The 72,089-nt window shown below is 48.7% G+C and overlaps 1 protein-coding gene across 2 annotated transcripts; it reads right to left on the bottom strand.

Moving 5' to 3' along the window:
* Positions 1–17,334: 17,334 nt before the first annotated feature.
* Positions 17,335–20,083, bottom strand: LOC123167414 (uncharacterized). 2 transcript variants are annotated; one of them, XM_044585255.1, is made up of 5 exons: positions 19,813–20,083; positions 18,274–19,038; positions 18,029–18,193; positions 17,818–17,943; positions 17,335–17,730 (listed from the first exon to the last, which is right to left on the bottom strand). In XM_044585255.1, exons 1-5 carry the CDS (start codon positions 19,966–19,968, stop codon positions 17,629–17,631), a joined length of 1,314 nt encoding a protein of 437 aa, XP_044441190.1. In that variant the 5' UTR covers positions 19,969–20,083; the 3' UTR covers positions 17,335–17,628. The 2 variants fall into 2 exon arrangements, with proteins under 2 accessions (XP_044441190.1, XP_044441195.1); XM_044585260.1 differs by lacking the exon at positions 19,813–20,083 and adding an exon at positions 19,273–19,714.
* Positions 20,084–72,089: the final 52,006 nt, after the last annotated feature.

The raw sequence follows: 72,089 nt of genomic DNA, 5'->3' as shown, positions 1-72,089 counted from the left end.
CATATGCCTGGTACTGTGCAAAATATTGTATAAATCAATGTTTAATTACCTTGGTCTGACTTGAATGCCCTGTTGGATTAATTGATATCGTACACGTGAATATGTAGACATCTCTTGGCTAGTTAAAGACGTCTGGATGCCGATGAAACTTCACCGTTCCTGCCTCGGCATGACCTTCATTTGCGCACATGGTCGCTGCCTCCCGGCGCATGCGTGTAACTGCCGCTGTTTGCCATCGTTGATGTGAGGGGGACAACGTGGATTGGAATAGTGTGCGCCTCACGCTGGGAGATGGTTGATGAAGACACGAAGAAGACAAAGGGCAAGCTGTAGTCCATGGCAACGCCGGATCGCTAGCCGGCAACCCCATCGAGTATCTTCATATTTTTCGAGGTAGTGTGAGGGCATAGCTAGCAGCCGACAAGCTCCGATCGTTCCCGCCATCGTCTCTGTGGAGGTTCCATCGCCCGATCGTCGGATGCACCTTTGAGGTAGATGGAGATGACGCCGGGCTGCACGTCAGCAGCCCCGGCGACAATATCGTGGAGGTGTTAATGGTGTGGGGCTGTACGCCGGCATGGTGGAGATGGCGCCTGGTTGCGAGCCGGCAACTTCCGTGTTGTCGTGGCGGCGTAGATGACGCCGGGCCACTCGCCAGCCGTCCCTCCGATGTCGCCATCAACGTGAAGTTGGCGCCGAGCTACTCGCGGGCAGCCTCGCCGCCGTGGTCGTGGAAGCGTACAAGGAGACACCTCTCTGGCGGACGTTGGAGTAGACATATGGGTGCTTTTGATGGTTCCAGGATGAAGAGATGGCGCCGGGCTGCACGCTCTGGCAGCTCCGACGCTATCGTGGTGGTGTAAATGGCGCCGGGCCGCACGCCGGCAGCCCTTCTGATGTCGTCATTGAGGTGGTGTTGGCGCCGAGCTACTCACCGGCAGGCTCGCCGCCGTCGTGGTGGTACGTCCATGAAGCTGCAGTCGCCAGCGCGTCGTCCAAGGCTGCCTTGGGTGCAAGTGCTCAAGTGCTAGGGCTTCTTTTGTGGCTCCCCTGCCTCCATCTCCTCGACGCTGCCTCCGTGGGAACGTCACCAGCGGGGCGCGCTCTGCGTCATGAGTCGCTGCAATGAGAGATGTAAAAAGAGAAGTAATTGTGAGATGATTGCCATTGATGAAGATGGATGCGTGTGGCAGCCCATATGAAATAAGGCTTCGCCGGTGTCGGTGGACGTCCGTCGTCATGGACGCCGGCATGTTTTCCGCGGATGTCCTGACTACGAGTACACCCAGGCCTCGCCCGCAGGCTCCCTAGTCCATCTCCCCAGCGCAGCCGCCGTGGGCTCGTCCCCTCCTCCGCTTCCCTGATCAATACGTTCTGGTAGTATTTATAGGCAGAGGCATCGCAGGCTAGCTGGTTGTTGCGGATCTTCTTGGGACGGATAAGTACGTACTTGTGAGGATCATAGTTATCTGTTCTTTGGTGCTTATCCGGCTGGTCATTGAGTTATTCTGACGCGCATGCACGCGACTAAGCACGCGGTGCACCACGACCTGATCGATCGGGCATGCACACGAATATGTGGTCATTTGCTTCCTGTACAACCTGGCCAATTAATTAGCTATGTACGAATATACTAGCAGATACCACGTGGATACATACATGGATACACACATAATATTATTCTTTCTTCATAGGGTGCGTGAGCCATGCATGGCACATTCTATGTATAACTAGTTAATCAAGTTCGCAAGATCAACGTACTGGTAGGCATAAATTATGCTCTCCACCGGCTGGTTACCATATTTTTCCAAGAAAATCAACATCTCTGTCACTAACATATACACACTTGTACGTGCGTATTGATGCCATATTTTTTATAAAATTGTGACAAAATCGCGTCGAACAAACGCCCCCCATCAAGTCGAGTTCGAGAGCGAAGCGAACCGTACTCGGCTCGGTGAAAATACAATGCGGTAAATGGGCGCATAAAGGAATAAAACCATGCAGCCGTAAGAGAGGGTAAATCCCAGAGTGCCATAGGCTACTTTACATCGAAGACTTTACAATATCTACTTAAAACAGCCGGAGATCTTCAAATTCGTTGTACGCCAGCGGCATGCCAACCCGCACACTTATGCCATGGGTTCAAGTATATGTCGACGAGCGCAACGGCTTCTATGATGAAGCACAATGCGGACTCGCCAAAGCTAGGACATAACTGATTCTCTGTATGCTGGGTTTGGAAGACTAAGACAAAAACTCTGCACTGGCTCAACCCGATTCTCATAGCACGGAGCTGATGTTTGCGAGACAATCGGCTTAGCAATTCATTCGGTCTTCAGCGTCTCTTTCGATTTTTATTTTTATTTTTTACTTGCTACTGTAGCACCGTGGCGAGGAACGACACAAGTATGCAGCAAGATGAAATCAGGGTCACATACTCCTTTCCTTTTTCTTTCACTTGCTCTCAGGGATAGAACCGAGCAGGAAAGAAATAGCCGATAGATGCTTAAATCCCATCATCAAGGCCAAAGGACATGAGACGTGCAGGGGTAGTTAGGGGGCATACATGCACTTCTTAAAGGACATGAGATGTGCATGGGTAGTTAGGGGGCATACATGCACTTCTTCATCTTTCATGGCTTGCTTCATTAGCACAAAGAAGAGAGATGTCAATGCCCCACAACACCACTAATCGAGGATAAGACACCAACGGCGCGATCTTGGCGGCCGCAGTGGCGATGGGCCCCCGAGCGCGGCCGCTTGTACTGGTGTTCACAACCATCCTCGGCGTTTAGAACGCATAGGAGGTACACCAAACATTAGTTGACGAGGTTGATACCCCCAGCATGGAGAAGAGATCATGTTGAAATCGTGTGTGTAGAATAATGCAAGCTAATTTGCCCACACATGAATTTGGTGAGGAAGCTTGTTGCGACCATATAGCAGCTATGGTGCCAGCCAACAAGATAACTTTACATCATCTTCATTCGACATCGAAATACCATGCTTTGCTTTGAATACAATTTATCAGTCTAGTCGCGACCAAAGCTACCGTCGTGCCAGCCGACTAAACTGAAGAGTTTCACAGATTCACGCTGGCCGCACTGGCGCATTGCATTGCTCCCGTGAAGTTGAAGCATTGATGTAGATGAGCCACCAGAAAGCCATTGGTGGGTCACCTCGTAATTGTCAAGGCAACACCAAGATGTGGTGGTCGAGGTAGGAAAGAAAAAAAAGTCTACACCGGAATGCCATCGGCATGACCATAAGGGAGAGTGCCGGAATAGACATCGGCTCGCGTCACTGTTGTTGAAGATAAGGGTGCCAGAGTGTTGCGGCGGTGTTGTAGGTGCACGGGTATTGCTACTACCAGTGCTAACAACATATGTTGATGTAGACCAATAGTGTGCCGGAATATCATTAGCGACATAATGGACGCACTGGTGTTGCTGCCCCCAGTTTTGGTGAAGTTTGTTGGTGTAGATGATTCAAAGCCGAGATGTTGTCGGTGATGTCACGGACACATGGGTTCGTTGCTCCCAGTGCCGAAGACATGTGTTGGTGTAGATGATTGAATGCCGACAGGTTGTCGGCGATGTCCCGGACACATGGGTTTGTTTCCCCCAGTGCTGAAGACGTGCTGGTCTAGATGATTGAAAGCCAAGAGGTTGTCGGGGATGTCTCGGACACACGGGTTTGCTGCCCCCAGTGTCCGACGTATGTCGGAGTAGACAGTTGAATGCCGGGATGTTGTCGGCGACGTTGTGGACGCACTGCGCAATTGCCCCCAATGCTGGTGGAGCATGTTGTTGAGGATAGCTTGACGCCAGGATGTCGTCGGCAATGTTGTGGACACACCGGTTCGCTCCCCCAGTGTCCGACGTACGTCAAAGTAGATGATTGAACGCCAGGATGTCGTCGTTGATGTCATGGGTGCACCGGGTTTGCTGCCCCCAAAGCCTGACGTATGTCGGAATAGATGAAGGAATGCCAAGATGTCGTCGGCAACATCATGGGCACATAAGGTTTGCTGCCCCCAGTGCCCGACGTATGTCGAAGGAGATGATTGACCGCTAGAAAGTCATCGGAGGTATCATGAACACAATCTTATTGTTGTCCAAGAAGCCATCTTGGTGGCGCAGGCTAAACATGTGTGCCATTAACTGATGATGGCCGCACTAATGATGAGCAAAAGAGTGCATGCAAGCATATTTATATTACGAGATGCATAAGAAAATGAAGTACTTTTCAGATTGTATGAAGATGTTGGCCCTCCTAATAATCACCAGCTATAAAGGTCTCAACGAAAAAGGCTACCGAAGGGCTTGTCCTCAAGGACCGTCGAAAGGACCATGACGGTTGCTAGTCAACAATTGAATAAGCTTCTGTGTGTGTGTATGAAGATGCCGTGCTTCATATATGCTTCTGAAAGGCAGTAGAAAATCGTACCCTAGCCCATCATAGTATCGAGAAACCCCACAGCTCGATCATGCCCCCTACGCAATGCCTCAAGAACCTAGAGACTTAGGTGAGGTTGATTAGGGTGATGGTTTTGGGATAACAGCTTGGCTATTTTTCTTCATGCCTTAATGAGGGATGGTGAATGGCTATCTTCCGCCTTCTTTCCAGTGGTCCCCTACTACTTCGGATTACCGGACTTGCTTCTTGGCATTTGGAGAATTTTCCTCTTCCGAGGATTGCTTCTTGGAACTTCAGGAGGTTTCCTCTTTTGTGAGGATTTCTTGCACAGGCCGACTGCATTGCCCTAGACTTCATGAGTATTTTTTTATATTCGCTTGCACTTCTTGGGAGAACACTTTCCACACTTGCTCGAGGACCCACCTTGAGAACTTGGAAGACAACCATTCACCTCTGTGTACTAAGAAAACCCTCTGGCACTTTATCTGGGGCTTTTGGTGGCATGCCCCAAGGTTGCCATGTGGCTACACACCGAATCCGACTTTTGTTAGGTCAGGTAGCCTTTTCATGATCCTTTCCTATAGTCTTCCCTGGGATGTGAGCCTCTATGAACCTGGGACATGCCGGGAAACATGATGAGCGCGGGGTCTGATAACAGAAGTGCCCATGTGGTCTTGTTTACTGCCTCCAGAAGCATACACTTGGCACGTGTGGTGCATTATGGGTGTGGGAGCCGCTTCACTTGCAACATGGCACAATGTGCCGCCCATCAACAAGCCCTCGGGTAGCCAATTTCTGAAGCACTAGCATGGAATTGTGAGGAAAGCCAGTATTTATGCTCGATTGCCTCCAATCATGCAAACATGTGAAAGAAATGTGATGGGCGTGGAGTAAATTGAAAACAGAATGAATTGTGAGAAGGCTATATATGCCATAGCTCTTCAAGTTGAACCTGCGCCTGGTGAAGAGGTTCACTCAACTTTTCGCCATCACGTCAAGGCACCAATAGGTGGGAGGAGATGGGCCCATCAGGTTGGCTACTATTGAGCGTGTGTTAATAATGACTTCTTTACATATGAAAGACCATCTCATTTTATATAGGCTTCGCCGACTGGAGCTTATAGTCGAGATTAATAAAGCTCAGCTTCAAATATAGTGGCCACTTCCTTGATTCGAGAAGTACGCCCAACACATTGGGCGTGAAGTTGAGGTCACCAAAGCCTGCGATAATATATGGATTATGTATTCATCCACCGAGAATCCCTCCAAGATAAATGCAACGTCTTGGGTACTTGGAGAGAACTGCGGCGCCTTCTTGCCATGGCTGCGCAATATTGGAGGAAACCGGTGATCGGGGCATACTGAAATTGCACCCGCGGATATCCCATAAGATAGTAATCCGAGTTGGATCACTACAGGGTTAACTCAAGCCGCCAAGAAAGAAAGGGCCTCCATGAGAAGAAGCCGAGCCAAGAAATATCCACACCAACTTGGAGAAGAATCGGAGGACGAATAAGGCGACCATTATTGCGCAGCAAAGATGGGAGGAGAACCAGGTCCCACCGGGCGTGCCATTTTGTTTGACATGAAAAATAATAAAAACAACGATGGTTGTCGTGTTATTATCTCTGTACGCACCAGGGGAAATAAATATTGTGGGCGTGCTAGTGTACTAAGTACACAAATAAGATATAGGGAAACTTGTACTTTATTAATCTCTCAACGGAGAAACAAATTACATGATCCCTTTACATAAGCGCTCCATGGCCTGCTAGCGCGGGCGATATGACTTGGGCGATTGTGCAGTTCTGGTTCACGGGACTGATGACCCACAAGTATAGGGGATCAATTGTAGCTCTTTTCGATAAGTAAGAGTGTCGAATCCAACGAGGAGTAGAAGAAAATGACAAGTGGTTTTTAGCAAGGTAATGTCTCCAAGTGCTGAAATTGTAAGTAGCGGAGTAGTTTGATAGCAAGATAATTTGTAACGAGCAAGTAACAATAGTAGTAACAAAAGTGCAGCAAGGTAGCCCGATCCTTTCGAGGCAAAGGACAGGCCAAAACGGTCTCTTATGATAAGCAAAGCGTTCTTGAGGGTACACGGGAATTTCATCTAGTCACTTTCATCATGTTGGTTTAATTTGTGTTCGCTACTTTGATAATTTGATATGTGGGTAGACTGGTGCTTAGGTGCTGTTCTTACTTCAACAAACCTCCTACTTATGATTAACCCTCTCGCAAGTATCCGCAACTACGATAAAAGTATTAAGAATAAATTCTAACCATATCATTAAACTTTTGGATCCAATCGGTCCCTTACGGAATAGCGCACAAACTGGGGTTTAAGCTTCTGTCACTCTCGCAACCCATCATCTAATTGCTACTCCACAATGCATTCCCTTAGGCCCAAATATGGTGAAGTGTCATGTAGTCGACGTTCACATGACACCACTAAGGGAATCACAACATACATACTATCAAAATATCGAACACATATCAAGTTCACATGATTACTTGCAACATGGTTTCTCCGTGACCTCAAGAACAAAGGTAACTACTCACAAATGATAAACATGCTCATGATCAGAGGGGTATTAAATAGCATAATGGATCTGAACATATAATATTCCACCAAATAAACCATATAGTAATCAACTACAAGATGTAATCAACACTACTAGTCAACCGTAAGCACCAATCTATAGTTTCGGTAACAAGATTGAACACAAGAGATGAACTAGGGTTTGAGATCAGATGGTGCTATTGAAGATGTTGATGGAGATTGCCCTCCCCAAGATGGGAGAGTTGTTGGTGATGATGAGTACGATGATTTCCCCCTCCGGGAGGGAAGTTCCCCCGGCGGAATCGCTCCGCCGGAGGGCAAAAGTGCTCCTGCCCAAGTTCCGCCTCGAGACGGCGGCGCTCTGTCCCGAAAGTCCTCTCCTTATTTTGTCTAGGTCAAAATGACTTATATACCAGAAGATGGGCACCGGAGGTGGGCCTGGGTGAGCACAACCCACCAGGGCGCGCCTGGGCTCCCTGGCGCACCCAGGTGGGTTGTGCCCACCTGGTGGGCCCCCTCTGGTAGTTATTTGCTCCATTAATTCTTAAATATTCCATAAAAAATCCCCGTGAAGTTTCAGCTTGTTTGGAGTTGTGCAGAATAGGTAGCCTGATGTAGCTTTTCCAGGTCCAGATTTCCACCTGCCGGAATTCTCCCTCTTGGTGTGTACCTTAAAAATTATGAGAGAAAAGTCATTAGAATTACTCCAAAAAGCATTATTATGGATAAAAACATTACAAATAATAGTAAGAAAACATGATGCAAAATGGACGTATTAGGGGTCTCGGAAGGCTCCCAATTAATTATGTGTGCGACTCTAAGTCGCGGACCACCTCCGATTAAGCTGCTGCAATGGTCGTCGTCTTGAAGTCTCGTCTTCTTCAAGTGCTTGGTGTAGACGATGGTGATGATGTTGTGGGATAGAGGGGTGGAGCGGTACGCCCGTCGCTCCGGCGATGCTTGACAATATCCCTCCAGCTTGTCGATGTCCGATGATGAAGATGTTTGGCCTCGTTAGCTCAAACAGATGGGCGGCCTTCGCCTTGTCGGTTCCCGGCCTGGTGGTGTCCGCCTCGTCGGTGTCGGACATGGTGGCTTTCCTTCGCCTCGTTGGTGCCCGGCAAGATAGGTGTAGCTTCATCGGAAGAAAAACATGTCGGTGAAGTGGTTTCACCTCGTCAGATCTTGGACGATGTTGGGGAAAGGTGTTAATGTAGAAGTTGGAGTAAACTTGAGTGTCGGCGCGTGGCATGTGGCGTCACTTGAGGATGACGAGCTTGTCGATGTAGACCTCGGGGCGTCGTAGTTACAGGGACGATATCCATTCGGTGTAGACGGTTAGTGTCGAAGAATGGCCGCGTGCCGGTGTAGTTGGCGTCCTTGCCAGGCGATAAGTGGAAGAAGATGGTGACGCCATGTGGACGTCCGGTGGCGCCGATGTATGTGACATCCTCACCAGATGGAGATTGCGACACCTTGTTGATCTAGTCAAAATGGTCGGGTGTCGAGGCGGTCGGCGTCCTCGCCGGGAGAGAAGATGATGAAGTTGGCGACGCCATGTTGATGTAGCAGTTTTCCTGGTCGAGCCAGAGGTTGATGTCGATGGACCCGCCGTGGTCGTGGGCGGTGAACGTAGAAGTTGTAGAGGATGGCTCGAGCGCCGCGGTTGCTGAGGGGTGCGACATATTGATGTCGCCCGCCTGATGATGTCGACGGAGACTCATCTGGTTCTGGCGTTGCGGGCACGCGGATGATGGTTGACGTTGCTAAATCAATCTTGTACCTGAAAATACATATGGTCGGTACTGTGCAAAATATTGTATAAATCAATGTTTAATTACCTTGGTCTGACTTGAATGCCCTGTTGGATTAATTGATGTCGTACACATAAATATGTAGACATCTCTTGGCTGGTTGAAGACGTTTGGATGCCGATGAAACTTCACCGTTCCTGCCTCGGCATGACCTTCATTTGCGCACATGGTCGTTGCCTCCCGGCGCATGCGTGTAACTGCCGCCGTTTGCCATCGTTGATGTGAGGGGGACAACGTGGATTGGAACAGTGTGCGCCTCACGCTGGGAGATGGTTGATGAAGACATGAAGAAGACAAAGGGCAAGCCGTAGTCCACGGCAAGGCCGAATCGCTAGCCGGAAACCCCATCGAGTATCTTCATATATGGCGAGGTAGTGTGAGGGCAGAGCTAGCAGCCGACAAGCTCAGATCATTCCCACCATCGTCTCCGTGGAGGTTCCATCGCCCGATCGTCGGATGCACCGTTGAGGTAGATGGTGATGACGTCAGGCTGCACGTCGGCAGCCCCGGCGACAATGTCGTGGAGGTGCTAATGGCGCGGGGATGTACGCCGGCATGGTGGAGATGTCACCTGGCTGCGAGCCGGCAACTTCCGTGTTGTCGTGTAACTTCCGTCACCAGCCGTCCCTCCGATGTCTCCATCAAGGTGAAGTTGGCGCCGAGCTACTCGCGGGTAGCCTCGCCGTCGTGGTCGTGGAAGCGTACAAGGAGACACCTCTCTGGCAGACGTTGGAGTAGACATGGGTGCCTTTGATGGTTCCAGGATGAAGAGATGGCGCCGGACTGCACGCTCTGGCAGCTCCAATGTTGTCGTGGTGGTGTAAATAGCGCCGGGCCGCACGCCGATGCTACCTCTTGAGCACTGTGGTTGTTTTCCCTTGAAGAGGAAAGGGTGATGCAGCAAAGTAGCATAAGTATTTCCCTCAGTTTTTGAGAACCAAAGTATCAATACAGTAGGAGGCCACGCACGAGTCCCTCGCACCTACACAAACAAATAAATCTTCGCAGCCAACGCAATAAAGGGGTTGTCAATCCCTTCACGGTCACTTATGAGAGTGAGATCTGATAGATATGATAAGATAATATTTTTGGTATTTTTATGATAAAGATGCAAAGTAAAGAAAGCAAAATAAAGACGGCGCTAGAAATAGCTTGTTTGACGGGAGATTAATATGATGGAAAATAGACCCGGGGGCCATAGGTTTCACTAGTGGCTTCTCTCATGAGCATAAGTATTACGGTGGGTAAACAAATTACTGTTGAGCAATTGATAGAATTGAGCATAGTTATGAGAATATCTAGGTATGATCATGTATATAGGCATCACGTCCAAGACAAGTAGACCGACTCCTGCCTGCATCTACTACTATTACTCCACACATCGACCGCTATCCATCATGCATCTAGAGTATTATGTTCAAAAGAATAGAGTAACGCTTTAAGTAAGATGACATGATGCAGAGGGATAAACTCATGCAATATGATATAAACCCCATCTTGTTATCCTCGATGGCAACAATACAATACGTGCCTTGCTGCCCCTACTGTCACTGGGAAAGGACACCGCAAGATTGAACCCAAAGCTAAGCACTTCTCCCATTGCAAGAAAGATCAATCTAGTAGGCCAAACCAAACTGATAATTCGAAAAGACTTACAAAGATAACCAATCATACATAAAAGAATTCAGAGAAGATTCAAATATTGTTCATAGATAAACTTGATCATAAACCCACAATTCATCGATCTCAACAAACACACCGCAAAAAAAGATTACATCAAATAGATCTCCATAAGAGAGGGGGAGAACATTGTATTGAGATCCAAAAAAAGAGAAGAAGCCATCTAGCTAATAACTATGGACCCGAAGGTCTGAGGTAAAATACTCACACATCATCGGAGAGACTATGGTGTTGATGTAGAAGCCCTCCGTGATCGATGCCCCCTCCGGCGGAGCTCCGGAAAATGCCCCAAGATGGGATCTCATGGGTACAGAAGGTTGCGGCGGTGGAATTAGGTTTTTGGCTCCGTATCTGGTAGTTTGGGGGTACGTAGGTATATATAGGAGGAAGAAGTACGTCGGTGGAGCAACGTGGGGCCCATGAATGTGGAGGGCGCGCCCGGGGGTAGGCGCGCCCCCCAACCTCGTGCCTTCCTGGTTGATGTCTTGACGTAGGGTCCAAGTCCTCTGGATCACGTTCGTTCCGAAAATCACGTTCCCGAAGGTTTCATTCCGTTTGGACTCCGTTCGATATTCTTTTTCTGCGAAACTCTGAAATAGGCAAAAAACAACAATCCTGGGCTGGGCCTCCGGTTAATAGGTTAGTCCCAAAAATAATATAAAAGTGTATAATAAAGCCCATTAATGTCCAAAACAGAATATAATATAGCATGGAACAATAAAAAATTATAGATACGTTGGAGACGTATCAGCCAACAGCCCTTCTCATGTCGTCGTTGAGGTGGTGTTGGCACCGAGCTACTCGCTGGCAGGCAGGCCGCCGTCGTCGTGGTACGCCCATGGAGCTGCAGTCACCGCGTCGTCCACGGCTGCCTTGGGTGCAAGTGCTCAAGTGCTAGGGCTTCTTTTGTGGCTCCCCTGCCTCCATCTCCTCGATGCTGCCTCTGTGAGAACGTCTCCACCGGGGCGCGCTCTGCGTCATGAGTCGCTGCAATGAGAGATGTAAAGAGAGAAGTAATTGTGAGATGATTGCCATTGATGAAGATGGATGCGTGTGGCAGCCCATATGAAAGAAGGCTTCGCCGGTGCCGGTAGACGTCCGTCGTCGTGGACGCCAACATGTTATCCACGGCCGTCCTGACTACGAGTACACCCAGTGCCGTCCTGACTACGAGTACACCCAGTGCGAGGGCCTCGCCCACAGGCTCCCTAGTCCATCTCCCCAACGCAGCCACGGTGGGCGCGTCCCCTCCTCCGCTCCCCTAATCAATATGTTCTGGTAGTATTTATAGGCAGAGGCAGCGCAGGCTAGCTGATTGTTGCCGATCTTCTTGGGACAGAGAACTACATACCTGTGAGGATCATAGTTATCTGTTCTTTGGTGCTTATCTGGCTCGTCATTGAGTTTTTCTGACGCGCATGTACGCGACTAAGCACGCGGTGCACCACGACCTGATCAATCGGGCATGCACACGAATATGTGGTCATTTGCTTCCTGTACAACCTGGCCAATTAATTAGCTATGTACGAATATACTAGCACATACCACATAGATACATACATGGATACACACATAATATTATTCTTTCTTCATCGGGTGCGTGAGCCATGCATGGCTCATTCTATGTATAACTAGTTAATCAAGTTCACAAGATCAACGTACTGGTAGGCATAAATTGTGCTCTCCACCGGCTGGTTACCATATTTTTCCAAGAAAATCAACATCTCTGTCACTAACTTTTACACACTTGTAGGTGCGTATTGATGCCATATTTTTTATAAAATTGTGACAAAATCGCGTCGAACAGTGGAGGGGGAGTAAACCTTTACTTTTATCGATTGGGAACCGTCACTAATGTGTTTAGGATGGAAGATACCGATAACTAATGGTCGCGAAGGAAACAAGAAGGGTGCATTTATTAAAATTTCATTTACCTCTGTTTTAAAAACTTGAGCTGTGGCACCGAGGTGCTCTGCATTTATATTTTGCGGTCTCAAAAAGGGCTAGCGAGATACCACTATTGTCATATTATATCATGGTTGTTTTGATAATGTGTTGTTGTTTGAGATATCTTATTATTGCTCGCTAGCTGATAATGTTATTGATATGAGTTAATATGATTTTTAAGAGTTATTGTCGACATGGTTAGTTATAATCTTTGCTGAAAACCTAGGTGCTACTTAAGCTTATTTATGCAAACAAGATCAAAAGAGTTCGCACACGTTTTTCTTTTTCAGTTTCAGTTTATCAGCTGAATTGCTTGAGGACAAGCAAATGTTTAAGTTTGGGGGAGTTGCTACATCACCGTCGTATCTACTTTTCCTAAAGCTTTTCCTCTTGTTTCGGACTCTAATTTGCATGATTTTAATGAAACTAACCCGGACTGACGTTGTTTTCAGCAGAACTATCATGATGTTGTTTTTGTGCAGAAATAAAAATTCTCGGATTGGAACGAAACTTTGCGAGGAATTTTTATATGAGTAAAGATAATTTCTGGAGCCAAGAACTACCGGAGGGGGGCACCTGGGTGGGTACAACCCACCAGGACGCGCTACCCCCTCCAAGCGCGCCCAGGTGGGTTGTCCCCACCTGGTAGCCCCGCAGACCCTGAAACCGATGCTATAAAATCTTATTATTTTCAGAAAAAATCAGAGAGAAAGAATTATCGCGTTCCGTGAGACGGAGCCGCCGCCACCTCCTGTTCTTCATCGGGAGGCCAGATCTGGAGTCCGATTGGGGCTCCGGGGAGGGGGATCTTCGATCTTCGTCATCACCAACCCTTCACCATCGCCAATTCCATGATGCTCCCCAGTGGGAGTGAGTAATTCCTTCGCAGGCTCGCTGGTCGTTGAGGAGTTGGATGAGATTCGTCATGCAGTCGAGTTAGTGTTGTTAGGGCTTGATCCCTAGTATCCATTATGTTCTGAGATTGATGTTGCTATGGCTTTGCCATGCTTAATACTTGTCACTTTGGGCCCGGGTGCCATGATTTCAGATCTGAACCGTTTACGCTATCACCATTATATCTATGTTCTAGATCCGATCTTGGAAGTTATAGTCACCTACTACGTGTTATGATCCAGCAACCCCAAAGTGACAATAGTTGGGACACTTCCCGGTGATGACCGTAGTTTGAGGAGTTCATGTATTCACCGTGTGTTAATGCTTTGTTATGGTTATCTATTAAAAGGAGGCCTTAATACCCCTTAGTTTCCAATTGGACCCCGCTGCCACGGGAGGGTAGGACAAAAGATGTCATGCAAGTTCTTTCCATAAGCACATATGACTGTTTACGGAATACATGCCTACATTATATTTATGAACTGGAGCTAGTGCCGTATCGCCCTAGGTTATAACTGTCACATGATGAATATCATCCACCAAATCACCGATCCAATGCCTACGATTCTCCTACATATTGGTCTTGCTAAGTTACTACTGTTGCTGTTACTATTGTCACTGCTACAAAACTATTGCTATCAAAGCTATCATATTACCGTGCTACTGATCACTTTGCTGCAGATAACTAATCTCCAGCTGTGATTGAATTGACAACTCAGTTGCTAATACTTGCAAATATTCTTTGGCTCTCCTTGTGTCGAATCTATGAATTTCGGTTGAATACGCTACCATCGAAAACTGTTGCCATCCCATATACTTGTGGGTTATCAGTTACCGGAAACCCTGGGGGGAGATATGGGACATATGGGCCATAACAGGGGAGCACACCAGCCCACAAGGGGTGGCGCCCCCCCCCTTAGGTAGGAGACCGAATTGTAGAAGGAACAAGGGGGGTTGGGCCCCCCTTCCTTTCCCTCTCCCCCCTTCCCTTTTCCCTCCAGCAATTATGGAATGGGGAGGCCGAATTGGGGAGGACCCCAAGTAGGATTCCTCCTACTTGGAGCGCACCCTTGCTGCTCCCCTCCCCCTCCCACCTATATATATGTGGGGAGGGGGCGCCTAGAACACACAACATCAATTGTTAGCCGTGTGTGGCGCCCCCCTCCACAGTTTACACCCCCCGTCATATTCTCGCGGTGCTTAGGCGAAGCCCTGCGCGGATCACATCACCATCATCGTCACCACGCCGTCGTGTTGACAGAACTCATCTACTTCCTCGACACCTTGCTGGATCAAGAAGGCGAGGGACGTCATCGCGCTGAACGTGTGCAGAACTCGGAGGTGCCGTACGTTCGGTGCTTGATCGGTCGGAGCTAGAAGAAGTTCAACTACATCAACAATGTTGTCAAACGCTTCCACTTTCGGTTTACGAGGGTACATAGACACACTCTCCCTCTCGGTGCTATGCATATCCTAGATATATCTTGCGTGAGCGTAGGATTTTTTTTTGAAATTACATGCTACGTTTCCCAACATCCATAATCTTCCAAACACACTTTGTGTTTAATCCTTGTAACTAGCAATGATAGTAAGACTAACAATCTTACTAGTTTCGTTGGAGGCCAATGGAAATTTTGTATTTGTGTGTAGGTACTTACCATTGGCTGCAATTCAAAGCTCCTACTAGTTCGATAAACGTTAATGTCATCCACTTGGAGGAAAAATTGCCGCTGGCTACAAACCCTTGCACTTGAGGCCCAACACCTTCCTGGTTGAGAGAAAACAATGAGTGTTCTCAATTTGAGAGTGTTGGGGAAATTCATATTAATCATATAATTGCCTTCTCCTCCAACGTTTGTTGAAATCAGTGTAAAAACAAGGTTAAAAATGCATGTACCAGAAGGTTTCGGGTGCCCGGGATCCTGGACCCCTGCGTGCTCAAAGTAACCCGAGAAGAAGCATGCACCTTTGGCTGGCGCGGTTGCTCGGGGTCCTGGAACCCCAGGCCCCAGAGGGAGGGCTACCTCTCCGCATACTTTGGGTGTTGGTTCACCTCTGTGTAGTCTACTCAACCTAACCATTGCTCAAGATGCTCCACCATCCCCCAAACCCTAAATGCTTGATATCTTCCATCCCTCCATCCAAGCACTCCGATTCTTTGGGGATTGGAAGATGTTCACCCGATCTACATTTCCACCAAACCAATTTGTGTGTCCACAATTAGTTCTTCACCAACACTTGTTACTCTTGGAGCTTGGGCTCCTAGGCGGTAGTGGTTCCTCCGAAAGCTTCCTTGCGTGTCGTGTGCCCCAGAGACGTGTGTAAAGGTGTGGTGGTTGCCTTCAAGATCAACCTCGAGTGATTCGACGCTCATCCGTTGGGGCGACTCGAGGAGAATAAGGTGAGCCACTTGCTGGCGTTCCAAAGCCTTGGTTCCGGCACCGCACAACGGAGATTAGCACTTCCCCAAGGAAATGCGAACTTCAGGATAAAATCGGCGTCTCCGACTCACTTATGGTAAATCTTTCCGCGCTTTTCTTTGTAAGTTTATGGGCTTGCTAATTAGTTTGTTGCCTAGCTTAGATTGCTTTGAGTTTCTTTGTCATATAGCTTGTGTTCATCTAGTTGCATATCTAGAGAACCTGATTTATACATATTTCCCTAAAATTGATAATTAAGATTAAAATTTACAGTCTCCTATTCACTCCCTCTATCGACCACATCGATCCTTGCAATGTTGCATGTAGTGATTTCTTCGATTGTGTACATGCTTTATCAAATGTTCCTTTGTAATAACATTTTCATTGATTAGCATGTCTGTCCCTTGTTTGTGAGACTCTGTATGAAACTTTAATGATTTATTTAAAATGGTCTTCACTTGGAATTCATGTGAGAACACATATGAAAAATAGACTACCATGGTACTGGTTGATGACACTTTCCTCGACATAGAGATCTTGAACCTCAAACCCAATTATATGAGCATGTGTTACATAACATGCGATTGGACCAACCCAAGTTGACACCTTGTGATAACATTATTTTAAATTGTACACATAGCTCTCTTGCAATGTATATGATATGTCCTTATATTCGAGTAAAGTGACATACTTTGAGTTTACCCAACGCTAATCAGTAACTCACTAGTTATAAATATTTGCTTTCTTATTTGCCATGAAACATAACTCGAGGCATGGTAAATCAAAATGGACTTTGACTATATGTGACGAGACATGTGAGCCCCTTGAAGGATTGGATCTAGAAATGCATGGGCGTGCTACTTAAAGTAAATAGTTAATTAGTAAAGTGTTTCGATGCACGCGACCGAGAAAGAGTCGAGCTATCCATAGGAGGATCGCATTTGCCTACGCACGAGCTTGGCCAATTGTTGTGAGGCAAAATGAGTTGTATATATGCGCCATTGTGAACTAGACACTACATCCTAATGGGTCTCTAATTCAAAAGCCCATTATATGTCGATATAAGGGAAGAGCCGGACGTTTTAAGGTTAACCAGTTGGAAAATCTGAAAAACTACTGTCACTTCACGCCATGCCCAAGGTTGCCCATTCGAATCTAGCGATCTGATGGGTCATGTCAGCGATGGGAGAGACCTCAAGCCTCGGGAGACATAAAGACACCTCCCTCTTTGAATAGTGGGCACACTTGATGAGTTGCGGCTGCAGCTTTTTTTTTTTTAGCGAAAGAGGGGGTGATCCCTCCAATTTCATTAACGAAACCAAGCCAGATAACATTGCGGCTGCAGTTGCAACGCATAAACGAATTATTCGAGGGGTCCGCAAGGGGAGAAAGTAGTATGACTACATTTGCACCTACACGCTACACCGACTCTACTTTTAGAATTGTCTGCACATTTTAGTACTAAATCTTAGTATAATGTATTGCAGCAACAATTCATTATTCCGTATTAAAAAAAATTGCGCCCGTATAGTCTACCTGTATCCCTACAATTCTCAGAGTTCAGTTGAATTGGAAAAGAGCAAGACCAGATACATGATCCCTGAAGCTGTGTTTTCTATTAAAAAAAACCAAGTACACAACTCCTCTGCAAACTCTAGAACCTCACATTCACCTGCAAGAATTAGCTGCAACAAGCGAAAAGCAGATTTCGACTGACACAACAGACCGGCCGACCCTACATGGTAAGTAAATTCAACTCGCCGCTTCAGGAGCTACAAAATTATTCCACGGGACCAAAATCAAGTTAAACAGGCTGTTAAAAATCTGCACGTGTAAAATAGGTTGGTGAAAAATGGAATTAGCGGGCTCGTGTTCGTCGTGAGTCAGATTATATCCACGACTCCACCGTGTGGTTGTACATGTAGGAGCTCATCCCGCTGATGTGCGCCAGCGCGTCGGGGTCGAGCATGTCCTCCGCCTTCACGCCCGGCTGAAATGGAAAACTCGTTAGAGACATGCTCGTCGTCGTCGTATCAGAGCCGGTGCTGGCGATTGATGAAATTTGATCCAGACTTACCATCTGCTCGTACTCCTCGTGGTTCTGTGATCCGATCGCCGTGGACGCTTCGCAGTACTCGTCGTTCTTGGCGAACCTCCCGCGGACGCGCGGCCTGCTGTCCGCCAAGGTTTTCCTGCACGCGTACTGCAGTTTTCCGATCGGATGTCAGCGGCGTCGAGGACCATGCATGGATCCTTTAATGGTGATTGATTCTGGTTTGGTGGGTCACCTTGATCTTCTTGCTGAAGTTCCGCTCGTTCCTCTTCTTGATGTACCGGTGGATCTTCTCCTTCCTCTCCTCCACGGAGAGGCGGGCGGCCTTGAAGCTCGTGTCCTCCAGGCTCGAGGTCTCTCCCGCCGCCGGCAGCCGCCCGGGGCTCCCGCTGCCTCCGATCTATACCACCGCGAAACGACCGGTCATGCTCTGTCCTACTACCGATTGCGATTCTTGGCGAATTCGTTCTGGGTTTCTACCTGCATCTCCGCGGCGGTAGGGAATGCCATCTGCCCCGCGGAGTCGGCGTCCACCAGCGCGCCGCCCTCCATCATCCTCTGGTACTCGCCCATCTCCTCCATCCCCAGCATCATCGACATCACGGTGCCCGTGCAACCGCCGCCGCCGAAGAAACCTCCCTGCGCCGCGTAACACCCTTGCGTCGCCGCGTCGGCGGCGCCAGGGAGCATCGCGCCAGGCTGCTGCTGGCACAGGGTCTCCTCCAGCCCCATGAACCCTCCGGCCAGTGCCGCCGCGAAGCACTCGTTGGTGTATCCCGAGGTGAGCTGCATGAGGTCGGACGCCGTGCTGCTCATTTGCGTCTGCAGCGCCGGGTGGTGCTCTGCCGCGGTCACCACCGGGAGCACCATCTGGCCATACTGTTGCTGCTCCGTCTGGGTCTCGTCCGTGCCTGCCGCCGCCGCCGCGAACGCGTAATCTATGGGGAGGAGGAGCTCGGCGTCTGGGCCAGGCGGCTGGTCTTCCTCGAGGAGCGCCGAGAGTGTGGAGTCAAGGGACGGCAAGGGGGAGAAGCTGGCCGTGGTCGTGGCCGCGGCCGCACCCGACGACATGTTATCGCCATGGCTGCAGAGAGGAGGCGTGGCGGTGAACGACGACGAGGCGTCCTCCGACGAGGCAGCGAACACGTCGGACGCAGCGTTCACCGCCCCGAAGAGGTCGCCGCCGCCGCCGCCATCGTCGCAGAAGTCGAGGATGTGCGCGGCTATGGGGCTCGAGATGCCCTCCTGCAAGAAACCAACAAATTCGTCAGTGCCCCCCTGTATCATGCCTCAACTCCGATCAACAGGAGAGACCAGGTACGCATGCACACGCCTGTAGAATGCAAATGCTACTGTTAGCCACCATGATTCTTGATTCAGAAAGAAAGACAAAAGGCATCCTACAATCTACATGATCAAGCACATTTCATCTACGATCCTTATATAATCTGTTTTGGGCGAGGGAATCAAATGCCGTACTGTTGTATCTGCATTTGCACAGCTCAATTCTGCATCCATGAGGACGGAATTGGAACGGATAGAACAGTGGAAGTATAGGTCCGTATGCCGTATGCCGGGGAATGTTACTGTTAAGGATGAGAGAATTTAAGCCAGGCCAAGCAGAGGCGGTCCTGATCAGAATTCTCCGCGGCGCACGCAATGCGGACATAAAGGTTAACGAGATCACGAAGCAAAAACTATCAAGTCGAGGCATCGATTCTCTCTGTACTGCAACGGGGCCGGGGTCCAAAAGCCGAAAGATTTCCTCCTCTTCTGGATCCCGTCCCTGCTTTTGGCTTTGGTGTGATAGATAGACACCTAAACAATTATTGCACCGTGCACATAACTGTTTGTCTAGCAAAGATCATTGCCAATGGCCATTTGAACGGAATCCTCATCAACAGCATGCATGGGCAAGATGGCAAAAGGAGGCGGATCATCATCAAAACATGCAGAAAAAAAGCAAACGATTTCCGAGAACCGAGCGTAGATTATATCATGGTCAGGAGATTTACTTACGGTGAAGGACTGATCGTCGTCAAGCATGGCGTGCACCGTCGATTGGAAACCCCGGCCGGCGGCGAGCACTCCAATGTTTTGCTTCGATCTTTTCTGGATGAAACCGCAGAGGGGGGTGGAAGAGGAAGAGGAAGAGATGAGAAGCTCGTAGACCATGCAAATGGCAACGGCTTCTATTTATAAGGCCAGGAACAGGAAGATCAGGAACTAGGAGTCCGGGCTAATTATAGGCCATGAGATACGGGCACTTTTTGTAACAAGATGTGGATTTTCAACAGGAGATTAGGACAATTAGGCGGCCCTGGTTACTTAATTAGGACAAGGAGGGCACACATGTACCGCGGTCAAAGACCAACATGCCCTCAGTTAAAACTGAAACGGGCAAGCCTTGGGGAAGGAATGTCCAAGATAGCTATTTTTGTGCAGGTTATGAGCTGTATTTTGGCGCTAAACAAACCGCCTTGTCTATCCAAGATTAGTTTTTTCTCCTGACTCTTAGCTCGGTTTTGACCGGGAAACAATACATACACAAAATGATGCGAGGAAAACGGGAGATTCTACCTTGATTCCAACGCGCTCATGCTTGTGCCCGATCTTTTCTTGAGAAAGAGAGACTTCCTGATTAAGCGATGTATGTACCACCATGACTCGCACCGTTCATGCTAGCTAGCGATCCATATGTACTTCACAACAATTTTGGCGATCTTTGGCTCGTGAAGGCTTTTAGGGCATGCAATCGATCCGGTGCAGTAAGAATTAATGTTATTTTTTACTACTCGTTCTGCGTCAGTTGTCTTTTCACCGCACTGATTATTTTTCCATGATATTTATCAGATCTAAGATGCCCCTTGGATGTCTTTTTTTAAAAAAGAATGAAAATTATTATTTTTACCAAATTGGCCCTCTCCCGCTTCGGTGACTGACTAACTTCAGAAAATGTAAGGACATTCCTGCTTTACCGGGAGCACCTTGGTTGGCCCAAGCTATAATGGCATTAGCATAGACGCTGGTACTCCTAGGGAACTGGATGCCACACGTCACGGAAAGTAGAGAACTACGTGCAAAAGACACGTACGTACATATATACGCACAAAGAATCGCAGCTCTCTCTTTTCCCTTCCCTGCTGGTGTGGTATATGTATCAATCGTACTCCTATGTGGAAGTAAGGACATATTTTTTGTAAACAAAGGGTGCTTTTATTAGCTTAAAATATAGCATCAAGCGAATATAAACATATTAAGCGACACCCGGCCTCTACATAACTAAGATGCACAGTGCCCGCAAAAAAAAAGACACAGTCGTTAAGAACAAGTTTGGCAAAAATAAATAAACAAAACGACATATTGACAATAGTAAAATCCTATGAGACTGAAACTTTGCCTATGTCGAAGGAGGTGAACTGATTCAGAGATCATGTTGCCATCCATGTTGGATAAAAACCTCCTTGGTCACTCGCTCCAACCGCATACACACAGTCTTGAAGAATGGTTCATACTTCGTTCGATGTAACATAGACCACATACAAACTCAGTGCGTACAATGAAAAATAACCTGGAAAGGAGAAGGACTTTTAGCATTGAAAATAATGCCATTTCTATATAGTCAAAGCAACCATAATAAGGCTGATGTTCCCACCTTTATTAGCGTGTGAAACCTATTTCGTATACCGTCAAGCCAGTGATCATATATATTGGCAACACTCGTAGACGGATAAAATTGAATGTTATATTGATGTCTGACTACGTAGAACGCGTAAACTTGCAATGAAAGAAGAGGTGTTTGATTGTCTTGTCATGAGCACAAAAATTACACTTCTCGCTTCCATGCCAGTTGCAACGGACAAGATTGTCTTTAGTTAGGACAACTCTCCTATGAAGATACCAAATGAAAATCTTGTTTTTAAAAGGTATCTTCGACCTCCATATCTTATAATTATTATCCATAGAGTCAACTGTGAATGACATAGTGAAGGAAATATGCCGTAGAGGCAATAATAAAGTTGTTATTTATATTTTCTTATATCATGATAAATGTTTATTATTCATGCTAGAATTGTATTAACCGGAAACTTAGTATATGTGTGAATACATAGACAAACAGAGTGTCACTAGTATGCCTCTACTTGACTAGCTCGTTGAATCAAAGATGGTTAAGTTTCCTAGCCATAGACATGAGTTGTCATTTGATTAACGGGATCACATAATTAGAGAATGATGTGTTTGAATTGGCCCATTCTGTTAGCTTAGCACTTGATCGTTTAGTATGTTGGTATTGCTTTCTTCATGACTTATACATGTTCCTATGACTATGAGATTATGCAACTCCCGAATACCGGAGGAACACTTTGTGTGCTACCAAACGTCACAACGTAACTGGGTGATTATAAAGGTGCTCTACAGGTGTCTCGGATGGTGTTTGTTGAGTTGGCATAGATCGAGATTAGGATTTGTCACTCCGATTATCGGAGAGGTATCTCTGGGCCCTCTCGGTAATGCACATCACTATAAGCCTTGCAAGCAATGTAACTAATGAGTTAGTTGCGGGATGATGCATTACGGAACGAGTAAAGAGACTTGCCGGTAACGAGATTGAACTAGGTATTGAGATACCGACGATCGAATCTCGGGCAAGTAACATACCGATGACAAAGGGAACAACGTATGTTGTTATGCGGTTTGACCGATAGAGATCTTCGTAGAATATGTAGGAACCAATATGAACATCCAGGTTTCACTATTGGTTATTGACCGGAGACGTGTCTCAGTCATGTCTACATAGTTCTCGAACCCGTAGGGTCCGCACGCTTAACGTTCGGTGACGATCGGTATTATGAGTTTATGTGTTTTGATGTACCGAAGGTAGTTTGGAGTCCCGGATATGATCACGGACATGACGAGGAGTCTCGAAATAGTCAAGACATAAAGATTCATATATTGGACGGCTACATTCGGACACCGGAACTGTTCCGGGTGATTTCGGAGAAAACCGGAGTGGCGGAGGGTTACCGGACCCCCCCCCCCCCCCGAGGAAAGATTGGACCTACATGGGCCTTAGGGAAGAGGGGAGGCAGCCCACAAGGGGTAGCCGCGCCCCCTCCCTATAGGGAGTCCGAATTGGACTAGGGAGGAGGCGCCCCCCTTTCCTTCTCTTCCTCTCCCTTCCCTCTTTCCCCTTCTCCTCCTAGTTGGACTAGGAAAGGAGGAATCCTACTCCTACCAGGAGGAGGATTCCTCCCCTCCTTGGCGGGCCCTAGGGCCGGCCGGCCTCCCCCCTTGCTCCTTTATATATGGGGGCAGGGGGCACCCTAGAACACAACAACAAACATTGTCTTAGCCGTGTGCGGTTCCCCCTCCACCATAATCCGCCTCAGTCATATCGTTGCAGTGCTTAGGCGAAGCCCTGCGCCGGTAACTTCATCATCACCGTCATCACGCCGTCGTGCTGACGAAGCTCTCCCTCGACACTCAGCTGGATTGAGAGTTCTTGGGACTTCACCGAGCTGAACGTGTGCAGATCGTGGAGGTGCCGTACTTTCGGTGCTAGGATCGGTCGGATCGTGAAGACGTACGACTACATCAACCGTGTTGTCATAACGCTTCTGCTTTCGTTCTAGGAGGGTACGTAGACAACACTCCCCCCGCTCGTTGCTATGCATCACCTAGATGGATCTTGCATGTGTGTAGGAATTTTTTTGAAATTATTGCGTTCCCCAACAGTGGCATCCGAGCCAGGTCTATGCGTAGATGTTATATGCACGAGTAGAACACAAAGAGTTGCGGGCGATAATAGTCATACTGCTTACCAGCATGTCATACTTTGATTTGGCAGTATTGTTGGATGAAGCGGCCCGGACCGACATTACGCGTACGCTTACGCGAGACTGGTTCTACCGATGTGCTTCGCACACAGGTGGCTGGCGGGTGTCAGTTTCTCCAACTTTAGTTGAATCGAGTGTGACTACGCCCGGTCCTTGTTGAAGGTTAAAACAACACACTTGACTAAAAATCATTGTAGTTTTGATGCGTAGGTAAGAACGGTTCGTGCTCAGCCCGTAGCAGCCACGTAAAACTTGCAACAACATAGTAGAGGATGTCTAACTTGTTTTTGTAGGGCATGTTGTGATGTGATATGGTCAAGACATGATGCTAAATTTTATTGTATGAGATGATCATGTTTTGTAACACAGTTATCGGCAACTGGCAGGAGCCATATGGTTGTTGCTTTATTGTATGAAATGCAATCGCCATGTAATTGCTTTACTTTATCACTAAGTGGTAGCGATAGTCATACAAGCAATAGTTGGCGAGACGACAACAATGCTTCAATGGAGATCAAGGTGTCAAGTAGGTGACGATGGTGATCATGACGGTGCTTTGGAGATGGAGATCAAAGGCACAAGATGATGATGGCCATATCATATCACTTATATTGATTGCATGTGATATTTATCCTTTATGCATCTTATTTTGCTTAGTTCGGCGGTAGCATTACAAGATGATCTCTCACTAAATTTCAAGGTACAAGTGTTCTCCCTGAGTATGCACCGTTGCGAAAGTTCGTCGTGCCGAGACACCACGTGATGATCGGGTGTGATAAGCTCTACGTTCACATACAACGGGTGCAAGCCAGTTTTGCACACGCAGAATACTCGGGTTAAACTTGACGAGCCTAGCATATGCAGATATGGCCTCGGAACACTGAGACCGAAAGGTCGAGCGTGAATCATATAGTAGATATGATCAACATAGTGATGTTAACCATAGAAAACTACTCCATCTCACGTGATGATCGGACATGGTTTAGTTGATTTGGATCACGTGATCACTTAGATGATTAGAGGGATGTCTATCTAAGTGGGAGTTCTTAAGTAATTTGATTAATTGAACTTTAATTTATCATGAACTTAGTACCTGATAGTTTTTTGCATGTCTGTGTTGTTGTAGATAGATGGCCCGTGCTGTTGTTCCGTTGAATTTTAACGCGTTCCTAGAGAAAGCTAAGTTGAAAGATGATGGTAGCAACTACACGGACTGGGTCCGTAACTTGAGGATTATCCTCATTGCTGCACAGAAGAATTACATCCTGGAAGCACCGCTAGGTGCCAAACCCGCTGCAGGAGCAACGCCAGATGTTATGAATGTCTGGGAGAGCAAAGCTGATGACTACTCGATAGTTCAGTGTGCCATGCTTTACGGCTTAGAACCGGCACTTCAACAGCGTTTTGAACGTCATGGAGCATATGTGATGTTTCCAGGAGTTGAAGTTAATATTTCAAGCAAATGCCCGGATTGAGAGCTATGAAGTCTCCAATAAGTTCTACAGCTGCAAAATGGAGGAGAATAGTTCTGTCAGTGAGCATATACTCAAAATGTCTAGGTATAACAATCACTTGATTCAACTGGGAGTTAGTCTTCCTGATGATAGTGTCATTGACAGAATTCTTCAATCACTGCCACCAAGCTACAAGAGCTTCGTGATGAACTATAATATGCAAGGGATGGATAAGACAATTCCCGAGCTCTTCGCAATGCTAAAGGCTGCGGAGGTAGAAATCAAGAAAGAGCATCAAGTGTTGATGGTCAACAAGACCACCAGTTTCAAGAAAAAGGGTAAAGGGAAGAAGGGAAACTTCAAGAAGAACGGCAAGCAAGTTGCTGCTCAAGTGAAGAAGCCTAAGTCTGGACCTAAGCCTGAGACTGGGTGCTTCTACTGCAAAGGGACTGGTCACTGGCAGCGGAACTGCCCCAAGTATTTGGCGGATAAGAAGGATGGCAAGGTGAACAAAGGTATATGTGAGATACATGTTATTGATGTGTACCTTACTAATGCTCGCAGTAGTGCCGGGGTATTTGATACTAGTTCTGTTGCTAATATTTGCAACTAGAAACAGGGACTACAGATTAAGCGAAGATTGGCTAAGGACGAGGTGACGATGCGCGTGGGAAATGGTTCGAAAGTCGATGTGATCGCCGTCGGCAAGCTACCTCTACATCTACCTTCGGGATTAGTTTTAGACCTGAATAATTGTTATTTGGTGCCAGCGTTAAGCATGAACATTATATCTGGATCTTGTTTGATGCGAGATGGTTATTCATTTAAATCAGAGAATAATGGTTGTTCTATTTATATGAGTAATAGCTTTTATGGTCATGCACCCTTGAGGAGTGGTCTATTTTTGTTGAATCTCGATAGTAGTGACACACATATTCATAATATTGAAGCCAAAAGATGCAGAGTTGATAATGATAGTGCAACTTATTTGTGGCACTGCCGTTTGGGTCATATTGGTGTAAAGCGCATGAAGAAACTCCATTCTGATGGACTTTTGGAATCACTTGGTACTTGTGAACCATGCCTCATAGGCAAGATGACTAAAACTCCGTTCTCCGGAACAATGGAGCGAGCAACAGATTTTTTGGAAATCATACATACTGATGTATGTGGTCCGATGAATATTGAGGCTCGCGACGGGTATCGGTGTCAAAACCAGCGGATCTCGGGTAGGGGGTCACGAACTATGCGTCTAAGGTCGATGGGAACAGGAGACAGGGGACACAATGTTTACCCAGGTTCGGGCCCTCTCTATGGAGGTAATACCCTACTTCCTGCTTGATTGATCTTGATGGATATGAGTATTACAAGAGTTGATCTACCACGAGATCGTAATGGCTAAACCCTAGAAGTCTGGCCTGTATGACTATTGTAATGAGTATATGCCTTTCCGGACAAAGTCCTCCGGTTTATATAGACACTGGGAGGATCTAGGGTTACACAGGGTCGGTTACAAATAAAGGAATCTACATATCCGGTCGCCAAGCTTGCCTTCCACGCCAAGGAGAGTCGCATCCGGACACGGGTGCAGTCTTCGGTCTTCGTATCTTCACAGCCCATCAGTCCAGCCCATGGCTAACAGGCCGGACGCCCGAGGACCCCTTAGTCCAGGACTCCCTCAGTAGCCCCCGAACCAGGCTTCAATGACGAGGTGTTCGGCGCGCAGATTGTCTTCGACATTGCAAGGCGGGTTCCCCCTCCGACGGCTTCCAAGTAATGTATTCGGCTTTTAATCCAATGTCGCATCCCTCGACTTCTGTGTATCTATGACTTCATCTTCCACGTGTCGGGCGAATGCGGACGGTCAGGGTATTTTTTTGCAAATAACACCCTAGCCATGCAAGAAAGAGCGTCTATTTAAAGAGATTGGATCTCAGATCCTTTCGGCACCACGCGGAGAAAATCCTCAGAGACTGCCAGGAAAGACCATTCCAACATGGCTAACATTCCCAGCTCCTCTTCCCGTTCCAACCTAGAGAGAGGCGAGTGGGAGAGGTGCTCTGTGTCCCACAGCCAATTGGAGAAGTTGCAAACGCAGGGATTTGTCCCTCCTGCAGATCTGGTCCCTGTTCGAGCAGGATTGGCCTCCTTCAACGGCAAAACCCAGGCGGAGGATTTCCCCAATCCGTCTGTGGGAGAACAAGTGTGCTTCGTCCCCTAACTGCTGAGGGGCGTGGGATTTCCAATTCACCCATTCATCCGAGGGCTTCTGGAGTATTATGGCCTCCAGCTGCACAATTTAACCCCAGCCTCCGTCCTGCACATTGCGGGTTATGTCGCTTTATGTGAACTATTCCTGGGTTGTGAGGTCCATTTTGATCTGTGGAGAAAGTTGTTTTGCCTTGTCCCGCGCAACCACGAGGGATCGATATTTGAAGTGGGCGGGGCCGAAATATGGCGTATTGCTGAGACCGGATACCTATCCGGCACACCGAAGAAAACTACTGAAGAGTGGACCTCTGAGTGGTTCTACATTGATGACGTCGTATTTCCAGATCCAGTCCGGAGAGGTCTCCCCGAGTTTGCGAGTGTTCCTCTGAAGAAACGCCACACCTGGTGCCCTCGGAGCCTCGAGGAGGAAGATAGTGCGGAAGTTCGCCAACTCCTGAGCAAGATCAGGACGCTTGCCCAGTCCGGGTATACGATAGTCGAAGTGATGGCGACCTCCATAGTACGGGGAGTTCAGCCACTCCAATACAGAGGACTTCCCATGTAGAATTACAATGGGGAAGATGACACCTCCCTCTACGATAGGAAAGGTCCAGACACCCCTGCCGCCCTAGCCAAAATATTGGCCGAACTGTTCAAGGGTGAGGAAGAGGAGTTCCTGCGCATCACGCACAGAGAAGGATATTCCATTTATAACAGCACTGCCGAAAGACTTCAGAGGGGCTTTACAGCCCCGCCCTGTAGCCCGAGGGCCACAATCGGGACCTTGACCCCGGATTCGAAGAGGATCCGGATATATTTGTGGCGCTGGAGAATGGGACATTTTACCAAACGAGCTATGACGGCACAGAGGTGGCCATCGTCGCCGACTATCCCGGTCTTCTCCCTGCTTCTCATGTAAGTAATTAGGAGACACTTTGTCTGAGAGGGTTTCCGCATTCTTTCTTGCTCACTGCGGCATCCTGTGCTCAGAAGGGGAGGCGTTTGGCGCGTCGGGCCGCCCCAGGGGCGTCTCCAAAGAGAGAGGCTCCCGCACCGGGCAGGCCTTCGAAGAGGAAGGCAAATAGAGACATGGTCGGGCCTTCCTTGAAAAGGTATGGGTTTGCGACTATGCTCTTTTTAGCAGTCGCGTCCAACGGTGACTCATATGTTCATTTTGTATCAGAAAAAAGGTTCAACAGACTATGTCCGGGGACCCGGCCAGTCGTGCTTCTAATAACCACGATTCGGTCCTGGCCAAAGAGAAGCAGCCCGATATGGGAGTGGCGCCGAATTGTCCTTCTGCCGAGGGTTCGGAAAATATGTCCGTCACCAATTCGGAGGTGGAGAGCGCCATGGACCACCGGCGCCGGAAGGCCGTTTTGTGAAATCCCCGCTTCTCAAAAGAGGCCTTCGGTGCCTTCAGCTCGGCTGATGCATACATCCGAGCTGCTCGAGACGGGCTTAACAGAGCCACCGAGCAACATTTGAAAGATGTGGAGGTAAGTTTACCTTGCCCGAATTTGATAACCACGAGCCAGTAGCCCCCAAGACTTGAAGCAGTTGGGACAAATGTTTTAAGGATCGTTGTGTAGCCAGGTTCTTATGGAGAAGAACAACTTGCTAGCCCAAGAGCTGGAGCAGTGCCGGACACAGCTAACTGCTGCTACCACCGAACTAGAAAAGTTCAAGAAGGCGTCCGCTGGTAATATTTCCCTCCATCGAGAAACAAAAAATGATATGCCAGCTATATTAAAACTGCTGCTTGTCTCATAACAGGGTCATCGGACCAACTGGAAGAGGAACTAAAGGCCGCACAGACGAGCGAAAGAGAGGCGAAGAGACAACGTGCCGCAGGCGAGCGCGTCCTGACCAAAGTGGAGAAAAACAAACTCCAAGATTCAAACACCAAACTGGGCGAAGAACTGAAAGATGCACGAGCCCAGCTAGCCGAATCCGTGAAGGAGAACAAAAGGCTGCGAGGTGGCATATTCAGTACGTGGCCGTATTTACCTTATAACAGTTTGTAAGTAAAAGTAGCTGATATAGCTATGATTGCAGGTATATTGACGGGCCGTCCCGAAGAGGAGGTGTCCGGATCATCAAGTAATCTTCTGCAAGGGCTATCGCAGTTGCACGAGCAAGCTCGGCAGGCAATGCGGAGTGTAGCCAAGGCCTTATGGCCATCCGACTCCCCTCCAAGGAGTATGGAGAAGCTTGTAGAGTTGTTCAAGGGAGCGCGGCGGCGTATCCGACTATGGAAGATATCGGCCTGCCGAGAGGGTGCGCGAGAGGCCTGGGCCATGGTAAAAACACGATATACCAAGCTGGATCCGAATCACATGGCCCGGGTCAGACCGCTAGGGTCAAATGGGGAAGAAATTCCCGTTAGTTTAGTATATGGCCAAGTAGAGGTGGCTCCTAGATACTCCCAACAGGATTGTAAATTAGACCGCCTGTTGGACGGTATAGAGGAGGAAGTTTTTGAGTCCTAAGTGACTATGTATTTTCCTTCTAGCTGGATTGTAAAACGATTGTCATGGCCGACCTTTTCGCTTCGATCTCTCGACCCGAAGGTGCCGAGTGTTTCCGAATACCTGTGCGGCAAAATAAACTGGGGTATGCGTGGAAACCAGGCGTAGGGGTCATAGGTGCTTGAACAGACAAGTTGTATCCGGCTAGTTATGTTATATTACATTGAAATGGTAAGAAACATCTTCCAGAGAGAATGGTTCCGTTAAGGGTTCCTTTCCCTGGGTGTGCATGCATCTATGTGCATGTCCGGACTGTGATGAAAAAATCACAGTGTGTATAACTTCTGGGGGTTCATAATGGAGCGAGTGCAAAAACATCTTTAGTTCACCGACCGAATATTCCCTTAAGAACGCTAGCTTTCGGCTTCACCTAGTCCGAGGTACACATCCGGATGACCCAACAGTAACAATCGCAGAGGTGCTCCCTTTATGCCCTAGCCGAATTAACGGGAACGTAGGGTATAAGCACAGGAGCCAGGCAACCCAGCTTGGCCAAAACTTAAGTCATATCGATGCATATAATGGCAAAGAAAAGGTACATATGGGAGAAAACGCATATGTGATGAGCTTTATGCTCGAAAAATGGAAATAGCAAGCTTTTGTCCAAGAAGCCCCCAGGTATGATAGACATACATACTTGAAGATGTATGCGTCGGGGGTACACGGTCTAACCGTACGAAAACCTTTAAGGCTAAAGAGAAAAAACGAAATGAGAGAAAAAATGATGAAAACAATGAGAGGAAGGAGACGAACAAAGAGTTCGGCGCTAGGCATAGAATCTTCGGAGTCTGGCCGCGTTCCAGGGATTCGGCTCTAGTCGATTGTCTGACGCATCATGCAAGCAATACGCTCCTCTGGTGAGGACTTCGTTGATGATGAAGGGACCCTCCCACTTGGGCTTGAGTTTGTCCTATTTCTTCTCCGGCAGGCGTAGAACGAGTTCACCGACGTTGTAGGTTTTAGCCCGCACTTCTCTGCTTTGATACCTGCGAGCCTACTGTTGACAAAATGTGGAACGGGCTTTTGCGACGCTGCACTCCTCCTGCAGGGCGTCTAAGCTGTCTTGCCGATCGAGCTGGGCCTCTCTCTTCGTACATGCGCACTCGAGGTGAGTCATGAATAATGTCGCAGGGTAGTACTGCCTCTATGCTGTACACCATGAAAAAAGGTGTGTATCTGGTAGTGCGATTGGGAGTGGTCCGCAGCCCCCAGAGTACGGAGTCGAGCTCCTCAACCCAGTACTTGTCTGATTCCTTCAAAGACCACACTAGTCTAGGCTTAATGCCGCTCATAATAAGACCATTGGCTCGTTCAACTTGGCCGTTTGTCTGTGGATGATAGAAAGAGGCGTAATCGAGCTTGATGCCGAGATTAGCACACCAGGTTTTCACTTCGTCGGCTGTGAAATTGGAGCAGTTATCAGTGATGATGCTGTGTGGAACACCATAACGGTGTACGACGCCGGATATAAAGTCTATTACTGGCCCGGACTCGGCCGTTTTAACTGGTTTGGCCTCTATCCACTTGGTGAATTTATCCACCATGACCAGCAGATATTTTTTCTTATGGCTTCCTCCTTTAAGGGGTCCAACCATATCCAGTCCCCAGACCGCAAAAGGCCAAGTGATGGGGATTGTTTGTAGGGCGGTGGGGGGCATATGGCTTTGGTTGGCGAAGAGTTGGCATCCAACGCAACGTTGGACAAGGTCCTGTGCATCCGCTCGGGCCGTCGGCCAATAGAACCCTGTACGGAAGGCCTTGCTAACAAGGGCCCGAGCTGCGGCGTGGTGCCCGCCGAGACCGGCATGAATCTCAGCCAGGAGTTGCCGCCCCTCCTCCTCGGAGATACATCTTTGAAGGACTCCGGTAGCGCTTTTCTTATAGAGCTCTCCGTCGTGAACCTTGTAGGCCTTCGAACGCCGGACAATGCGGCGGGCCTCATTCTGGTCCTCAGGAAGCTCCTTCCTGTTAAGGTAGGCCAGGAAGGGTTCGGTCCATGGGGCAATGACTGCCATGATGAGATGCGCCGACGGTGTTATTTCGGTGGCTGAGCCTCCGATGATGTCGGTGTTTTCGGAATCTGGGGTTATGTTCGGATCCGGACTAGTGTTGCCGTTTTCCCCCTGCCACACCACGGATGGCTTAAAAAGCCTTTCCAGAAAGATATTAGGTGGGACGGGGTCGCGCTTAGCGCCGATACGAGCAAGAACGTCCGCCGCTTGATTACTTTCTTGAGCCACATGATGGAACTCGAGCCCCTCGAACCGGGCCGACATATTTATGGCGACATTACGATAAGCTGCCATCTTTGGATCTTTGGCGTCGAAGTCTCCATTTATTTGAGATATTGCAAGGTTTGAGTCCCCGCGCACTTCTAGGCGTTGTATGCCCATGGAGACAGCCATCCGGAGACCATGCAATAAGGCCTCGTATTCGGCTGCATTGTTGGAGTCTGTGTATAGTATTTGGAGTACGTACTGAACGACGTCTCCAGTAGCTGACGTTAAAACGATGCCCGCCCCTAGCCCTGCCAGCATTTTGGAGCCATCGAAATACATAACCCAATTGGAATATGTGTCGTACTCTTTAGGGAGTTCGGCCTCTGTCCATTCGGCGACGAAGTCAGCCAGTACTTGGGATTTAATAGCTCGACGTGGTTTGTATGTAATATCAAATGGAAGGAGCTCAATGGCCCATTTGGCAATCCGGCCCGTGGCATCGCGGTTGTTTAATGTCATTGAGTGGTACTTCGGAAGCCACCGTGATCGAACACTCCTGGAAGTAGTGACGGAGCTTTCGGGATGTCATGAAGACCGCGTATGCTATCTTTTGATAATGGGGGTACTGGGATTTGCATGGTGTAAGGACAATGGATACGTAGTATACTGGCTTCTGAAGCGGAAATTTGTGTCTGTCCTATTCTCGTTCAACGACGAGCACTGCGCTCACCACCTGATGTGTTGCCGATATGTATAATAACATCGGTTCACCGACGTTTGGCGCGGCCAGGATTGGGTTGCTCGCAAGAAGGGTTTTTATTTCCTCTAGTCCGGCTATTGCCGCGTCCGTCCACTCGAAGTGATCGGTTCGCCGTAGAAGGCGATAGAGTGGCAATGCCTTTTCTCCCATTCTAGAGATAAAGCGGCTTAGAGCTGCCATGCAACCCGTGAGGTTTTGGACTTGTTTAAGGTCTGTTGGCATAGCCAATTGTGACAGAGCTCGGATTTTGGCTTGATTTGCTTCAATTCCTCTGTTGGAAACGATGAAGCCCAGCAGTTTTCCAGCGGGGACGCCAAAAACGCACTTTTCCGGATTGAGCTTAATGTCATACGCGCGGAGGTTATCAAATGTGAGACATAAATCGTCTATTAGTGTTTCGACGCGCCTAGTTTTGATGACGACGTCGTCCACATAAGCTCAACTGTCTTGCCGATCTGCTTCTCCAGGCATGTTTGAATCATGCGTTGGTATGTGGCGTCGGCGTTCTTGAGCCCGAAGGGCATGGTGTTGAAGCAGAATGGCCCATATGGGGTGATGAATGTTGTTGCAGCTTGATCGGACTCCTTCATTTTGATTTGATGGTATCCGGAATATGCATCAAGGAAACACAGTGAGTCGTGTCCTGCGGTAGCATCAATGATTTGATCAATGCGGAGGAGGGGGAAGGGATCCTTAGGGCAAGACTTATTGAGGTCTTTAAAATCGACGCACGACCGCCAGGATTTGTCCTTCTTTGGTATCATCACCAGGTTTGCCACCCAGTCTGGATGTTTTATTTCTCTGGTGAATCCGGCCTCAATTAGCTTGGCCAGCTCCTCCCCCATAGCATGGCGTTTGGGCTCGGAAAAGCACCGCAGTGCTTGTTTGACTGGTTTGTATCCCTTTAAGATATTAAGGCTATGTTCGGCCAGCTTACGTGGGATTCCAGGCATGTCAGAAGGGTGCCAGGCGAATATATCCCAGTTTTCGCGAAGGAAATCCCTTAGTGCGGCATTGACCATTGGGTCTAGTTGTGCTCCAATAGATGTTGTCTTCTTGGGGTCCGTTGGGTGGACTTGGAATTTGACTATTTCTTCTGCCAGTTTGAAGGAGGTGGATTTGTGTCGTTTGTCTAAGATCACATCGTCCCTATCCATCGTGGAGCGCAGTGCGGTTAATTCTTCGGCCGCGAGGGCTTCAGATAATGCCTCCAAGGCCAGGGATGCGGTTTTGTTTTCGGCGCAGAGTGCTATGTCCGGATCACTGACAAGAGTGATTATGTCATTTGGTCCGGGCATTTTGAGCTTCATATACCCATAATGAGGTATAGCTTGGAAGCGTGTAAAAGCATCCCGCCCCAACAGGGCGTGGTATCCGCTGCTGAAAGGAGCCACTTGGAAGGTGATTTCTTCAGACCGATAATTCTCCGGCGTGCCGAATACCACGTCAAGTGTGATTTTTCTCGCACACTGTGCCTCCCGACTGGGAATGATTCCTCGGAAGGTCGTGCTGCTTTGCTTGATGTGCCTCCTGTCTATTTCCATTTTGTGGAGTGTATCCTCATAGATGAGGTTTAGTTCGCTGCCACCGTCCATGAGGACCTTGGTGAGTCGAAAGCCGTCCACGATGGGAATGTGGACTAAAGCGGCTAGTGCTTGGACTGTCCTGTATTTTGGTTCGTCGCCGGCATTAAAGGTTATAGCCGTGTCGTTCCAAGGGTTTACTGTGGCGATTTGACAGACTTCGGTGAGGCTGCGAAGTGCCCTTTTGCGCTTACTGTTTGAAGCGAATGTCTCAAAGACCGTCAGTACTCTGGGGTCGTCGTCTTCTGGAGGGTGTTGCTCTGGGGTGTTTCTGGTAAGGATGTCCTCGCCGCTTTTGGCTACCTGCCGGAGTATCCAACATGCTCTAAGGCTGTGGGTTGGTATGGTATCCGGTGTTGTGTGTATTTTGCATGGGCCATCGAGCCATCCCTCCAGAACGGTTCCGCGCCGCGTAATGGGTTTGTATTTCTTGGCTATTGGACTAGGCGCGTCACGGGGATGCACCCTTTTCGCCTGGACCAGTGGTTGAGTTGGGACCGATGGCTCCCAACAAGCTGCCTGATCCCTCCAGGCGCTTTCCATTGTGTTGTACTTCTGTACGATAGTTGCCAAGTCAGCGAAGTGTAGTATGCGGCAGCGATTAATGGCGTTGAGGATTCCTTCGTTCATGCAATTGTTGCGGAACGCTGATATCGCGTCCTCGTCGCGGCAATCTTTAACCTTGTCCTTGACAAGGAGGAATCTGGCCTAGAAGGGGTGGACTCGTTCCTGAGACTGTTATTGTATGCTCGTGAGAGTGCCTATGTCTGGGTGGGTGGGTGGAATTGGATCTGGACCCTGATCCGATCGATGATCCGGAGTCTGAAGTTTTTCCACACTTAATAGTCCGGGCTCCGGAGTATCTTCTGGTTGCCTTTGCCCGCCATCCGATTCTATGTTCGGAAGGCCGGTCACCTCCTTTGGTGGGTGGGTATCCGGCTCAGTAGGGTCGGCGATCCAGACGTAATCCATCCTTAGTATAGGGGAAGAGTCGCCATCTTGCTCCTCGACTACCGCTATCTGGTGGGTCATTGGTGGAGATTTGATTTCTCTTTGGTCGGGTTTGAGCCCGATCCGATCGTAATCTGTGGCGATTCCCAGGGCGGCGATACGATCAAGGAGTTCATTTAAAGATGAAAACGATGTCTACTGCACAACCTTCTTCTTGTAGACGTTGTTGGGCCTCCAAGTGCAGAGGTTTGTAGGACAGTAGCAAATTTCCCTCAAGTGGATGACCTAAGGTTTATCAATCCATGGGAGGCGTAGGATGAAGATGGTCTCTCTCAAGCAACCCTGCAACCAAATAACAAAGAGTCTCTTGTGTCCCCAACACACCCAATACAATGGTAAATTATATAGGTGCACTAGTTCGGCGAAGAGATGGTGATACAAGTGCAATATGGATGGTAGATATAGCTTTTTGTAATCTAAAAATATAAAAACAGCAAGGTAACTAATGATAAAAGTGAGCGTAAACGGTATATGCTAGGAAACAAGGCCTGTGGTTCATACTTTCACTAGTGCAAGTTCTCTCAACAATAATAACATAATTGGATCATATAACTATCCCTCAACATGCAACAAAGAATCACTCCAAAGTCACTAATAGCGGAGAACAAACGAAGAGATTATGGCAGGGTACGAAACCACCTCAAAGTTATTCTTTCCGATCAATCCATTGGGCTATTCCTATAAGTGTCACAAACAGCCCTAGAGTTCGAAGTAAAATAACACCTTAAGACACACATCAACCAAAACCCTAATGTCACCTAGATACTCCAATGTCACCTCAAGTATCCGTGAGAATGATTATACGATATGCATCACACAATCTCAGATTCATCAATTCAAACAACACATAGAACCTCAAAGAGTGCCCCAAAGTTTCTACCGGAGAATCAAGACGAAAACGTGTGCCAACCCCTATGCATAGGTTCATGGGCGGAACCCGCAAGTTGGTCACCAAAACATACATCAAGTGAATCAATAGAATAACCCATTGTCACCACGGTTATCCCACACAAGACATACATCAAGTGTTCTCAAATCATTAAAGACTCAATCCAATAAGATAACTTCAAAGGGAAAACTCAATCCATTACAAGAGAGTAGAGGGGGAGAAACATCATAAGATCCAACTATAATAGAAAAGCTCGCGATACATCAAGATCGTGCCAAATCAAGAACACAAGAGAGAGAGAGAGATCAAACACATAGCTACTGGTACATACCCTCAGCCCCGAGGGTGAACTACTTCCTCCTCGTCATGGAGAGCGCCGGGATGATGAAGATGGCCACCGGTGAGGGTTTCCCCCTCCGGCAGGGTGCCGGAACAGGGTCCCGATTGGTTTTTGGTGGCTACAGAGGCTTGCGGAGGCGGAACTCCCGATCTATTCTGTTCCCCGATCGTTTTAGGGTATATGGATATATATATAGGCGAAAGAAATACGTCAGGGGAGCCACGAGGGTGGAGGGTGCGCCCAGGGGGTGGGCACGCCCCCCTGCCTCGTGCCTCCCTCGTTGCTTTCCTGACGTGCACTCCAAGTCTCCCGGGTTGCTTTCCTTCCAAAAATAACTTCTCCAGAAGGTTTCATTCCGTTTCGACTCCGTTTGATATTCCTTTTCTTCGAAACACTGAAACAAGGGAAAAAACAGGAACTGGCACTGGGCTCTGGGTCAATAGGTTAGTCCCAAAAGTAATATAAAAGTGTTTAATAAAGCCCATAAACATCCAAGATGGATAATATAATAGCATGGAACAATCAAAAATTATAGATACGTTGGAGACGTATCAGCATCCCCAAGCTTAATTTCTGCTCGTCCTCGAGTAGGTAAATGATAAAAACAGAATTTTTGATGTGGAATGCTACTTGCCATAATTTCAATGTAATTCTTCTTAATTGTGGCATGAATATTCAGATCCATGAGATTCAAGATAAAAGTTTAATATTTACATAAAAATAATAATACTTCAAGCATACTAACAAAGCAATTATGTCTTCTCAAAATAACATGGCCAAAGAAAGTTATCCCTACAAAATCATATAGTCTGGCTACGCTCTATCTTCACCACACAAAGTATTTAAATCATGCACAACCCCGATGACAAGCCAAGCAATTGTTTCATACTTTTGACATTCTCAAACTTTTTCAATCTTCACAAGTGTGGTAAAAGGATAGTAACATTGTCCCTTCTCTCTTTTTCTCTAATTTTTTTATTTGGGCCTTTTCCTTTTTATGGCCTCTTTTGTTTCGTCCGGAGTCTCATCCCGACTTGTGGGGGAATCAAAGTCTCCATCATCCTTTTCCTCACTTGGGACAATGCTCTAAAAATGAAGATCATCACACTTTTATTTTCTTACAACTCAACAATTACAACTCGATACTTAGAACAAAATATGACTCTATATGAATGCCTCCGGCGGTGTACCGGGATATGCAATGAATCAAGAGTGACATGTATGAAAGAATTATGAATGGTGGCTTTGCCACAAATACGATGTCAACTACATGATCATGCAAAGCAATATGACAATGATGGAGCGTGTCATAATAAACGGAACGGTGGAAAGTTGCATGGCGATATATCTCGAAATGGCTATGGAAATGCCATAATAGGTAGGTATGGTGGCTGTTTTGAGGAAGATATATGGTGGGTGTATGATACCGGCGAAAAGTGCGCGGTATTAGAGAGGCTAGCAATGGTGGAAGGGTGAAAAGTGTGTATAATCCATGGACTCAACATTAGTCATAAAGAACTCATATACTTATTGCAAAAATCTACAAGTTATCAAAGCACAGTATTACGCGCATGCTCCTAGGGGATAGATTGGTAGGAAAAGACCATCGCTCGTCCCCGACCGCCACTCATAAGGAAGACAATCAATAAATAAATCATGCTCTGACTTCATCACATAACAGTTCACCATACGTGCATGTTACGGGAATCACAAACTTTAACACAAATATTTCTCAAATTCACAACTACTCAACTAGCATGACTCTAATATCACCATCTTCATATCTCAAAACAATTATCAAGCATCAAACTTCTCATAGTATTCAACACACTCATAAGAATTTTTCTTTTACTAATCTTGTATGCCTATTATTGTTAAAGCAAACTACCATGCTGTTTTCTAGGACTCTCAAAATAATCAAGTGAAGAATGGGAGTTCATATATTTCTTCAAAATAAATCCACCGCCGTTCTCTAAAAGATATAAGTGAAGCACTAGAGCAAACAACAAACTACTCCGAAAGATATAAGTGAAGATCAATGAGTAGTTTAATAATTATGCAACTATGTGAAGACTCTCTAACATTTAAGAATTTCAGATCTTGGTATTTTATTCAAACATCAAGCAAAGCTAAAGAAAATAAAATGACAGGACGCTCCAAGCAAAACACATATCATGTGGTGAATAAAAATATAGCCCCAAGTAAATTTACCGATGGATGAGGATGAAAGAGGGGATGCCTTCCGGGGCATCCCCAAGCTTTGGCTTTTTTGTGTCCTTGGATTTACCTTGGGGTGCCTTGGGCATCCCCAAGATTAGGCTCTTGCCACTCCTTATTCCATAGTCCATCGAATCTTTACCCAAAACTTGAAAACTTCACAACACAAAACTTAACAGAAAATCTCGTGAGCTCCGTTAGCGAAAGAAAACAAAACACAACTTCAAGGTACTGTAATGAACTCATTCTTTATTTATATTGGTGTTAAAACTACTGTATTAAAACTTCTCTATGGTTTATAAACTATTTTACTAGCCATAGATTCATCAAAATAAGCAAGCAACACAATGAAAACAGAATCTGTCAAAAACAGAACAGTCTGTAGTAATCTGTATCAAACGTATACTTCTGGAACTCAAAAAATTCTAAAATAAATGGTGGTCTTGAGGAATTTGTCTAGTAATCATCTGCAAAAAGAATCGACTAAATATCACTCTCCAGTAAAAAGGTTTAGCTAATCTCGTGAGCGCTAAAGTTTCTGTTTTTTACAGCATGATCATAAAGACTTCACCCAAGTCTTCCCAAAGGTTCTACTTGGCACAAACACTAATTAAAACACAAAACCACATCTAAAAAGAAGCTAGATGGATTATTTATTCCTAAACAGAACCAAAAATCAAGAAACTAAAATAAAATTGGGTTGCCTCCCAACAAGCGGTATTGTTTAACGCCCCTAGCTAGGCATGAGGATTTCAATGATGCTCACATAAAAGATAAGAATAGAAACATAAAGAGAGCATCATGAAGAATATGACTAGCACATTTAAGTCTAACCCACTTCCTATGCATAGGGATTTTGTGAGCAAACAACTTATGGGAACAAGAATCAACTTGCATAGGAAGGTAAAACAAGCATAACTTCAAGATTTTAAGCACATAGAGAGGAAACTTGGTATTATTGCAATATGTAGAAGCATATGATCCTCTCTCATAATAATTTTCAGTAGCATCATGAATGAATTCAACAATATAACCAGCACCTAAAGCATTCTTTTCATGATCTACTTGCATAGAAATTTTATTACTCTCCACACAAGCAAAATTCTTCTCATTCGGAATAGTGGGAGTATCATAAGAGACTTGAGTACTATAAATTGTTTCCACATTAAGAGAGTAAGTTCAGAAAAAGGGTAATCATAATCATGACAAGTTTTATAAATATAATCATCACTACTTCTTATAGCATAAGTTTCATCACAATAATCATCATAAGTAGCAACTTTGTTCTCATCATAATCGATTGAAACCTCTTCCAAGGTAGTGGAATCATTACTAAATAAAGTCATGACCTCTCCAAATCCACTTTTATAAATATTATAAGATTCAACATCCTCAAAAATAGTGCGATCATTACTTCCTAAAGTTGACACTCTTCCAAACCCACTTTCATCACTATAATTATCATAAGTAGGAGGCATGCTATCATCATTATTAATTTGCATATCAAAACTTGGGAGGCTAAAAATATCATCTTCATTAAACGTAGCATCCCCGAGCTTGGGACAAACATTAATTGCAGGAAATATATTCTCAAAAACATCATCTTCATCAAACATAGCATCCCCAAGCTTGGGCCTTTTCATATCATAAGCATAATCACTCACATTATTAATAGTATGGATAACACCAATAGTATAGCAATTATCATATCCTTCCAAGCAAGTGCCAAAAAGATTTTCAAGATCATAAGAAGTATCATTATCTTCCCAATCATAATCATCACAACAAGAAATAGGCATAACGAGATCATCCTCAAGTGCATCATCTTCCACAATTATTTTTGATTCATTTTCATGAGGCACAACAATGATAGGAGCAACATTATTTGGGAGAGATATCTTTTTACCTCTCTTCCTTTTTCTTTTCTTCTTCTTCACCACATCATGTGTGGGTTCAATCCTCTTTTTGGAGCTCCTTATTAATGAGATAGGTTGAATAGAAGGCTCCTCCTCGTTACCTGATTCATCATAAGAAATAATAGGAGGATATTGGGAAGTCTCTTCCCTTTCGTTAGTATTCTCTTCATCCTCTATTTGTTTTGTTTTCTTTATGTAATTGGCAATATAAGGATTTTCAATGCAATTCACCGCACAATACATATAAATTTCCTCTAGATCAAATTCAAGAAGTTTATAACGGGCAAATTCTGGAAGATAATTAGCCATACGTTTCATTTCTTCGTAGCCCATAAGCAAACTAAGTTCATTATAATGTGCAAGGGAAATCAAGTCATCACAATTTTTGGACACAATTAGATCATGAAACAATTTGCATCGGATAGTTAAATGACCCCGTTCATTGCAAAGTTCACAAGTACGGCTAAGAAAGTTTGAATTTTCAGCACACGCATCTAGCCTTTCTTGCAACCACTTATTTTCTAAATGCTTATGCCTCTCGCAATATCTATCTTCCCTATTTGGTGTGTACTTGCAAACCCAATGCACTCCACAAAAATTGACATGCTTATAGGTGATATTTTCATCATAACTAGTGCAATCATCATCAGTACTATGGATCAAGGAGTTCATACTAACAACACTGCAATCAAGCTCATCATTCAAAGATTTAGTGCCAAACATTTTAATGCATTCTTCTTCTAACACTTTGGCACAATTTTCCTTTCCATCATACTCACGAAAGATATTAAAAAGATGAAGCGTATGAGACAAACTCAATTCCATTTTTTTGTAATTTTCTTTTATAAACTAACTAGTGCTAAAACAAGAAACAAAAAGATTTGATTGCTAGATCTAAAGATATACCTTCAAGCACTCACCTCCCCGGCAATGGCGCCAGAAAAGAGCTTGATGTCTACTACACAACCTTCTTGTAGACGTTGTTGGGCCTCCAAGTGCAGAGGTTTGTAGGACAGTAGCAAATTTCCCTCAAGTGGATGACCTAAGGTTTATCAATCCATGGGAGGCGTAGGATGAAGATGGTCTCTCTCAAGCACCCCTGCAACCAAATAACAAAGAGTCTCTTGTGTCCCCAACACACCCAATACAATGGTAAATTGTATAGGTGCACTAGTTCGGCGAAGAGATGGTGATACAAGTGCAATATGGATGGTAGATATAGGTTTTTGTAATCTGAAAATATAAAAACAGCAAGGTAACTAATGATAAAAGTGAGCGTAAACGGTATTGCAATGCTAGGAAACCAGGCCTATGGTTCATACTTTCACTAGTGCAAGTTCTCTCAACAATAATAACATAATTGGATCATATAACTATCCCTCAACATGCAACAAAGAGTCACTCCAAAGTCACTAATAGCGGAGAACAAACTAAGAGATTATGGTAGGGTACGAAACCACCTCAAAGTTATTCTTTCCGATCAATCCATTGGGCTATTCCTATAAGTGTCACAAACAGCCCTAGATTTCGTAGTAAAATAACACCTTAAGACACACATCAACCAAAACCCTAATGTCACCTAGATACTCCAATGTCACCTCAAGTATCCGTGGGAATGATTATACGATATGCATCACACAATCTCAGATTCATCTATTCAAACAACACATAGAACCTCAAAGAGTGCCCCAAAGTTTCTACCGGAGAATCAAGACGAAAACGTGTGCCAACCCCTATGCATAGGTTCATGGGCGGAACCCGCAAGTTGATCACCAAAACATACATAAAGTGAATCAATAGAATAACCCATTGTCACTACGGTTATCCCACGCAAGACATACATCAAGTGTTCTCAAATCATTAAAGACTCAATCCGATAAGATAACTTCAAAGGGAAAACTCAATCCATTACAAGAAGTAGAGGGGGAGAAACATCATGAGATCCAACTATAATAGCAAAGCTCGCGATACATCAAGATCGTGACAAATCAAGAACACGAGAGAGAGAGATCAAACACATAGCTACCGGTACATACCCCCAGCCCCGAGGGTGAACTACTTCCTCCTCGTCATGGAGAGCGCCGGGATGATGAAGATGGCCACCGGTGTGGGTTCCCCCCTCCGGCAGGGTGCCGGAACAGGGTCCCGATTGGTTTTTGGTGGCTACAGAGGCTTGCGGCGGCGGAACTCCCGATCTATTCTGTTCCCCGATCGTTTTAGGGTATATGGATATATATATATATAGGAGGAAGAAATACGTCAGGGGAGCCACGAGGGTGGAGGGCGCGCCCAGGGGGTGGGCGCGCCCCCCTGCCTCGTGCCTCCCTCGTTGCTTTCCTGACGTGCACTCCAAGTCTCCCGGGTTGCTTTCCTTCCAAAAATAACTTCTCCAGAAGGTTTCATTCTGTTTCGACTCTGTTTGATATTCCTTTTCTTCGAAACACTGAAACAAGGGAAAAAACAGGAACTGGCACCGGGCTCTGGGTCAATAGGTTAGTCCCAAAAGTAATATAGAAGTGTTTAATAAAGCCCATAAACATCCAAGATGGATAATATAATAGCATGGAACAATCAAAAATTATAGATACGTTGGAGACGTATCACGGATCCATCTGCTTGGAGTGTTTGGGTCGATACGAAGAGGATTTTCGATGGCCCGAGAGGTCATCGTCGGCTTAACGGCCGACCGGCGGTCATGGTAAAGCTGCCCAACCGGAGAGCTTGGCCTGGGGCCAGTTCTCCTCCGGTAGTGATATTGTCTTTAAGGACGAGGCGAGTCATCGATCCTGTTGTCGACGACACAGTGGAACTCTCAATGAAAGCACCAATGTCGGTGTCAAAACCGGCGGATCTCGGGTAGGGGGTCCCGAACTGTGCGTCTAAGGTCGATGGTAACAGGAGACAGGGGACACGATATTTACCCAGGTTCGGGCCCTCTCTATGGAGGTAATACCCTACTTCCTTCTTGATTGACCTTGATGGATATGAGTATTACAAGAGTTGATCTACCACGAGATCGTAATGGCTAAACCCTAGAAGTCTAGCCTGTATGACTATGGTAATGAGTATATGCCTTTCTGGACTAAGTCCTCCGGTTTATATAGACACCGGGAGGATCTAGGGTTACACAGGGTCGGTTACAAAGAAAGGAATCTACATATCCGGTCGCCAAGCTTGCCTTCCACGCCAAGGAGAGTCCCATCCGGACACGGGTGCAGTCTTCGGTCTTCGTATCTTCACAGCCCATCAGTCCAGCCCATGGCTAACAGGCCGGACGCCCGAGGACCCCTTAGTCCAGGACTCCCTCAGCGGATATCGTTATTTTCTCACCTTCACAGATGATTTGAGCAGATATGGGTATATCTGTCAGTGTTCTGGGAACGGGGGTCCCCAGACTTGCCTGCCTGCGGCCCACGGCGTGGCTGAGCATGCAGGCCTGTATGACCCATCCTCATCAACAAGGCGTTCAAGACCCTCGCGAGGGGCCAAGCCTCGCGAGGCGGATGACACAAGACCTCCTCAGGAGCGGCCTCGCCAGGCAGGCTCACGAGGGGCGGAGAGATCAAGGCAAGGCAAACCTCGCGAGGTTCTTGTGATGTGAGCCATGACGATCGGGACCAGGCGGGCGCCAGCGCGCGCAGCGTCCTCGCTTCCTCTTTGGTGCTAAAGGGGGCAAGCGCAAGCGCGGAGTACCAAGGCATCAAGCAAAGGTTTCCATATCGGTGCAACGAGACCAAGACCGGCAGGACGGCAAGACGGAGGTCACCATGGAGCCCAAGGCGGCGTCACCACCAGAGCCTTTCGCAGGCGAAGACCGCTTTTGTCAGGATAAGTTGTACTAGCTGTCCCCTTTCAAATTGGCCGTTGTTGGCTCCCTTCCTGCTCAATATTTGGGAGGAGGACCAGGCCTATATAAGTAGAGCTAGCCACCACAGTAGAGGGCAAGAAAACCGGATCTGGAGCCAACCCTTAGCCACACACCGAGCACAAGAGCACCTCAACCTCAGGAGGCTGTTCTTCCCCTTGTACTGTTCGTCGTCAACCCAAGAGGCAATCCACCACCACCACACCGGAGTAGGGTATTACACCACAACGGTGGCCCGAACCAGTATAAATCTTGTGTCCCTTGTGTTGTGAGTTCGCCGAGTTCGTCCGCGAGATCTTAGCGAGCTAGGGCGTGGATCGGTAGGGAGGAAATCTTCGCGCGCACCCCAGTGTTCGAACCTTGAGGGTTTTGCCGGTACCCATGATCCGACATTTGGCGCGCCAGGTAGGGGTGCGCCGAAGCTTCCTTCCGTTGCTCCGTCGCTCCGCGCCCCGTTGCTCCGTCGTCTCCATGGAGGACGCTCACCTTGCTCGTGCTGAGCGCCGGGCTGCCCTCGCCACCCGCCTCGCTCAGACGGCCCCCGTCGGCGGGCCACCTCGTCGCTCCCCGTCGCCCGCCGCCAACGCTGCCACCGGCCCGGCGGGGAACGAGCAGCAAGCGTCCTCACTGCACCCCTCGGTGCGGCGGGATGGCCGCACCGCCACTCCATCGCTGACCCCGGCCGGTTCTTCGTCCCATGCACGTCGTGCTCCCATGGACGCGCGTGCCGCGCTCCTCATGGCGCATGAGCTCCTGCGCTACCGCCTGGTCGACGACCTTTATGAGGACTGGCTCGACCGCATCGCTGAGCTCGTCCGCGCCGCAGGGGCTCCCCTGCGCCGTCCCTCTCTCCGTCTCGCCCTCCGCCAGCCACGGGCGACGAGGCTCACAGAGCACCTCCACCACCTCTGCATCAAGACGGCGCCCTGGCGCCAAAGCGCGCGGCTCCACGACGCGACCCACCGTGTCCGGCGCCCGCGCGTGAAGAGAGAAGCTGTCAGGAAGTCCCTCCGCCGCAAGAAAACGCCCCTGCACTCCCTGCGCCACCATGGCAAGGCCGCGCGCCGCCTGTGGCAGCAGTGCGCGGGCCCCACCAAGACCAAGCTCCACCTCCAAGGCAGGCCCCGGTGACCACGGCCGGCTGCCGCGCCTTCACCCCTGAGCTACGTAGCGTCGCCTGGCCGGGCAAGTTCAAGCCAGATCTGCCTCCTCGCTACGACGGGACCCCCGACCCTGCGGAGTTCTTGCAGCTCTACGAGCTGAGCATCGAAGCGGCCAACGGCGATGAGAAAGTCATGGCGAACTGGTTCCCCATGGCTCTCAAAGATGGTGCCCGCTCCTGGCTCCTGAACCTGCCTCCAGGCTCAATCTCCTACTGGGATGAGATGCGCAACCGCTTCGTCGCCAACTTCCAGGGCACTCGCGACCGCCCGCCGGCCGTGGGTGACCTGCGCCACGTCAAGCAACAACCGGTAGAGACCCTCCAGAAGTACATCCAGCGCTTCAACAACGTCCGCCTCAAGATCCCCAAGGTGACGGACGAGGCCATCATCTCCGCGTTCTCTAATGGCGTCCGTGACGTCAAGATGAAGGAAGATCTCGCTATCCACGAGGAGTTGTGCACGTCTCTGGAGTTGTTCAACCTGGCGACCAAGTGCGCAAGAGCTAAGGAGGGGCGCCTCTCCCTCCTCGAGCTCCCGTCCGCAGGCCCGGAGGAGAAGAAAGCCAAGGCCAAGGACGTGAAGCGCAAGGGAGTAGTCATGCTCGCGGTGGAACCAGACAGCAAGCGCAGCAGAGACCAGCCCGAGTCATCCAAGAGCAGCCGACCGTTCTGCGCCTTCCATAACCTGAATACCCACAACACCAGTGATTGTCAAGAGCTCAGAGCCATTCGCGAAGGACGCTTCGGTCGACGCCCCGAGCACGGCGGCCGGGGCTACGGCCGAGGAGGAGGACGTGGTGGCGGACGCTGGGATGACCGTGGCCCGCGCCAGGAGTGGCGCGACCGGCCTCGTGAGGATCGCTGGCAGGATCAGCCTCGCGAGGGCGCCTGGAGGGATCAGCCTCGTGAAGATCGACCTCAGGGCAACGCCGGTATTCCTCCGTTGCCGCCACCGCCAAGAAGGAATGACGACCACCATCAAGACGAGGGGGTTGGGGGCTTCCAGGAGCCGCGTGCTATCGCTTGCATCTTGGGTGGAGCTCAAGCCCCAGCCTCGCAGCGTATCTTCAAGCAATTTGCTCGTGAAGTGAATGCAGTCCTCCCCAAACTTGAGGCCACACGCCCGCTCAGATGGTCCCAGTGCCCCATCACGTTCAATTCAGTAGATCAGCTCAAGTGCGCAGCTACCGTTGGCGCCCTACTGATGCTTTGCTCCCCAGTCATCAGAAACGTGCAAGTCACCAAGACCCTCATCGACGGCGGCGCAGGGCTCAAGGTCCTGTCCGTCGACACGTTAGACAACCTTCAAGTGCCATATGATCAGCTTCAGCCTACCAAGATTTACTCAGGAGCTCTTACTGGCTCTCCAGCCCTCACCCCCTGGCCTTGACCACGTCACGCGACCTGGCATACCAGCGGCGGCTGAGCTCGCTCAAGGGCCGGGACCTGAGGACGTAGAGCACGAAGGAGAACATGGGAGAAGGGGAGACTCGTATGGTCCCGACCTAGCTACATTGCGGATGCTTGCGCACATGTCTGGCGCATCACGAGGAATCGACCCCGGACCGCCAAGATAAGTCACGAGCTCAGATCAACTAATCGTTGGAACCTAGGGGACACGCTCGCCGCAGCCCTGTTGCGGCAATGCCGCCTCCCTTTCTTACCTTACCGCGGCTGCTTGAGCGCTAAAGGGGACCTCCTGAGCATCGTGCCTTAGGGGCTCTTACTGGACCTCGGGCCGCTCACCTCCTGGCCTTGACCACGGCACGCGACCTGGCATACCAGCGACAGCCGCAGCTTGCCTGGGGACCGGGACCTGTCAGCGTAGAGCAACAAGCTGTTGCGAGGTTGGAAAGGGGAGACCGAGCCTAAACAGGACTTGCGTTACAGTTTTCCATAATCAGGATGATACCAACAAAAGACATTACAGACCCTTTACACGCCCCCACGGGGTACTCCTTAATTCCTCGCAAGGAACAAAAGACGAGAACTTAGGGGAATCCTATCTACACACCCTCGCGGCTGACGCCATCATCAACAGTGGGCCGCGGGAGGCCGGCGCCAACCTCATCCAGATCAGCGACGGCGGCGGCCGGATGTTGCGGCCCTGCTTCGGGCGCGGCGAGAGCTCGAGGGCACGTAGCTGTCGTCGCTCGTCTCCGGAGTCTCGTAGAGCTCGGGAGAACCGTTGGACTCCCAAGAGTTGCTGCTGCTGGAGTAGCCGCGAGCGGGGCGCGCCTCATCCTGGCGCTCCCCTCCGGGGCAACACTCCAAGCGGCGTCCCTCCGCGTCGAAGACCTTGAAGAACAGTGTGGAGGTGCCATCATACTCGAAGTGGATCGCGAGGGCGCCCTCCGCACGGCAAACCTGCGCGACCTTGCCCCAGTCGCGGGTCATGAAGATCTTGCCGGTGGAGACCGTTTCGACCTCTGCTCCGGTCACCGGAGCATCGCAGTCGGCGTGCTGCAACCAGAGCTCGAGGGGTCCCCTCGGCGGCATCACGTCGGAGAAGAACCGCGGGAAGCAGATCCAGGAGCTTGGGGGCATCACCGCCCACAGCACAAGCTCGCGTGAGGAGTCCGTAGCGTGGACCCCAGGAGCGACGGCGCTCGTCGCCGCGGCACGTCGACCTTGGCCGCGGCGCGCGCACCGGCGCTCGTTGCTCCTTCCTCCTGAGCCCCCAGCTTGGGCGTACAAGGGCAGCGGATACCCGGGAGGAGGTCGCTCATACCAAGGCCTCGTCACCACCTGCATCGCCGCTGCGTCATGATGGTGAACCGACCTCTTCTTCGGCGGGAGCAGTGCCGGCGTGTCGAAGGGGGTCTTTCCCTTCTCCTCGGCGGAGAATCTTCGGGATGGCGCCATTGAAGTTGCTACTAGCAGTGGAGCGGAGGAAGAAGAAGCAAGCGGAATGGGAAGAAATGGGCGATGGGGGCTCCGCCCCCTCCTCATTTATAGCAGGAGGAGGCCAACTAGCGCCCCCCACGATCACAGGTAATGATGGTTTTCCTTGCATGTCACAGGGACTCGTCAAGTCGGGCAGTTGCCGAGGCAGCGTGGGGAATCGGAAACGCCCACGTCCAATCAACCGCCATGCGTCGATCGAGGCCGCGGGCTTTTGGGGCCTGCGGTGCTCCGCACTTGACCTTTGGCTTCACCCCGAAGCCAAGCCCGAGCGCGCCTTGGGCCCAGGGGCTACTGTTGGCGTTCTGGGGACGGGGGTCCCCAGACTTGCCTGCCTGCGGCCCACGACGTGGCTGAGCAAGCAGGCCTGTACGGCCCATCCTCATCAACAAGGCGTTCAAGACCCTCGCGAGGGGCCAAGCCTCGCGAGGCGGACGACACAAGACCTCCTCCGGAGCGGCCTTGCCAGGCAGGCTCGCGAGGGGCGGAGAGATCAAGGCAAGGCAAACCTCGCGAGGTTCTCGTGACGTGAGCCATGACGATCGGGACCAGGCGGGCGCCAGCACGCGCAGCGTCCTCGTTTCCTCTTTGGTGCTAAAGGGGGCAAGCACAGGCGCGGAGTACCGAGGCATCAAGCAAAGGGTTTCCATATCGGTGCAACAAGACCAAGACCAGCAGGACGGCAATACGGAGGTCACCATGGAGCCCAAGGCGGCGTCACCACCAGAGCCTTTCGCAGGTGAAGACCGCTTTTGTCAGGATAAGCTATACTAGCTGTGCCCTTTCAAATTGGCCGTTGTTGGCTCCCTTCTCGCTCAATATTTGGGAAGAGGATCAGGGCCTATATAAGTAGAGCTAGCCACCACAGTAGAGGGAAAGAAAACCGGATCTGGAGCCAACCCTTAGCCACACACCGAGCACAAGAACACCTCAACCACAGGAGGCTGTTCTTCCCCTTGTACTGTTTGTCGTCAGCCCAAGAGGCAGTCCACCACCACCACACTGGAGTAGGGTATTACACCACAACGGTGGCCCGAACCAGTATAAATCTTGTGTCCCTTGTGTTGTGAGTTCTTCGAGTTCGTCCGCGAGATCTTAGTGAGCTAGGGCGTGGATCGGTAGGGAGGAAATCTTCGCGCGCACCCCAGTGTTCGAACCTTGAGGGTTTTGCCGGAACCCGTGATCCGACAATATCTACTTGATGAAACATAAGTCTGAAACATTTGAAAAGTTCAAGGAATTTCAGAGTGAAGTGGAAAATCACCGTAACAAGAAAATAAAGTTTCTACGATCTGATCGTGGAGGATAATATTTGAGTTACGAGTTTGGTCTTCATTTAAAACAATGCGGGATAGTTTCGCAACTCACGCCACCCGGAATACCACAGCGTAATGGTGTGTCCGAACGTCGTAATCGTACTTTACTAGATATGGTGCGATCTATGATGTCTCTTAGTGATTTACCACTATCATTTTGGGGTTATGCTTTAGAGACGGCTGCACCATCTAAATCCGTTGAGATGACACCTTATGAAATGTGGTTTGGCAAGAAACCCAAGTTGTCGTTTCTTAAAGTTTGGGGTTGCGATGCTTATGTGAAAAAGCTTCAACCTGATAAGCTCGAACCCAAATCAGAGAAATGTGTCTTCATAGGATACCCAAAGGAGACTGTTGGGTAGACCTTCTATCATAGATCCGAAGGCAAGACATTCGTTGCTAAGAATGGATCCTTTCTAGAGAAGGAGTTTCTCTCGAAAGAAGTGAGTCGGAGGAAAGCAGAACTTGATGATGTAACTGTACCTGCTCCCTTATTGGAAAGTAGTTCATCACAGAAATCAGTTCATGTGACTCCTACACCAATTAGTGAGGAAGCTAATGATGATGATCATATAACTTCAGATCAAGTTACTACTGAACCTCGTAGGTCAACCAGAGTAAGATCCGCACCAGAGTGGTACGATAATCCTGTTCTGGAGGTCATGTTACTTGACCATGACGAACCTACGAACTACGAGGAAGCGATGATGAGCCCAGATTCCGCAAAATGGCTTGAGGCCATGAAACCTGAGATGGGATCCATGTATGAGAACAAAGTGTGGACTTTGGTTGATTTGCCCGATGATCGGCAAGCCATCGAGAATAAATGGATCTTCAAGAAGAAGACTGACGCTGATGGTAATGTTACTGTCTACAAAGCTCGACTTGTTGCGAAAGGTTTTCGACAAGTTCAAGGAGTTGACTACGATGAGACTTTCTCACCCGTAGCGATACTTAAGTCCGTCTGAATCATGTTAGCAATTGCTGCATTTTATGATTATGAAATTTGGAAAATGGATGTCAAAACTACATTCCTTAATGGATTTCTTAAAGAAGAGTTGTATATGATGCAACCACAAGGTTTTGTCGATCCTAAAGGTACTAACAAAGTGTGCAAGCTCCAGCGATCCATTTATGGACTGGTGCAAGCCTCTCGGAGTTGGAATATACGCTTTGATAGTGTGATCAAAGCATATGGTTTTATACAGACTTTCGGAGAAGCCTGTATTTACAAGAAAGTGAGTGGGAGCTCTGTAGCATTTCTAATATTATATGTGGATGACATATTGTTGATTGGAAATGATATAGAATTTCTGGATAGCATAAAAGGATACTTGAACAAGAGTTTTTCAATGAAAGACCTCGGTGAAGCTGCTTATATATTAGGCTTCAAGATCTATAGAGATAGATCAAGACACTTAATTGGACTTTCACAAAGCACATACCTTGATAAAGTTTTGAAGAGGTTCAAAATGGATCAAGCAAAGAAAGGGTTCTTGCCTGTGTTACAAGGTGTGAAGTTGAGTCAGACTCAATGCCCGACCACTGCAGAAGATAGAGAGAAAATGAAAGTCATTCCCTATGCTTCAGCCATAGGTTCTATCATGTATGCAGTGTTGTGTACCAGACCTGATGTGTGCCTTGCTATTAGTTTAGCAGGGAGGTACCAAAGTAATCCAAGAGTGGATCACTGAACAGCGGTCAAGAACATCCTGAAATACCTGTAAAGGACTAAGGATATGTTTCTCGTTTATGGAGGTGACAAAGAGCTCGTCGTAAATGGTTACGTCGATGCAAGCTTTGACACTAATCCGGATGACTCTAAGTCACAAACCGGATACGTGTTTATATTGAACGGTGGAGCTGTCAGTTGGTGCATTTCTAAGCAAAGCGTCGTGGCGGGATCTACATGTCAAGCGGAGTACATAGCTGCTTCGGAAGCAGCAAATGAAGGAGTCTGGATGAAGGAGTTCATATCCGATCTAGGTATCATACCTAGTACATCGGGTCCAATGAAAATCTTTTGTGACAATACTGGTGCAATTGCCTTGGCAAAGGAATCCAGATTTCACAAGAGAACCAACCACATCAAGAGACGCTTCAATTCCATGCGCGATCAAGTCAAGGAGGGAGACATAGAGATATGCAAGATACATACGGATCTGAATGTTGCAGACCCATTGACTAAGCCTCTCTCACGAGCAAAACATGATCAACACCAAGACTCCATGGGTGTTAGAATCATTACTGTGTAATCTAGATTATTGACTCTAGTGCAAGTGGGAGACTGAAGGGAATATGCCCTAGGGCAATAATAAAGTTGTTATTTATATTTCCTTATATCATGATAAATGTTTATTATTCATGCTAGAATTGTATTAACCAGAAACTTAGTACATGTGTGAATACATAGACAAACAGAGTGTCACTAGTATGCCTCTACTTGACTAGCTCGTTGAATCAAAGATGGTTAAGTTTCCTAGCCATAGACATGAGTTGTCATTTGATTAACGGAATCACATCATTAGAGAATGATGTGATTGACTTGACCGAGTCCGTTAGCTTAGAACTTGATCGTTTAGTATGTTGCTATTGCTTTCTTCAGGACTTATACATGTTCCTATGACTATGAGATTATGCAACTCCCGAGTACCGGAGGAACACTTTGTGTGCTACCAAACGTCACAACGTAACTGAGTGATTATAAAGGTGCTCTATAGGTGTCTCGGATGGTGTTTGTTGAGTTGGCATAGATCGAGATTAGGATTTGTCACTCCGATTATCGGAGAGGTATCTCTGGGCCCTCTCGGTAATGCACATCACTATAAGCCTTGCAAGCAATGTGAGTTAGTTGCGGGATGATGCATTACGGAACGAGTAAAGAGACTTGCCGGTAACGAGATTGAACTAGGTATTGAGATACCAACGATCGAATCTCGGGCAAGTAACATACCGATGACAAAGGGAACACTTTTGCTTCCTTGATGGATATTCTGGTTTTTCACAAATACCTGTTTCTCAACCTGATCAAGAAAAAACCACTTTCACTTGTCCCTTTGGAACTTATGCTTATAGACGTATGCCTTTTGGTTTATGCAATGCACCTGCTACCTTCCAAAGATGTCTGACTGCTATATTCTCTGACTTTTGTGAAAATACTGTTGAGGTTTTCATGGATGACTTCTCTGTTTATGGGAATCTTTTGATGATTGTTTAAGCAATCTTGATCGAGTTTTGCAGAGATGCGAGCAAACAAATCTTGTCTTGAATTGGGAGAAGTGCCACTTTATGGTTAATGAAGGTATTGTTTTGGACCATAAAATTTCTGAAAGAGGTATTGAAGTGGACAGAGCTAAGGTTGATGCAATTGAGAACATGCCATGTCCTAAAAGATATCAAAGGTATTCATAGTTTCCTAGGTCATGCTCGTTTCTATAGGAGATTTATCAAAGACTTTTCTAAAATTTCTAGGCCTCTTACAAATCTTTTGCAAAAGGATGTTGCTTTTGTTTTTGATGATGATTGTTTAGAAGCCTTCAAAACACTCAAGAAAGCCTTAATTTCTGCACCTATTGTTCAACCACCTGATTGGAACTTGCCTTTTGAAATTATGTGTGATGCTACTGATTATGATGTTGGTGCTGTTCTAGGACAAAGAGTTGATAAGAAACTGAATGTTATTCATTATGCTAGTAAAACTCTAGACAGTGCACAACGGAATTATGCAACTACTAAAAAAGAATTTTTAGCAGTGGTGTTTGCTTGTGATAAATTTAGATCTTACATTGTTGACTCTAAAGTTATTGTTCACATCGACCATGCTGCTATTAAATATCTTATGGAAAATAAAGATGCTAAACCTAGACTTATTCGATGGGTGCTCTTGCTACAAGAATTTGATGTACATATTACTGATAGGAAAGGAGATGAGAACCCAGTAGCAGATAACTTGTCTAGGCTTGAAAATGTGCTTGATGACCCACTACCTATTGATGATAGTTTCCCTGATGAGCAGTTAGCTGCAATAAATGTTTCTAATAACACTCCTTGGTATGCTGATTATGCTAATTACATTGTTGCTAAATATTTACCACCTAGCTTTACATACCAACAAAAGAAAAAATTCTTCTATGATTTAAAACATTACTTCTGGGATGACCCACATCTTTATAAAGAAGGAGTAGATGGTATTATTAGACGTTGTGTACCTGAGCATGAACAGGGACAAATCCTACGGAAATGTCACCCTGAAGCTTATGGAGGGCATCATGCTGGAGACAGAACTGCTCACAAGGTATTGCAATTTGGATTTTATGCCTACTCTCTTCAAGGATGCTCGTAAGTTTGCCTCATCTTGTGATGAATGTCAAAGAATAGGTAATATCCGTAAGCGTCAAGAAATGCCTATGAATTATTCACCTACTGTTGAACCATTTGATGTTTGGGGATTTGATTACATGGGACCTTTTCCTTCATCTAATGGTTATACCCATATTTTGGTTGTTGTTGATTATGTTACTAAATGGGTAGAAGCTATCCAACCAGTACGGCTGATCACAAAACCTCTATTAAAATGCTTAAGGAAGTTATTTTCCCAAGGTTTGGGGTCCCTAGATATTTAATGACTGATGGTGGTTCACACTTTATTCATGGTGCTTTCCGCAAAATGCTTGCCAAGTATGATGTTAACCATAGAATTGCATCGCCCTATCATCCTCAGTCTAGTGGTCAGGTTGAACTTAGCAATAGAGAAATAAAATTAATTTTGCAAAAGACTGTTAATAGGTCCTGGAAGAATTGGTCTAAGAAATTAGATGATGCACTTTGGGCTTATAGAACAACATATAAAAATCCAATGAGTATGTCTCCTTATAAAATGGTTTATGGAAAAGCTTGTCATTTGCCTCTTGAGTTAGAACATAAAGCATATTGGGCAGTCAAAGAACTCAATTATGATTTCAAACTTGCCGGTGAAAAGAGGTTATTTGATATTAGCTCACTAGATGAATGGAGAACCCAAGCTTATGAAAATGCTAAATTATTTAAACAAAAAGTTAAAAGATGGCATGATAAAAGAATACAAAAGCGTGAGTTCAAAGTCGGAGAATATGTTCTTTTGTACAACTCTCGTTTTAGATTCTTTGCAGGAAAACTCCTCTGCAAATGGGAAGGACCCTATGTTATCCGAGAGGTTCATCGGTCTGGAGCTATCAAAATAAATAATGTCGAAGGTACTAACCCGAAGGTTGTCAATGGGCAACGAATAAAACATTATATCTCAGGTACGCCCATTAATGTTGAAAGCAATATTATCCAAACAATGCTGCTGGAAGAACACATAAAAGAGTCCTTCCGGAACACTCCAGAATCATGAAAAAGAGGAGGTACATGATACGGTAAGTAAACAAACTCCGAAAAATCCGTAAAAATATTTTTTGTCAGTTTTGGAATATTTAGAAAATTAGGAAAATAAGAAACAACCAGGAAGGTCACCCTAGTGGGCACAAGACACCAGGGCGCGCCTGGCAAGACAGGCGCGCCCAGGTGGGTTGTGCCCACCTGGGGCACCTCCCGGACCTAGTTTTTCTTCTGTTTGCTTGTTTCCAAAGATAGAAAATCTTTATATACCCCCCGAACCTATAGACCACCGTACCGCGGAGAAATCTTCTGTTTTCTTTTCTTGTTGTTTTCCTGATAGATCTGAAAATATGTCATCCCAAGACTCTGAGGGAGAGAGTTATGTTGCTGATTATATCACAAACCCCAAGTCATATGGGGATGCGGAGCACTATAGCTGGACCTTCGAAGAGGATGAAGATGAATCAGTTCCTCCCCGCTTCAAAAACGAAAGCATGGAGGCGTTATGCAAGTGGATAATAAAGCTCGAGATGGAGAACGATTAGTTGAGGGTAGATAACTTTATCCTTCGGAGTAAGTTGGAGGAAAAGAAGGGCAAACCCTCTACTTCTTCATCACCACCACCCTCTTCTTCATCACCAAAACAGAATTGAGTTTCGGGTATGGGCACTCCCCTTGGCTTCTGCCAAGCTTGGGGGAGATGCCCCGGCATCGTATCATCCCCACTGTCTTTTGCCTTTACTTAATTTTAGCTCGATCTTTTGCTTTAGATGAATAAAAGTTTAGTTCGATCCTTTCTTTTCGAGAGTTTGCTTAGTGATCTATCCTTGTAATCGTGTGCAAGATATATAATAAATTTTAGTTTGAGTTTTTGCTTTCTTTACTTTCATGTTGCAATAAAAAGAAAGGAAATAAATGATAAAGATCATATACTAATCTTATGGTAGGTGATGGCACCACACAAGGAAAAGTATAAGTAGAAAATTTTATTAGAGATTGACAAACATAGCAGTGGTCAATGATGCAACTCATTAAAGAATTAATAAGGGAAGAGAAGATTCACATATAAATACACTATCCTAGAAATCTTTTGTGATTGTGAGCCCCCATCAAAATATTATATGCCAAAATTGTTGACGTTGGACAAGGAAGACAATGTAATGATTTATGTTTGTTCATATTCACATAGAAGTTATATTGTCATAGATCCTTCAACATGTGGTGCTTGCCATCTATCTTTGCTAGCCAAAAATTCTGCACTAAGTAGAGATACTACTTGTGCATCCAAGAACCCTTAAACCCAAATCTTATTTTCAAGAGTCCACCATACCTACCTAGGGATTTAGCAAGATCCCTCAAGTAAGTTGTCGTCGGTGCAATAAGGCAATAAAAATTGCTTCTAAAAGTGTAAGAGAAAATTGAGCGTTGTACAAACTTGTGATGGTGAAGAATAAAAGCGATAGACTACATAATAAAGGTTGCCATCACAAGGGGCAATACAACATGACGTTCTTTTGCACTAAGGGGTCGAGCATACAAACAAATAAGCGCATGGCAACCTCTGCTTCCCTCTGCGAAGGGACTATCTTTTACTTTTATGTATTTACTTTTATGCAAGGAGTCAAAGTTTCTTCTCTCTATTCCTTTTTATTTCTCCTTTGGCAAGCATCATGTGGTGAGGAAAGATCTAGGCACATATGTCCAATTGAATATGGGTGGCATGAGTTATTATTGTGGACATCACCCTTGAGGTGAATACGTTGGGAGGCGAAACTATAGGCCCCCATCTTTCTATGTGTCCGGTTGAAACATTTTGCTCATGTGTATGCGGTGAGTGTTAGCAATCGTAGAAGACTGTATGATGGTTGAGTATGTGGATTGATACCTCTCCAACGTATCTATAATTTATGAAGTATTCATGCTATTATATTATCCATCTTGGACGTTTAATGGGCTTTACTATGCACTTTTATATTATTTTTGGGACTAACTTATTAACCCAGAGCCCAGTGCCAGTTTCTGTTTTCTCCTTGTTTCAGTGTTTCGCAGAAAAGGAATATCAAACGGAGTCCAAACGGAATGAAACCTTCAGGAGAGTTATTTTTGGAACGGAAGCAATCCAGAAGACTTGGAGTGTATGTAAGGGAAGCAACGAGGAAGGCACGAGGCAGGGGGCGCGCCCACCACCCCTGGGCGCGCCCACCACCCCTGGGCGCGCCCTCCACCCTCGTGGGCCCCTTGTGGCTCCCCTGACCGACTTCTTTCGCCTATATATGTCCATATACCCTAAAAACATAGGGGAACAGAATAGAGTGGGAATTCCCCCGCCGCAAGCCTCTGTAGCCACCAAAAACCAATCGGGACCCTGTTCCGGCACCCTGCCGGAGGGGGGATCCCTCACCGGTGGCCATCTTCATCATCTCGGCGCTCTCCATGACGAGGAGGGAGTAGTTCACCCTCAGGGCTGAGGGTATGTACCAGTAGCTATGTGTTTGATCTCTCTCTCTCTCGTGTTCTTGATTTGGCACAATCTTGATGTTCGCAAGCTTTGCTATTATAGTTGGATCTTATGATGTTTCTTACCCTCTACTCTCTTGTAATGGATTGAGTTTTCCCTTTGAAGTTATCTTATCGGATTGAGTCTTTAAGGATTTGAGAACACTTGATGTATGTCTTGCCGTGCTTATCTGTGGTGACAATGGGAAATCACGTGATCCACTTGATGTATGTTTTGGTGATTAACTTGCGGGTTCCGCCCATGAACCTATGCATAGGGGTTGGCACACGTTTTCGTCTTGACTCTCCGGTAGAAATTTTGGGGCACTCTTTGAAGTACTTTGTGTTGGTTTGAATAGATGGATCTGAGATTGTGTGATGCATATCGTATAATCATAGCCACGGATACTTGAGGTGACATTGGAGTATCTAGGTGACATTAGGGTTTTGGTTGATATGTGTCTTAAGGTGTTATTCTAGTACGAACTCTTGAATAGATCGATCCGAAAGAATAACTTTGAGGTGGTTTCGTACCCTGCAATAATCTCTTTGTTTGTTCTCTGCTATTAGTGACTTTGGAGTGAATCTTTGTTGCATGTTGAGGGATAGTTATATGATCCAATTATGTTATTATTGTTGAGAGAACTTGCACTAGTGAAAGTATGAAGCCTAGGCCATGTTTGAACACATTGCAATACCGTTTACGCTCACTCTTATCACTTGCTACCTTGCTGTTTTTATATTTTCAGTTTACAAAAACTTATATCTACCATCCATATTGCACTTGTATCACCATCTCTTCACCGAACTAGTGCACCTATACGATTTACCATTGTATTGGGTGTGTTGGGGACACAAGAAACTCTTTGTTATTTGGTTGCAGGGTTGCTTGAGAGAGACCATCTTCATCCTATGCCTCCCACGGATTGATAAACCTTAGGTCATCCACTTGAGGGAAATTTGCTACTGTCCTACAAACCTCTGCACTTGGAGGCCCAACAACGTCTACAAGAAGAAGGTTGTGTAGTAGACATCAAGCTCTTTTCTGGCGCCATTGTCGGGGAGGCTAGGTAAGCGGCACTCACACCCCGTCAACTAAGCTCTTTTCTGGCGCCGTTGCCGGGGAGGTGAGTGCTTGAAGGTATATCTTTAGATCTTGCAATCGAATCTTTTTGTTTCTTGTTTTATCACTAGTTTAGTCTATAAAAGAAAACTAAAAAATGGAATTAAGGGTGCCTCATATGCTTCATCTTTTTAATATCTTTCGTGAAAATGATGGGAAGGAAAATTGTGCTCAAGTACTAGAAGAAGAATTACATAGAATGCATAGCATAAAATATGTGAATGATGAGCATGATTGCAATGTTGTTAGTATGAATTCTTTGAATACCCATGATGCTAATGATATGCAAAGCCACAAGCTTGGGGATGCTATGTTTGATGAAGATGATATTTTTTGTCCCCCAAGTTTTGATGAGCAAATTTATTATGATGAAAGCATGCCTCCTATTTATGATCATTATATTGATGAAAGTGGATTTGAAGATGTCATGACTTTATTTAGTGATGAATCCACTATTTCGGAAGAGGTTCCAATTGATTATGACAACAAAGTTGCTATCTATGATGATTATTGTGATGACGTGTATGCTATAAAGAATAATGATAACCATGAAACTTGTCATCATGATTTGAATTTTCAATTGGATTATGCTTTACATGATAGTTATTTTGTTGAGTTTGCTCCCACTACTATTGATGAGAAGAATTTTGCTTATGTGGAGAGTAGTAAAATTTCTGTGCAAGTAGATCATGAAAAGAATGCTTTAGGTGCTGGTTATGTTGTTTAATTCATTCATGATGCTACTGAAATTATTATGAGGGAGGAATATATGCTTGTAGGAATTGCAATAATATCAAGTTTCCTCTCTATGTGCTTAAAATTTCGAAGTTATGCTCGTTTTGCCTTCCTATGCTAGTTGATTATTGTTCCCATAAGTTGTTTGCTCACAAAATCCCTATGCATAGGAAATGGGTTAGACTTAAATGTGCTAGTCATATTCTTCATGATGCTCGCTTTATGTTTCAATTCTTATCTTTTATGTGAGCATCATTGAAATCATCATGCCTAGCTAGGGGCGTTAAACGTTAGCGCTTGTCGGAAGGCATCCCCTCTTTCGTCTTCGTCCATCGGTAACTTTACTTGGAGCTATATTTTTATTCACCACATGATATGTGTTTTTCTTGGAGCGTTATGTCATTTTATTTTGTTTTGCTTGCTGTTTGAATAAAGTATCAAGATCTGAAATTCTTAAATGAGAGAGAGTCTTCACAAAGCTACATAATTATTTAACTACTCATTGATCTTCACTTATATCTTTTTGGAGTAGTTTGTCATTTACTCGTGCGCTTCACTTATATCCTATGAGTAAATGGTTGAATGATTTGAATGTCATAAATCTGAAATTATATATGTTTCATATGCTTATCCCATGGGGAGTAATGACTTCACATATAAGAAGTAGAGGTGGTAAATTTATTGAAGGTTAGCAAACATTGTATTGGTCACTTGAACAATTCATGAAAGAATATTGAAGGAAGAGAGATTTCACATATAAATATACTATCTTGGACATCTTCTATGATTGTGAGCCCCATTAATTTTTTTCAAACCTGAGCAAATTAGTTGAAGTTGGACAAGGAAGACAACATAATGAGTTATGCTTGGGTATATTTGTATAGAAGTTATATTGTTATGGATCCTCTAACATGTGGTGCTTGCTTTTTAGAATCCTTTGCTAGCCAAAATATCTGTACTAAGCGGGAATACTGCTTGTGCATCCAAAATCCTTGAACCAAGTTCCTTCCATGAGTGTCCACCATATCTACCTATATGCGGTATTTACCTGCCGTTCCAAGTAAATTTGCATGTGCCAAACTCTAAACCTTCAAATAATAATCTGCTTTGTATGCCCGAATCGCTCATGTAGCGACTAGGGGCTGTCAGTATCTTCCATGCTAGGTGGGTTAATCTCACGATGAGTCGACTCCGCTCATCATTCACGAGAAAATGGCCGGTAACTAGGATGCCCAGTCCTATGATCAAAAGATCAAAAACAAATTCGCAATTAATTTAAACAAAACTCCCCCAGGAATGTTGAAAGTTGGACGGCACCCATTGTTTCAAACAAGCCGTGGAGTGTGAATGTTGGTGGAGGGGGAGTAAAAACTTTACCTTTCTGCGTGGGAACCGCCTATAATGTATCTAGTATGGAAGATATTGGGAACTCTTGGTCGTTATGTTGACAATGAAAGCATACCTCTCAAAATTATTTTCATCTCTGTTTTTGCTTCGAGCTCTGGCACCTCTGCAAATCCCTGCTTCCCTCTGCGAAGGGCTTATCTTTTACTTTTATGCAAGAGTCAGTAGTATTCCTTCTCATTCCAACCTACTCTTTAGTTGGCAAGCATCATGTGATGGAAAGATCTGAGCATATATGGCCATTCAAATATATTTCATCATGAATTATTATTGTTGACAATTATCTATATGATGAATAAGTTGGGAGGCGAAACATTAAGCCCCTATCTTTCTCTGTGTTCGATGGATGCTATTTGTTCTAAAAATATGCTTTGAGTGGTAGCAATCATGGAAGACTATATGATAGTTGAGTATGTGGGATTTGCTAAATCAAAGCTCTGACATAGACTCTTCCTGAAAATAAGATGAATTATAATTGTTTGATGACTAATAACACGGATTGTTAGTTTCAAGAAAGTTTATGATCTATACTTTAACATGTGAATAGTTTGTTACTTGATCATGCAAAGTTCTATGAGTTGAGGTACTGTTATGACATATAATGATGCTAGAAAAGGTGATTGAAATTATCATTGATCAAACTTGTGCGCCTGCTAGCATTCACACTTCATAAATTATTTCTTTTATCATTTACCTACTCGAGGACGAGCAGGAATTAAGCTTGGGGATGCTGATACGTCTCCAACGTATCTATAATTTATGAAGTATTCATGCTATTATATTATCCATCTTGGATGTTTAATGGGCTTTACTATGCACTTTTATATTATTTTTGGGACTAACTTATTAACCCAGTGCCAGTTTCTGTTTTTCTCATTGTTTCAGTGTTTCGCAGAAAAGGAATATCAAACAGAGTCCAAACGGAATGAAACCTTCAGGAGAGTTATTTTTGGAACGGAAGAAATCCAGAAGACTTGGAGTGTACGTAAGGGAAGCAACAAGGAAGGCACGAGGCAGGGGGGCGTGCCCTCCACCCTCGTGGGCCCCTTGTGGCTCCCTTGACCAACTTCTTTCGCCTATATATGTCCATATACCCTAAGAACATCGGGGAACAGAATAGATCTGGAGTTCCGCCGCCGCAAGCCTCTGTAGCCACCAAAAACCAATCGGGACCCTATTCCGGCACCCTGTCGGAGGGGGGATCCCTCATCATCCCGGTGCTCTCCATGACGAGGAGGGAGTAGTTCACCCTCGGGGCTGAGGGTATGTACCAGTAGCTATGTGTTGGATCTCTCTCTCTCGTGTTCTTGATTGGGCACGATCTTTGTCGGATGTGGGGTTCCGGCAAACCCTTAAGGTTCGAACACTGGGGTGCGCGCGAAGTCTTTCCCCCTACCGATCTACGCCCTAGCTCGCTAAGATCTCGTGGACGAACTCGACGAACTCGCAACACAGAAAGACACGAGATTTATACTGGTTCGGGCCACCGTTGTGGTGTAATACCCTACTCCAGTGTGGTGGTGGTGGATTGCCTCTTGGGCTGGTGATGAATAGTACACAGGGAATAACAACCTCCTGAGGTTGAGGTGTTCTTGTGCTTGGTGTCTTAGCGGGTGAAAGCTGGGTGAACTGCTCGATCGGATCAGATGGGATCCAGCAGAGATGAGGTGTGATCAGATGCCCCTACTGTGGTGGCTAGCTCTACTTATATAGGCCCTGGTCCTCTTCCCAAATATTGAGCGGGAAGGGAGCCAACAACGGCGGGCAAATTTGAAGGGGGACAGCTAGTACGAGCTATCCTGACAAAAGTGGTCTTCGCCTGCGAAAGGCTCTGGTGGTGACGCCGTCTTGGGCTCCACGATGACCTCCGTCTTGCTGTCCTCCTGGTCTTGGTCTCGTTGCACCGATATAGCAACCTTTGTCTGATGCCTCGGTACTCCTCGCCCGCTGGCCTTCTTAGCACCAAAGAGGAAACAAGGACGCTGCGCGCGCTGGCGCCCGCCTGGTGTCGATCGTCATGGCTCACGTCGCGAAGGCCTCGTGAGGCTTGCCCCGCCTTGATATCTCCGCTCCTCGTGAGCCTGCCTGACTAGGCCACTCCTGAGGAGATCTTGCGTTGTCCGCCTCGCGAGGCTTGGCCCCTCGCGAGGGTCTTGGATGCCTTGTTGATGAAGATGGGCCGTACGGCCTGCTGGCTTAGCCACGCCGCGGGCCACAGGCAGGCAAGTCTGGGGACCCCCGTTCCTAGAACGCCGACAGTAGCCCCCGGCCCAAGGTGCGCTCGGGATTGGCTTCGCGGCAAAGCCAAGGGTCAAGTGCGCAGCACCGCGGGCCCCAAAAGCCTGCGGCCTCGGTTGACGCGTGGCAGTTGATTGGACGTGGGCGTCTCCGCTTCCCCACGCTGCCTCGGCAACTGCCTGACCAGACAAAAGGTTGGCGCTGGCAGTACTTGCCTTCATTGCTTCTTCCTCGCCTCGCTCCAGATCCCCTTTCTTGCTCCTCGCCACCACCACCTCCAGATCCGTTCCAATCTTATCCTGTATCCGCAATCCATGGCACCGCGCAAGGTCAAGACTTCCTCAGCACCGGCTTGGTACGAGCCGGCCCTTGAGGCGCCCACCGTCACGGAGAAGAGCCTCGCCTCCGTGCGCCTGCTGACGGCGGGTGAGAGAAATGAGTGGGGGAGACCGAGCTCCGGCTTGCCTCCGACGTGCCGGAGCCCGAGGAAAGCACCTTCTTCCCCTTCATCTCGAGCAGCGTTGCCATTGGGTTGGTTCCTCCCTTCTTTGATTTCTTTTATCAAGTCCTCGACCACTACGGTCTGCAGGCGTTGCGTCTCCATCCCAACTCTGTCCTCCTCCTGTCCATCTTCGCCTACTACTGTGAGGCGTACCTGGGCGTGATGCCGTCTGTGGCGCTCCTGCGCCATTTCTTCTTCCTCTGTGTCAGCGAGACGCACATCTCCGGATGCGCTAATTTCATCGCATGCGGCAAGGCCAACTCGATCTCGAGCACCGGGAAGAGGGCCGACAACATTCGATCCAAATGGGTCATCATGGACGCCAAGCGCGCCGACCCACGTCTGGCGTTTCCAACGGCGGCACCCTCTTCGAACGGGGGGTGGCCCAAGGCGGAGCTCGCCGATGAGCGGGCATCGTTAGTGTTGGGGAAGATGATCACCGACTTGAAGCCGGGCAACACGAGGGCGGCCAAGGTGACGGGGGTCATGCTCCTGAGGGAGTTCTTGACGCTGCGAGTTGCACCACTCCAGGCGCGCGCGTGCCCCCTGTGGGAGCTTGAAGAAGAGGGAAACAAGACCCGCCTGAGGCCAGGGGCCTTGCCTGACGATGAATTGGCCGATGTTCTGCGCCTCATAGTTGGGGACAACCAGGAGTACCCGCCAAGCGCCTTCGTGCCCATGTTCCAACGCTGGGACCGGGAGGAATTCGTCGCCTCCAGGCCGACCTTTGACGCGCGCGGGCTGGTGCCGCCGACGCTCCCAGGGGCTCCTGCGGCGCCGAAACCGGTGGAGGTGTCCTCTGACGAGTCCCGCGGGGAGGGGGAAGAGGAGGTGGACTCGGAGAAGACTCTGGAAGAGGTGGGGGAGACTTCCCCTCTGAGCAAGGCCGAGATCCTCCGCGCCCTTCCTGACGATGCCGAGGCCGACACCCGCCAAGGGGAGAGAGAGCAGCCCCTCATCCCTTCGAGGGGTAGGTCGTCGCTGGTGCCTCTCGACGCCGCCTCCGTCCCGTCACCTTTTGGGGCTGGCTCCGGTTCTGCTTCCGCACCGCCTGCCGCCGCCGGAACTCGAACACCCACTCCTCAGGTCCCGATGTTGTCAGGCTTCAAGCTCCCCAAGCGGAAGTATGTTGCGGTGGACCAGTAAGTGTCTTAAGCTTCGCCTTGTCCCTGTTTGTACTTGTCATTTCCTGATGCTCGCCCTTGGTTGATCAGGCCGACATCTTCGGCGAAGAAGAGGAAGGAGGATACGGCGGCCGTGCCTCCCTCCGCAGAGAAAGGAGGCAGCAGCGACCGCATCTCCCCAGCCCGGTCGTCCTCGCGGGGCCAAGAGGAACATCGCCGCATGGAATCAGCCCCCATGGCCCCGCTGGCTCCGGAGGTGCCGGCGCTTGGCGCGGCTGATGAGGTCCCAGCGGCTCCAGAACCCGTGATCTCCCAGGCCCTGGTGATGATGTCGGCTCCTCTCACTGCTACACCTCCACTCCCAGGTTCTTCTACTCCCGCTGCTATTCTGGAACGTGCTCTTTCGGAGATGACCCAGCTGCAGGCGGATCTCCTGGGCGCGGACCCACGCCTTGTGGCCGGGCGCCTGGAGCTGGCCTCAGGCTGGCTCCACTCCGACTTGGCGGTTCGCGCGGCGCTGGGCCAGGCCGCTGCGGCTTCTAAGAAGGAGAAGCAGAGTGCCGCCAACGCCGCAGCCGATCGTGAGATGGCGCTGACAGACGCCAAGGCCGCCCGTGACCGCTGCCGGGTGCTGGAGGACGAGTTGCAGAGTCTGCGCGACAAGCACGCCGAGGAAGCACGCTGCCACCAAGCGAAGGAGGAGGAGATGAAGGCCTGGGAGGACACCGTCAAGAACCGTGATGCTGAGCTGGCGGAGTTGGGGAGGACGCAGGCTGCTGAGCGCATCCGGTTGGAAGAGCTGGAGCGGAAGGCGAAGACGAGGGAGGCCGATCTCGACGCCAAGGCGCGAGTCTTGACCGAAGAACGCGCGGCTTTTGCCGACCTCGAGAAGAGATCTCGCAAGGCACTGAAGATGCTCTACGAGCACGGCCTGGAGAAGTCGCTGGCTACTGCTGAGGACGGCCCTGCCCGGCTGCTTCCTCTCTTGGTGAAGGCGCTCGAGGAAGCCGTTGATGGCGTTGGTCCCATGGCGGAGGCGGAAGCTCGCGTCCTGTCTTCAGCCGCATTGACCCGCGTCTTCAGCCACCTGCACCTTCGTGACCCCAACGCTTGTCTTGACGAGCTACTGGAGCCTGTGGCTGAAGAACAATGTGAGGCCGCCGCCGCAGCCGTGCAAGGTCAAGCGGAGGCCTTGCTAAAGAAGTTCCGCGGATTCGTCTCTGCTCCTCTGTCCGGCGAGGTCGCCGATCCTGCAGCTGGTGGTGAAGGTGAAGACAACATCGCTCACGAAGTAGCACCTTCCGTGGGTGATGGCAGTGCCCGGGAGTGACCTACGGCTATTCTCCCGTTTTGTTCCTGCAACATGCATTAGGCCTCGTGGAGGCGTTTAGACTTTTCATTTGATATCGTGAGGACAATGTGTTTGTAATATTTGCTTCGAGATTTTGCGATTTCCTTCCTATTTGCTTTGCATTCTGTGTCGGCAGAGCCCGGCCCTGCGCATACCTCAACCGCCATTGGGCCGACCGGAGACCAGGACGGACCAAGGAGTGAAGGGCTACGTGACCAGTTAGGCTCCTGAGTCGCGATGCTCAGGAGTCCCCCTTGACGCGCAAACAGCTTATAGGGAGAGTTCGCGAGGATAGATGAATGTTCTACGTCGGCAGAGCCCGGCCCCGCGCATACCTCAACCGCCATTGGGCCGACCGGAGACCAGGACGGACCAAGGAGTGAGGGGCTACGTGACCAGTTAGGCTCCTGAGTCGCGATGCTCAGGAGTCCCCCTTGACGTGCAAACAATTTCCATACCTGCCCTCGCCGAGGCCTCGGGAGGGGCGCGCGACGCCCAGGTCCGGGAGACCTGGTTGGGTGGCGTGCGCTTGGGTGTGACCCGAGCGCAGCTCCCGTGCCCAGCCCCCTCGCGTGGCTCTCCCGAAGGGAGGCGTTGCGATGACGCTGGACGCTGAGCTCTGGGCTCCCTGAGGTTGGTACGACCGTGGGGCCGCCCTCAGTTGTTTATCACCAGCGCGGAGCATAGTGCTTCCGCTTGTGCACGGGCATAGCCGCTCCTCGGCAGTGTCGACGGCCAGCGCGGAGCATGGTGCTTCCACTTGTGCGTGGGATGGGGGGCCCCTCCGGGAGGAGCCCCCGGGGCGTGTACAGCCCCGCCCTGACACGTGGCTTGCACGGCAGGGCTGCGAGGTGTATGTGGGCACTCGTGAGCCAGCGCGAGACTCACGAGGCCCTACCTCAAGGCGGGTTGCGCCTGGTCTTGAGTCTTGGTGACTGTATATTCCTGCAAGGCGATTAGATGCAAGCACTCTACGTCCTCAGGTCCCGGCCCTCGAGCGAGCTCAGCCGCCGCTGGTATGCCAGGTCGTGATGCTGTGGTCAAGGCCAGGGGTGAGGGCTGGAGAGCCAGTAAGAGCTCCTGAGTCGCGATGCTCAGGAGCCCCCCTTTTAACGCGCAAGCGAATTGCATAGAATGAACAGACCCGTGGTGGGCGGCGATCGAGAGGCGACAGCCGTGGGCCGGTTAAGTATGGAAAGCAGATCAGCTTAGGTAAATGCAGGAAGATACATGCCACTGGGTCCGGCCCGAGCGGCTTGGGGATGATGCAGCCCGAGGGACGCCCCCAGCAAGGTAAGCTAAAGACATAAGCAAAAGGGATACATGCCACAGGGACGGACCCATGTGGCCTGGGAATGATGCAGCCCGAGGGGTGCTCCTAGCTAAACGAGCTTGGAAGATGTCGCCTGGTTCTGTAGACGAAGTAGAGTTGGTGCAGCTGAAGACATGCGTCGAAGGAGTGACTCTTCATGAGCCACCGGAGCCCTGAGCCTCGGGAGGCTCTGGGGGCTCGGGAGGTTCCCTGAAGACCGTCTCCATTTCCTCCAGGACGGTGTGGTACCTGGCCTCCTGAGCCGCCAGGACACGCCGCATGTTGCGGAGATAGGATGATGCCACGCTCGGCAAGCCGAAAGGCATGCGAACGTAGCTGTGTGGCGGGCCCTCGCAGCGGCCCGCACGCGAAGGGCAGAAGCACTCCTGAGATGCGGCCCTGTTGAGCCCTGGGACGTCGATGCAGACACGCAGCCCAGCATCCTCGCCAGGATGGGGAGCTGCGCCTCGTGAGCGGCTGTCGCCTTGCATGGCTCTTGCGTCTTGCAGTTCCTGAGTGGTCTTGGCGATGAACTCCTGAGTGGTGGGCACTCCTTGCCCTGTGCTCTCCTGAAGGAAATGTGCCGTGAAACACGCCTCCAAGTGGTGCCCAAGCGCCTCCCTCGTGAGGTTGGCGAGGTCTGAGGCCCTCCAGAAGAGAGCCCCCGAGCCCTTCCCGAGGAGGGCGCTGGGCGCGCCTTCCTATGCGATGGAGGGAGGCGCCCCTGGGATGGACGCTGATCCTGATGAGGCTCCTGCCGCGACGCCATCCTCCTGAGGTCCTACGCGGCGCAGCTGCTTCTTCTTGGGGATGGCCTCCGGAGGGCCCTCACTTCTGCTGTCGGGATCGTTGATTGCTGCAGCTTGGAAGGCGCGCTCGAGGGAGCACACTGCATCTCTCTCTTCACATGGGACCGTGATGATTCCGCCGCTTCCCGGCATCTTGAGGACGTTGTAGCCATGGTGGGTGACTGCCATGAACTTGGCCATGGCCGGATACCCAAGGATGGCGTTGTACGGCAGGCGGATGTGCGCGACGTCGAAGTTGATGAGCTCGGTGCGGTAGTTCTTGCACTCCCCGAAGGTGACAGGCAGGCGGACCTGCCCTATCGGTGTGGTGGAACTGTCGGTCACTCCTGAGAACGGTTTGGTTGGCTGGAGCTGCTCATACGGCACTTGGAGGTTGTCAAACGTGTCAACGGACAGGACGTTGAGCCCTGCGCCGCCGTCGATGAGGGTCTTGGTAACCTGCACATTGCTGATGACCGGGGAACACAACATCGGGAGGGTGTCGGCGGTGGCCGCGCACTTGAGCTGATCTGCCGAGTTGAAAGTGATGGCGCATTGGGACCACTTGAGCGGGCGCGTGGCTTCGATCTTGGGGAGCACCGCGTTCACCTTGCGAGCGAACTGTTTGAAGATGCACTGAGAGGCTGGGGCCTAGGTGCCGCCAAAGATGCATGCGATTGCACGCGGCTCCTGGAAGCCCCCAGCCCCCTCGTCCTGATGGTGGTCATCGTTCCTTCTTGGTGGCGGCAGCGGGGGAAGACCGGCGTTGCCTTGGGGGAGATCCTCACGAGGCTGGTCCCTCCAGGCCCCCTCGCGAGGATGGTCCTGCCAGCGGTCCTCACGAGGCCCGTCGCGCCACTCCTGGCGCGGGCCACGGTCGTCCCAGCGTCCACCTCCACGGCGTCCTCCACGCCCGTAGCCCCAGTCGCTGCGCTCGGGGCGTCGACCGAAGCGTCCTTCTCGTATGGCTCTGAGCTCTTGACAGTCGCTGGTGTTGTGGGTGTTCAGGTTGTGGAAGGCGCAGAACGGTCGGCTGTTCTTGGATGACTCGGGCTGATCTCTGCCCCACTTGGTGTCGAGCTCCGCTGCTAGCACTGTTGCTTCCTTGCGCTTCACGTCCTTGGCCTTGGCTTTCTTCTCCTCTGCGCCCGCAGCTGGCAGCTCGAGGAGGGAGAGGCGCCCCTCCTCAGCTCTTGCACACTTGGTCGCCAGGTTGAACAGCTCCTGGGATGTGCACAACTCCTCATGGATAGCGAGCTCTTCCTTCATCTTGACGTCGCGGACGCCGTCAGAGAACGCGGAGATGATGGCCTCGTCCGTAACCTTGGGGATCTTGAGGCGGGTGTTTTTGAAGCGCTGGATGTACTTCTGGAGGGTCTCTCCTGGTTGTTGCTTGATGCGGCGCATGTCACCCGCGGCCGGAGGACGGTCGCGAGTGCCCTGGAAGTTGGCGACGAAGCGGTCGCGGATCTCGTCCCAGGAGGAGATCGAGCCGTGTTGCAGGTTCAGGAGCCAGGAGCAGGCTCCATCCTTGAGAGCCATGGGAAACCAGTTCGCCATGACTTTCTCATCGCCGTTGGCTGCTTCGATGCTCAGCTCATAGAGTTGCAGGAACTCTGCGGGGTCGGCGGTGCCGTCGTAGCGAGGAGGCAGATCCGGCTTGAACTTGCCTGGCCAGGTGATGCTACGCAGCTCGGGGGTGAAGGCGCGGCAGGCAGCCGTGGTTGCTGGGGCCCGCTTTGGAGGTGGAGCTTGGTCTTGGCGAGGCCCGCGCGGTGCCGCTGCGGGCGGCGCGCAGTCTTGACGAGGCGGCGCGGGGAGCGCAGGTGCAGCTTCTCGCGGTCGCGGGATTTCTTGGCAGCTTCTCTCTTCACGCGCGGGCACCGGGCGTGGTGGATCGTGTCGCGGAACCGTGCGCCTTGGTGCCAAGGCACCGTCTTGAGGCAGTGGTGGTGGAGGCGCGCCATGGGTCTCGTTGCCCATGGCTGGCTGAGGGTGAGGCAGAGAGAGGGACGGCGCCAGGGAGCCCCCTGCGGCGCGGACGAGCTCGGCGACGCGATCGAGCCACTCCTCGTAGAGGTCATCGACTGGGCGGTAGCGTAGGAGTTCGTTTGCCGCGAGGAGCGCGGCCCGCGCCTCCATGGGAGCACGGCGCGCGTGCGACGAAGAACCGGCCGTGGTCAGCGATGGAGTGGCGGTGTGGCTGTCCTGCCGTACCGATGGATGCAGCGAGGACGCCTGCTGCTCGTTCCCCGCCGATCCGGTGGCAGCATTGGCGGCGGGAGACGGAGAACGACGAGGTGGCCCGCCGACGGGAGCCGTCTGAGCAACACGGGCGGTGAGGGCAGCCCGACGCTCAGCTCGAGCACGGCGAGCATCTGCCATGGAGACGACAGAGCGACGGAGCGACTGATCGATGAGAGGGAGGCTACGGCGCACCCCTACCTGGCGCGCCAAATGTCGGATGTGGGGTTCCGGCAAACCCTTAAGGTTCGAACACTGGGGTGCGCGCGAAGTCTTCCCCCCACCGATCTACGCCCTAGCTCGCTAAGATCTCGTGGACGAACTCGACGAACTCGCAACACTGAAAGACACGAGATTTATACTGGTTCGGGCCACCGTTGTGGTGTAATACCCAACTCCAGTGTGGTGGTGGTGGATTGCCTCTTGGGCTGGTGATGAACAGTACAGAGGGAAGAACAGCCTCCTGAGGTTGAGGTGTTCTTGTGCTTGGTGTCTTAGCGGGTGAGAGCTGGGTGAACTGCTCGATCGAACCAGATGGGATCCAGCCGAGATGAGGTGTGATCAGATGCCCCTACTGTGGCGGCTAGCTCTACTTATATAGGCCCTGGTCCTCTTCCCAAATATTGAGCGGGAAGGGAGCCAACAACGGCGGGCAAATTTGAAGGGGGACAGCTAGTACAAGCTATCCTGACAAAAGTGGTCTTCGCCTGCGAAAGGCTCTGGTGGCGATGCCGTCTTGGGCTCCATGATGACCTCCCTCTTGCTGTCCTCCTAGTCTTGGTCTCGTTGCACCGATATAGCAACCTTTGCCTGATGCCTCGGTACTCCTCGCCTGCGCTGGCCTTCTTAGCACCAAAGAGGAAACAAGGACAAAGCGCGTGCTGGCGCCCGCCTCGTGTCGATTGTCACGGCTCACGTCACGAAGGCCTCGTGAGGCTTGCCCCGCCTTTATATCTCCGCTCCTCGTGAGCCTGCCTGACTAGGCCACTCCTGAGGAGGTGTTGCGTTGTCCGCCTCGCGAGGCTTGGCCCCTCGCGAGGGTCTTGGATGCCTTGTTGATGAAGATGGGCCGTATGGCCTGCTGGCTTAGCCACGCCGCGGGCCGCAGGCAGGCAAGTCTGGGGACCCCCGTTCCCGGAACGCCGACAATCTTGATGTATCGCGAGCTTTGCTGTTATAGTTGGATCTTATGATGTTTCTCCCCCTCTACTCTCTTGTAATGGATTGAGTTTTCCCTTTGAACTTATCTTATCGGATTGAGTCTTTAAGGATTTGAGAACACTTGATGTATGTCTTGCCGTGCTTATCTGTGGTGACAATGGGATATCACGTGATCCACTTGATGTATGTTTTGGTGATCAACTTGCGGGTTCCGCCCATGAACCTATGCATAGGGGTTGGCACAC

Source organism: Triticum aestivum, chromosome 1D (genome assembly GCF_018294505.1).
Source record: "Triticum aestivum cultivar Chinese Spring chromosome 1D, IWGSC CS RefSeq v2.1, whole genome shotgun sequence".
NCBI classification, from domain to species: Eukaryota; Viridiplantae; Streptophyta; class Magnoliopsida; order Poales; family Poaceae; genus Triticum; species Triticum aestivum.
Note: the sequence above shows the minus strand (reverse complement) of the source record. Positions and strands in the feature narration are given on the sequence as shown.

What these genes read in the sequence shown, in the direction of transcription:
- LOC123167414 (XM_044585255.1), bottom strand. Translation starts at nt 19,968, where the DNA reads ATGGTCTACGAGCTTCTCATCTCTTCCTCTTCCTCTTCCACCCCCCTC. An exon ending in ACGACGATCAGTCCTTCACC is followed by an intron (nt 19,039 to 19,812) that starts GTAAGTAAATCT and finishes GGTTTCTTGCAG; the next exon opens with GAGGGCATCTCGAGCCCCAT. An exon ending in ACTTCAGCAAGAAGATCAAG is followed by an intron (nt 17,944 to 18,028) that starts GTGACCCACCAA and finishes GGAAAACTGCAG; the next exon opens with TACGCGTGCAGGAAAACCTT.